This window comes from Populus alba, chromosome 1 (assembly GCF_005239225.2).
Source record: "Populus alba chromosome 1, ASM523922v2, whole genome shotgun sequence".
Lineage (NCBI taxonomy): Eukaryota > Viridiplantae > Streptophyta > Magnoliopsida > Malpighiales > Salicaceae > Populus > Populus alba.
Genome location: NC_133284.1, coordinates 38,263,876 through 38,335,964, shown reverse-complemented (window position 1 = coordinate 38,335,964; position 72,089 = coordinate 38,263,876). Strand labels below are relative to the sequence as shown.

The window sequence follows — 72,089 nt, the reverse complement described above, 5'->3', positions numbered from 1 at the left end:
ATGGGAAACTCGCATGTCCATACTGCATAGAAAACAACAAGGCATTCACGCTAGCAAACGGAGGTAAAGCTTCTTTTTTGAACTGTCACCGTCGCTTCTTGCCACTTAATCACAGGTACAGAAAGAACAAAAAAGATTTCTTTGTTGGCAGAGTTGAAAAAGATATTGCATCCCCGCTTCTTTCTGGTAAAGAATTTCATCATGTTGTATCAGAGTACGGTGACATTGTGTTTGGCCTTCAATCAGGTAAGCAAAAGTTTCTTGGTTTTGGTTTGACCCATAATTGGGTCAAGCAAAGTATCTTTTCGGAGCTTCCTTATTGGAAGACTAATATGCTCCGCCATAACCTTGACATCATGCACATCGAAAAGAACGTGTTTGAGAACATTTTCAACACCGTCATGGATGTGAAGGGGAAGACAAATGACAACATCAAGGCTAGATTGGATATAGCTTTATACTACAACTGTAAAAATATGGAGTTGGTTTATGTTGAGTCACGGGTCGCAAAACCAAGGGCAAGCTTCGTGTTATAGAAAAACACACAACTGCTAGTCTATAAATGGCTTAAGAGTCTGCGTTTTTCGGATGAACATACATTGAACATATCAAGGCTGGTTAATATAGAGGACTGCAGATTGTATGGAATGAAGAGTCATGATTGCCTCGTGTTTATGCAAACACTCATCCCATTAGCATTTCATAATTTGTTGCCAAAGGGAATATGGGATGCACTAACGGAGATTAGTCACTTCTTCAGAGATATATGCTTCAGCAAGTTGAATGTTGAGCACATTGAGAGGCTTCAAATGAATATCATCGAGACACTATGCAAACTTGAGATGATATTCCCTCCATCACTTTTTGACTCAATGGAGCATCTCCCTATACATCTACCTTTCGAGGCAAAAGCTAGAGGACTGGTCCAGTATAGATGGATGTACCCATTCGAACGGTTAGATATTACAGTTGCAATATAATTCATATATAAAAGTATTTTCTATGTTTTTCTTAATTGAAAATACTTGAATTGTAATTCAATGCAGGTACTTGTTTAATCTCAAGAAAAAGATTAAAAACAAGGCGCATGTTGAGCTTCAATATGTGAGGCCTATATTGTTGAGGAGATCTCAACATTTATCTTGTACTATTTCAAACCTCATCTGAATCAATCGCGTTCCACGGCATGATGATGGCGGTGAAGTGCCTTCCAGTGGGAACTTGTCAATATTCTCCAATACTAGACGCCCCACACCTAAAAATGTCATAAGAGGAAGATATTTGTCGGAAATAGAATTCAAATAAACACACAACTATGTTCTATTTAACTGTGATAAGCTTAGACCTTTTATTCAGTAAGTGTATATATGTGTAATACTAATTAAACTTTTTCAGTAATATACTGTTAATTATATATTGTAATATCATACACTCATTATCACTTGCAGGCAGCATCGATAATATTTGCTCTCCAATAACTCACAGCTAACCGAATCCCAAGTCTTTCAATTACAAGATGAATAATTTGCCATTTGGTTTAGAACACATGTAAGCACTATCACAAACTCATTCTAACTACAAAATTATTGTACGTATGTATGTCATTATGAGATTCTCGTTCATTTACTGTTTATTGATGTACATTACATATATACAAGGTTTATCAAATGGGAAGGAGTGCACCTAAGTCATTGTCTTCACCAAGTCTCGATCCTGAAAGAAAAGTTAAATGCTACAACGGGTATTTTGTCAATGGATAAGTTTTCCATACTGAAGAATACGAGCAAGGGAAAAAGACATACAACTGTGGTGTTTGTGTTAAGGGATGCACTAGTAGTGAGTTAGAAGTTGACTACTATGGTAGATTAGAAGAGGTCGTCGAACTGCAATATCATAGCGAGTAGAATAAAGTGTTTTTATTCAAATGTTATTGGTATGACACGACTGACAAAGGAATAAGAGTTGATTCACATTATGGTTTAGTCAAAATCACCTCAAAAGCTAGACTCCACAACATAAACGATGTCTTTGTTTTCGCAAAGCAATGTCAACAAGTTTATTACACATACACCCCTTCATTTAGAAAGGATCGATCAAGAGTTGATTGGTTGTCTGTTTTAAAAATGAAACCACGGGGTCGTGTCGAGGTTGTTCAGGATGAGAATGAAGACACAAGTGTGCGGGATGAAGTGTTTCAAGTTAGTGAGTTGGTTGAACCATATCGAGTTGCTCCTTCAATTGAATTGGAAGAAAATTCAAATTTTTGTGTTTCCGATGATAGTCTTGTTGATATTGACGTAGAGGATTTGAACGTTGTTTTGAGCTCTAGCAGACAAGCAAATGTCGATGAAGAAGACGATATCCATATTGAAGATTGCGATGAAGGTGATGACTATTCAATTGATGACGAAGAAGAAGAAAATTTTGACTAACTATCAAAACGAATCCCTGTGTAAAACCCTTTTCTTCATGTAATTTACATTATGGATGATATATTTTGTAACATGAAATATATATTTATTGTTTAAGCATTGTTGCTATTGTTTTGTGCAATGGACAGTTTATCATTGAAGTTTTTACAGGAAGGTAAATAGGAAATACAAATACAATATTTCTTGTAAATTGCAACAATTACTGACGGATATACCGATGTAATCATGTCCGTCGGCATCTCACAAAGAGTTCAAAATTAATTACAAAATAATGCCACCATGACTAACGTCTTTACAAACAGATTAACTGACGTCTATACCAACGGAATAACGTTCGTCGGTATCTCACAAAGAGTTGGAAAATAATTACAACAGAATGCTACTTTCACCGATGGACATACCGACGTAATCGTGTTCGTCGACATCTCATAGAGAGTTAGAAAATAATTACAAAAGAATACCACAATCACCGACGTCTATACAGACGGATTAACCGACGTCCATATCGATGGAATAACGTACGTCGGTATCTCATAGAGAGTTGAAAAATAATTACAACAGAATGCCACCCTCACCGATGGACATGCTGATGTAATCGTGTCCGTCGGCCTCTCACAGAGAGTTCGAAAATAATTATAAAAGAATGTCACAATCACCGACATCTTTACAGACGAATTAACCGACGTCCATACCGATGGAATAACGTCCATCGGTATCTCAAAGAGAGTTGGAAAATAATTAAAATAGAATGTCACCCTCACCGACGGACATACCGACGTAATCGTGTCCGTCGGTATGTTGTCGATGACCAAATTTTACCGACAAAAATACCGAAGGAATGTGCGAATTCCAAAGGGTATGCATCGAATGCACCTCTGACCGTGTCAGATTACTGATGAAATTACCGATGGACCGCAAAAAATATGGAGGGCAATTAAAAATTTCAATGCGAAATTCAAAAATTACCAACGGATTTTTTGACCCGTTACCGACGGATTTAATTAAAATAATAATAATTTTTTATTTCTGTCGGTAAATTCATTAGTAAAACTGCACTATAAGTTCCAGCGGCCGCCCCTTTAGTTCATTTTTCCTTCTCCACCATTTTTCACCTTAAAATTTCGATATTTTCCTCTCAATTCTTCAAGGCTTTCACCTAGAATCTCTAGCAAGCTTTGTTGTGAATCTTTATCACATTAAAATGTATGTGTTTTTTTCTATTTCATTTTATTTTCTTTTCTTTTCTTGTAATGTAGATAAAGTTTTGAATTCAACACATTATTAAGGTATGCATATTTCTTCCCTCAAGTCTATAGTTTTATTTATTTATTTATTTGAATATTTTTTATTGTTTTATTGGCATAATTGTTATTAGTTAATTTGTTGAATATTTGTTGTTCATAATGAATTTACCTTAGAATTAGTAATTGAATATGTTGTAATAATTAGTAATTTAATGGATTTTAATTGTTAGTCTATAATTTTTTTTTTAATTTATGTTGTTTTGGCATAATTGTTGAATAATTTGTTGAATTCTAATTGTTGTTGTTGAATTTATCTTAGAATTAGTAATTAGATATGTTGTAATAATTAGTAATTTAATTGATTTTAATTGTTAGTCTATAATTTTTTTTTTAATTTATTGAATATATTATATTGCTGTATTGACATAATTATTGAATAATTTGTTGAATTCTAATTGTTGTTGTTGAATTTACCTTAGAATTAGTAATTGGATATGTTGGAATAATTAGTAATTTTTTTATAATATTGCATGATTTGTGTTTAATTGTATCCATTGATTTTAATTGTTAGGCTATAAATCTTTTTTAATTTATTGAATATATTTTATTGTTGTGTTACCATAATTATTGAATAATTTGTTGAATTAATATTGTTAATATTGAATTTACCTTAGAATTAGTAATTGAATATGTTGGAAGAATTATTAATTTAACTCTATTATTGCATGATTTGTGTTTAATTGTTTCCATTTATTTTGAAGTTATTGTTTTGTTGTATTGGCATAATTATTGAATGATGTTTTGAATTGTAATTGTTAATGTTGAATTTACCTGTAGGATTAGTAATTGAATATGTTGGAATAATCAGTATAGATTGGGTCAATTGGTTGTGGCTATTGTTAATATTTGCAGGTTTGTGGATTTGGGTAGTATCCAGTATAGAGGAGGTGCTGTCGAATTTTTTTTAACATTTGCATTTAATTATATAATTGATGATATAAAATTGGTTAGATGCGCAGAATGAAAACCAGAGCTAGTCGTTCATGTCCGGTCGCAGCAAGTTCGTCTAGCAGCGAGGACGATATTTCCTTAGGTGACTCTCACGAAGAGGCACCTACAAGACCTGCGCCGTCAACCGATGTTGCCTCTTCCAGCACTGGTTTACAGTGCAGATACAACATGCCTTCGTAGCGGAATTAATTTACCTGCAAGTACGAGGCACAGTGGAAGGACGACTATTTAATATAAGTTTGTTAAGGTTTTAGTTTTTTTTTTTAAAAAAAAAAAATTTAAAACATAATTTTATGAAGTAATCACTATTTCATTAATTTCATTTATTTTCAGGTTCACAAACATTGAGGCCGCCCGACTAATATCATCGGCATTTAAATCATCGATGGAGATTTCATTGTTTCAATGGAGTTAGATATCCAGGCATCCTGAATGGATGCCTCAAATCAATGCATGGTTTTCCAAATTTGAGGTTAGTGTTAATATATAATTTTCAGCTTATTTCTAATAAATTATTAATATAATTGTAAATAAATTATTGTTTTTTAAAAATTAAATTTTTATACACATGATCAATTCTGCTGGGATAGTGAACATAACAATGTTGTAAGGAGGGTATAGGAAAATCAAACGGCAACTAGGTAACATTGAAAACAATACAATTTTTTTTAGAAAAAAATTTATGTTTCAAAATTTAATTTTTTCTTTCTTGAAGTAATTTTTGGTACGAAGACAAAAAAAAAAGGCAAAAAAAACAGCGAGGGATAAGGGGTTCCAAGGTTGGAACGATGTTGCGGTTTGGAGGGATTTCAAACCGATATACATCGCAGAAGATATATGCACACACTATCTTCAGTACGTGACATCTGAGCGGTTCACACGACGCTCACAGTCCGAATCTAGCAACCGGAATCGGCCAATTCATGGCTCGGTGACAACGCACACCCATGGCTCCATTCTGTTTGCTACACATGCAAAATGGATGGTAAGATTAAATTAAATGAAATATATTGTTCAATTAATTTGTTGTTAATAAATTTTTTTCCATTATAGGCTATGTCTCTTGTACGTGAGCCAAGCCCGATGGAGCTGTTTGTTAAGAAGCACTTGCGGAGTCAAGATCGCCAAAAGGGGGTGCAACAGTTCGTTGACAGCCGTGCTCAACATTTTGTGGTATGTTTGTTCAACCATTTTATTTTGTAAGTTATTATTATGTTTATTGAATTGAATATGATGATTACTTTTTTTATTTTTATTTTCAGGAGACCTATAATAATCAGTTGAGGGAGAGATACGGGGACAATCCAACGACCCATCCGGATTTGTGGATGGAGGTTGGATCGTCAGGTGGACCTAATAAAAATCGGATTTACGGGCTCTCCAACACTAAGGCCAACAACTTGCAGTCGGCCTGTAGTGCTTCAACTGTCGGGAGCTCCCAATCCAAGGAGTTCGTGGCCTTGCAGTAACACACGGCTCAGCTCACCAAAAAATACAACCACCTATCAGAGGTGTACACACAACTCAAAGCGTCTCAAGCACAACAAAGAGCGGAGTCTGAACAACAAAAAGCGATCTACGAACAGCTTCGCGAAATGGTCATCAACATGGCACAAGGTGGAACATGTGCGCCTAATCCTTTATAGCCGTATGACCAGCAGCCTCCTTGTCCTCGTCCTCCTTCTCTTTTGTATTAATTTTTAATAAAACATTATTTACCTCTAAATTTTCGTTTAATATTTTTTTGAAACTCATTCGTTTTGTAATGAATATTATTTAAATTTGATTTTTTGTTTTTGATGCTTAATATAAATTTTATTTGCATATTTGGTTTTTATTACCATTAATTTATATCATTTTATATTATGTATTCCAAATAATTTTTTAAAAAACAATTACAAAAGGATTTACCGACGGACATAATCCGTCGGCATTTGACAGTAGCTACCACCATCACCGATGAATTTTCAGACGGATACATTCGGTCAGTATTCCATACACTTACCGACAATTTTACCAATGGAATTAATCTGTCGGCGTTGTACAGTACCTGCCAAAACTTACCGACTAATTTACAGACAGATATATTCAATCGAGATTAAAACAGTCACTGAAAAATGTACCGACGATAACTGTCCATCGGTAACTCACGATATCACCAACGGATTTTAATCCGTTAGTATATTTCAAGTGGAGAACTTTTTTTTTGGCGCCCAAATTCCATTTGTAAAACCATCGGCAAATGGTTTTTTTGTTTTTTCCGACCGCTATAGCGATAGAATGTTGAATCACCGACGAAAGGTTAGCCAACAAACATTTTCCATTGGTAATATAGTCGGTAAATAATTTACCGACGAACTCTCAATCACACACCGACGGAATATTTTCGTCAATAAAACTGTGAAATCTTGTAGTGAACTTTCTTTTTATGTGTTCACACTTAAAGGCTTCTTATAGGTTCTTATCAAGTGTTCATAACCCTTTCCTTAAGATTAAAAGGTCAAGAATGAATTTCAAATCCCTTAAAAACCCTATAAATACACCCCTAAGATCAAGGGTAAGGGGAGGAAAAAAAAGAGGAGAGGAGAAAGGGATAAGAAAAAAAATTTAATCTGTTAGCATAATAAAAGAGGGTCTAGAAACATAGGGAAAAGTTTTTTCTAAGTTTGGAAAGGATAACAAGTTGGGGAGAAAACAAAAGGAGAGAGTTGTTATTCTAGGTATTCTTCAAATCCAAAAGCAGGCCCTTGTGGCCTATTTTAGTTGATTTTTTTTATTCATTTTCAATTTATATTTATGTTTACAAGCATATAAAAGAGCTTTGGGATGCTTAACAAATGATTTTGCATTCAGTCTTTATTAATGTGTTTTTCATTTAATGATGTTGTTTTTTAAGGGTTTTTTTTAATGTTATATATATATATATATATATATGTTGTTTTAAGTTTGTTTTTTGACATATAATATTGTTTTAGTTTGTGTTTTTTACTTAACTTATGCATGTTAATACAAGGGTGTTTACTTAGACTTTGCTATGTCTATTAATGCATAAAATGGGTTCAAAAAGTCAATTTTGAATTTATGTTGCATAAACATATAGGTTGTGTTAAGTTGTTTTTTTGGATTTGGTACTTTAAGCTTCATTTTTGTTTTGATGTTTTTTGTTAGTGTTTTAGATTCAAATATGTTTTTGCATGTCAGTGTGAGTTGTTGGAATAAAGAAAGCATGTTTTGGAAGTAACAAATGCTCATTTATGGGCTGGAAAATTGCCTTTGTTAGGTTTTTATTGGGTCTTTGGGCAATGTTTTTCGTGTTTTTGGGAAGAACATTGACATAAACCCTTGATTTAGACCACTTTTGGTCTATTTCTTTGGCCATGACTAACAAATAATCTTGTGTTTATTTGCATCAATAACATGTTTACAATTGATTTTAATCCTTGGGTTTTGATTTTGAATCAAAACTCATTTTGACAAAATCGTGCATTTTAAGTGAAAATTAAGTGACTGGATGCTAGATTATTGTTATTTGCATGATTTCCAACATGCATGTGCTTTTGTTTTATCAAATCTGGTCTGTATCGAGTTACACGTTGCTTGATTTCTTTTCGGTTTATGGATGTTCTTCGTGTTCTTCTTAAGAACATTGCCTTAACTACATGATTTGGACCAATTTTGGTCTATTTCTTTGCCCAAAATACTTCTTTGAACATGATTAACAAGTAATCTAGTGTTTATTTGCATCAATAACAAAACCTATTTGCTTTTGTTGTAAACAATAAATTTTAAACCTTGATTTTTAGTTTCAAGCCAAAACCCATTTTGATAAAATAGTGAAGTTTAAGTGAAAACTAAAGAGATTGAATGCTAGATTATTGTTCTTTGCATGATTTTTAATATGTATGTGCTTTTTTTTTTTTTACCAAATATGGTCTATGATGGATTCCATGTTGTTGGGTTTTCATTTCGATTCCTAAGTTGTTCTTCGTTTGTTCTTTATTTTTTGTGCGTTTAATCCATTTTGTTCATGTATTTTTTTTTTTTGAGTTTTTGTATTTTTAGCAAGTTTAATCTATTTTTTTGCTTTTTTTTTTGTCAAACCAAGATTTTTGAATTGGTTTATAGTCAAATTAAAGAAACCCAATTGAGTTAACCCAGTTGGGACGGGTATGAAAATCTAGGTCAAAGGGTTTATACCCTATTTGTTAAGAGCCTGTTGGTTTAAGAGTGTGTTTGACAGACACTCTTAGATCTATTTTGGTTAATTTTATTACAAAAAATGAGTTTTATACCAAACAAAGCTAAAATTATATATATATATATATATATATATATGGCTAAAAATCCTAAATTTATTCTAGTATCTCTTTTTAAAAATTTAAAAACACTTTGACATTTTTGTTTTCAAAAATATTGCATGGATTTTACAAGTTTGTAAATTTCCAAAGAATTTTAACCTATATTTTAAAAAAAATTAAAATTATTTTTAAAATAAGGATAAAAAAACTAAAAGGAAGTTAATATCCAAAATATTATTAAGGATAATAATTATAATGTTTACTTTTAATATAAGGATAAAAAAAAATCCTAAAATGGGTTAGTATCCAAAATATTATTAAGGATAATAATTTTATTACTTATTTTAATATAAGAATAAAAACTTGTATAAGACTAATATCCAAAATATTATTGTAAATAATACAACTCATTCACTTATAATATAAGGATAAAATCCGCAAGGAATTTTATCTGAAATATTTAGAATGACGTGGTGGCAAAATTCCAGTTTTTATCCTAAAATATGGCCTTAACAATAATTGTGGATATTTCACCTTTCTAGATCAAGTTCTTGGCCTAGAAAACTAGGGTTTATTCATTATAGCAAATCCACCGTAGTAAGTCATTAGAGATAGGCTTAATTAAACCATAGCAAACAATAAAAAAACTATGCAATTTACCTTAGGTAAAACATACTAAAGGTGTTAATATCTTCTCTTTACATAATCAATCTCCTTATCCGAACCTTGAGACTTAGGGTTCCTAACAACAAAAAACTAGATGGCAAGCCTCATTCTCCTTTTTATATTGATAAAAAACAAAAATTCATTATCCTTTCCGTTCACATCATTCCCTACTATCCCGATCCAGAAAGATAATTGTCATAACGCCACACACTTACGACAAGACTCATCAACTTAATTATTTAAAAACCATAAACAAAAAATGTTAAAGGGGAAAAAAAAAAAACTAAACGCAAACCATAAAGAAAAAAAGCATTAGGTTTCACCAAGACTCACATTATTTAAAACCATGGTATTATGATACATATCAAAATTTAAGCACAACATAAATCAAAGAAACTCAAAAGGAATAAAATGAAACATTAAAAATGAACCTAAAAATTTATTGCAAAAAGAGCATGGGTTTATACCTTGAAGAAGAAAAATAAAATAAGATCCAAGTTGTAATGAGCTTCTAGACAGATTCAAATTTCTTTATGGTTTGAACTTTAAATTGAAGAGATAGGTTTTGGATTTTGCATAAAATATTTAGTCCTACATCTTAATTATATCTCAAGCCTAATAACATTAGAACATACATATATAGCTTAAGTTAAAACTAAAAATCAAATGGTGTTATGGTTTGACTAAAGTATCAAACTATATCTTTTAAATCAAACCTCCTTAATTATATATTCTCTATCTCTCTCTATTTTTATTTTTAGCCTCCTTTTCTTCTTTACCGTTGACACATCATTTATACTATCCTATATAAAAATATTCTTATTTTTTCTTATCCCCTCATTCTCTAGTTGCTTGGAGAAGGGGTTAAGAAAATGTGCTCATTTTGGTTTCTTTTTCCTTAATTGATCATCATTCCGTTCACTAATTGTTTTTTTTTTTTTTTTAGCTGCTTCTTTTTATTTTCTTTTTGAATTGTTTTTTAATTTTTAATTATTTAAAAATTCATTGATATGAAAACGACAAGTTATGAAATGAGCATATATAAATGGCCAAATTGCTTTGAAAACATAGTTTATGAGATATATTTGAATTATTTTATAAATATAATTGAGATAGAGAGTTAAAATCGATGCCTATTATTCAAAGGAGCTTGTAATCAAACTAAGTATAAGGAGCAAATGTTCATTTGGATTCATCAGTTTCCTAACTATGCCAATTATTCAAAGGAGCATGTAATAAAGTTCTCTCATTTATCAAAAACAACTTTTGAGAGATAAAAAGGCCTTCCCAACGTGGGTGTTTCATTCATGATATTTTAATTTTTTAGATCATAAAGCATGCGGGGCTGCCACCACATTAGCATGCCAACACACTCATTTCTTAAGAGACATGAGAAATAATATTTTAGGTTGAAAAACACACACAAATATTTCTCTTATTGTTTATTGCTTATAGTGTAGCTAAAAGAGAGACATTTTTTGCTTGACCTGGGATTGAAGTTTGTGTAAGAGGCTAGTAGTAGTCTTGACCTGGAATTCAAGTTTGTAATTTTTTTCTTCCAAGTTAAAGTCAATGGATTATTTTACCACTGATTTTATCATAGTTGTATCATCATATTAAAAATTCTTGTGTTTTTTCTTTTCTTCTTAATTACTTAGTTATATTTTTAATTTTCTACCCATGTGTATAAGCGTTCTTGGGATATTAATTTTAGTGCTTAACAACAAATCCAACAAAAGTTTCTTGTATTTCAATTCATGATTTAGAGAAGAAAAGAAAATTTAAGATAAATTTTGATTTTCTTTATTTTTTTAAGAAAAGAGAGCAAATCTAGTGAGCAGAAAGTGGGGAGGAAAACAATGATTATATATAATTCTAAAAATTCCATGGCTTCTTAATAAATAAATAAAACTCCTTCCACTTCCAAACACACGGTAAAATAATGTTCATCATTGTCATTTTCAAAGAATAATATTAAAAAAGTAAAAGAGTTTTTTTTTTTCTTGGGTTGTTTTTTATCATAAAGAAGAAAGCTTATTTAACCTAAAGTTTGTTCACATCTTGTAAACCTCTTCTCAGTCGGTGTTACTGAATCATTGTCTATCATCTGTTGTGAGTAAAAAAAAAATTAAGTTAAAAAATATCAAGGTATTATTAACTTATTTTATAGTAGGAAAAATAAATAAATCATGTGAGGATTGATTTGATATAATCTAATGAATTTAATAGATTTAAAGATTCTCAAACAACCATTAATACATAATTTTAAAATATTAAGATGAAAACATATTTGATCAACTCAAGTCAACCTAAGTTAACTTATTAAATCAATGACCCAAATCATGAGACTGAGATAATTCTATAGAAAGTAAATTGAAACAAATTATGAAATTCAATTCCTAATCAAACCAACATTGAAGGATAAAATTGAAAAAAGACTCACTTAAAACAAAAGACCAAAAAACAAACAACTTAAGCCAACCAAGGTTAACTTTTCAAAGTTGCAACTTGGGTCATGTGATTTTAATAACCCCATGAAAAGCAAAACAAAACAAGTTATAAATTGTAATTATCAATCAATCCAATGTTGAATAATGAAATTTGAAAAATGTTAAAAAAATTGCCTAATTTAAACTAGATTAACTCGCTAAACCTATTACCTATGTAATGAGACTGAGATAACATCATTGAATGCAAAATAAAATAAAATTATGAAGTCTAATTCTAAATCAAAAAAGTTACTGAAGGATAAAATTGAAAAAAAATCAACTAAAAAAAACAAAAAAACCAAGTTAACTTATGACTGAAACTAATGGACAGGGATAAGCAAACTAAATTTTGAATGATGAAATTAAAAAAAAAAAAAAAAAACTCAAGTCAACCTGAGTTAACTTGTCAATTCCATGATCCAAATAATAAGACCGGGATAACCTTATAAAAAGAATAAATAAATAAATTATGAAGCCTAATTCCAAATCAACCAAATACTGAAGGATGTAATTGAGAAAAATATCAACTTAAAAAAGGACATAAGAAAACAAAGTTAGCTTTTCAAATCCACAACCCGGGTCATGAGACTGGGAAAAAAAATCCAATATTGATTGATGAAATTGAAAAAAAAAAGTTAAATCTTAAAAAAATAAAAACAAAAAAGAAAGTAAAAATGACCCGAGTTAACCTGAATTAACTTGTCAAACTCATGACGTAGAAAATGAGATTGGGATAACTTTAGAAAAAGCTAACAAAAAAAATATGAAACCTAATTGTAAATCAATCAAATGTTGAAAGAAAAAATAAAAATTAAATAAAAAAAATTAAAAATAATCTCGGTTATGAGATTGAGATAAGCAAACCCAATGTTGAATGACAAAATTAAATAAAACAAAAATAATGACTCAAGTCAACTTATGTTAACTCTTCGAACCCATGATCAAAGTAATGAGACCAGAATAACTTTATAGAAAGCAAAAAAAAAATATATATATATTGAAGTTTAATTCCAAAGCAATCAAATACTTAAGGATGAAATTGAAAGAAAAAACAACTAAAACAGATATACAAAATCAGAGTTAACTTTTAAAATCCGCGATCTAAATCATGAGACTAAGATAAGTAAATCTAATGTTAAATGATAAAAAAAAAAAAAACATTATTCAAGCAAACAATAATTTGTAAATTAAATAGTGAATTCACCTCCTCACTTAGTTTATATTAATATCTACATAATAAAAAGTTAAATTATTAAATTGTTCATGTATTATGTTAATTTGATTTGATCGGTCCATATACTATTATTTTGGTTTATTGTTTCTTGAATTATATTTTCTTGGCTCAATGTGTTTTTTGATTAAATATACAATAAATCATGGTTAGTTTAAGACACACGAGATATTTTTAAAATGGCACATGTTAAAAATTTAATTTAAAACAAATTGTTTTTTCTAGTAAATGGAAAGGTAATAAATAAAGTACGAAATACAAAATTTTGATTTAAAATCTTTAGTATTTAATCTAAATGAAATGAGAATTATTGTGATAAAAAAGATAAAACATTTATTTTTATTTATAATGTTGGAAAAATTTAAAAGGGTCTCTTTTAAAATTTCCCAGAAAATTTATAAATTAAGAAAAAAAAAAAAAAAAATATTCTTAATTATAAATAATGGAATAATATAATATACATAATTTATCTGTAATTATAGATACTGAAAATATAGAATAGTTTGTTTTAATTTTTTTAGGAAAATTGTAAATTTTGGACATGTCACTTTTCAAGTATGCTACACCTCCAAAATTAATTATAATTTTTTTGTTTGTTTAATCAAAAGGAAATATTGAATAAAAAATACAAAGGAACATAATAAACTAAAATATAATATAGGAACGAACTAAATCAAATGTACAGAAATAATTTTCTGCTTATAAATTCATAATAGTTCCATTTTCAGTGTTGATTGGGAATAGGCTCTCATTCATCTGAGAATGGTTAAATCTTAAACAACACTGATTAAAAGATTGTTTTTTTTTTTTTTACAATTTAATTTATTTTTTAAAATATTTTCCAAACTGTTTTTAACGTAAATAGTTTTCTTAATATTTTTAATATGTTAATTTTAAAATTAAAAAAAATATCATTTTAATATTTTTTTAATTAAAAAATACTTTTACAAAAATATCCGTAAAAACAAAAACAAAAATAAAAATAATCACTTAAGAAGGGACAAAATTGAGGGCATGGCCTTCTTTTTATGGCTTGTCCAGCCCATATTAAGTCCATGAAGCAATTGTTGGCCCATTTGGGTGACCGGGTTTGTCTTAAGTCACAAACCATCAAGAAGTTCACCATACCATTCATCGTCCAAAGAGCTTATCACTTCAAAACATATGCTCGCCATTCATCCAAAGCCAAAGCCAAGGCTAAGATCATGGCAGCCACCCATTGTAGCCAACCTTCAAACCATCTCTTCTCTTCCATTCAAAACAAGAGTATTTCCTGCAACAAAAACTACCAACACTTTAAATGAAAGCAATGAGACAGAAAGATCATCAGCGGGCAAGATTAAACGCCTTGTTCTGTCCAAGGAAGGTAGAACCAAGCTTAACTCATACCCTGACAGAGAATTTTATTCCTATCCACGCTTTGTGACCCATGTTGATGATGGCTTCATTTCCACACTGACTAATCTATACCAAGAGATGTTGAGTCCTGACTCGGAAATCCTTGACCTCATGAGCTCCTGGGTTAGCCATCTACCGAAACAAGCTGTGTACAAGAGAATAGTGGGACATGGGCTCAATGCACAAGAGCTTGCCAGGAACCCAAGACTGGATTATTTTTTTGTGAAGGATCTCAATCAAGATCAAAAGCTTGAACTAGAGAGTAGCAGTTTTGATGCCGTGCTATGCACTGTTAGTGTGCAGTATCTCCAACAGCCAGAGAAGGTCAGATTGATTTGTGTAATCATAATTAATGCCAATGTCAGCAGAATTTGCAATTAAGAAGCCTAAGTTGGTCTGATTTTGTTATTATAGGTGTTTGCAGAGGTGTTTCGAGTGCTAAGGCCTGGTGGGGTATTCATTGTGAGCTTTAGCAATCGTTTGTTCTATGAGAAAGCCATTAGTGCATGGAGGGATGGCACTGGATACAGTCGGGTACAATTAGTTGTGCAGTATTTTCAATGTGTGGAAGGGTTCACACAAGCAGAAATTATTCGAAAACTACCTGCAGCAGCAGCTGGCCCTCAACAGGAGAAATCACCCTTTAGTTGGATCATGAGGTTGCTTGGATTGGTGTCTGGATCAGATCCTTTCTATGCTGTGGTAGCTTACAAGAACTTCAAACCTGTGTATGAATAAGAGATGTATCTGTCTATGTGGAAGGTTTTTTCTTTTCATCTTACAATTTAACAAGAATCCCATGAGATGTAATGAACTGTGTCTTGATATCTGAAACTCTGCAGAATAAATTGAAATAATTCTATGACTATGGCTCTCAACAGGAGAAATCACCCTTTAGTTGGATCATGAGGCTACTTGGATTGGTGTCTGGATCAGATCCTTTCTATGCTGTGGTTGCTTACAAGAACTTCAAACCTGTGTATGAATAAGAGATGTTTCTGACTACTTGGAAGGTTTTTTCTTTTCATCTTACAATTTAACAAGAATCCCATGAGATATAATGAACTGTGTCTTGGTATCTGAAACTCTGCAGAATAAATTGAAATAGTTCTATGACTATCCTTCGATCCATGAGAATTTTTCACAATTCTTTTTTTTTTCTTGGTAACTGGGAGTGAGGGGATGCGTTCATTTGAATCTCCAGGCAGTTAATCCTCGGTTTTCAGTCCTTAACCAAACGATCCAATGTGCTAATGCCCCAATGAATCAGCAATCAGTTGCTTTTTTTTTTTTTTTTTGTTGACAATAAGAGTATCCTTGGACCAATTTGCTTTCTAAATAATTTTAAAGGCGCACTCCTTACATGATTTGATGTATTCAAGAAAAAACATAATAAATTCTTTAAGATGCTAATTTCAAAATTTAAACATAAGTGGAGGAAAATAATAGACGTCTTTAAGCCAATCTCGTATTGTTATCACCAACTTATTACTATATCAATCACTTGGTTAACTAATTATTATGATAAAAACCTCCTTTTTGCGTATATTAGTAGAATAATCAACGATAACAATTTGAGGACGGTAAATCATTCTTCCCTTTTCATAGATGTTCATTGAACAATGCTTTTTTATTTTTAGTTTTTTTAAAAAAAAATTTAATTTCATTCACTACCGCTTAGTTTATTAGTTTATTGTGAATTAAATTTTATAATTTTTTTTATTTTTTTTTCTATCAAGTTATCCCAGAAGTATCATGACTCGAGTAGCAAATTTAGTGGATTAAACTGATTATTTCAAGTTTTTTTTTTTTTCTTTTTTTCAATTAATTTTTTTATTATTTCATCTTTTAATAATTGATTAGAAATTAGACTTTATAATTTATTTTCTATAAAGTTATTCTAATCTCAAAACCTAGGTCACAGATTTGATGAATTAACCTATTTGACTCGGGTCAAATTTTTTTTGTCATTTTTAATTATTATTTTTTTTATCAATTTCATTCATTTTAACACTAAGTTGATTATGAATTAGGTTTTATAATTTGTTTCAGTTTACTTTCTTTGAGATATCCTAGTCTAATGACTTGGGTCACAAGTTTGAATAGTTAACTCGAGTTGAATTAAGTTTTTTTTTGTCTTTTTTAACTAAAATTTTTTTAAATTTTATTATTCAATATTATGTTGATTGATAATTAGGATTTATAATTTAATTCAATTTATTTTCTATAAGACTACCTGGTCATATGACCTGAGTCTTGAATTTGACAGATTACCCTACGTTGACTCGGATCAATCCAATATATTGTCGTCAAAATATTTTTTTAAAAAAAATATTGTCTTGAATTTTTTATTTAAATATGCTTTTATTGATCATCCAAATTGTTTTTCAACCTGCAAAGTTAATTAGGTTACATTGGATCAACTCTCACACGGTTTAAATGTTTTTTTTTTTGCTAGAAAACACATTAGCAATGCATGTGTATTCTTTTATACATTAAAAGAAAAATTAATCTAACATCCAACATAACACTGATAAAAATATCTAGTTTATATCTATAATAACAAGACCTATAGAGTGTGAGATTTTCACTGTAATACTAGACATAAATTATTATAGATTGTTTTAATGAAATTATCTTTGCCCCTCAATTTAAGAAAAAAAGGAAGCTTTGGGCTTTTGGGTAGAGTAGTTTTTTCATAGAGATTCATTGGTTATTGTTGATTTGGGTGATGCAAAATGATTTTTTTGCATAAAAAATAAAAAGTAAAATGATTATATTAAAGTTACAAGCATAAAAGGGTATTTTTTATCATTTTATTTTTTAATGATGTAATTACATATGTAGAGCAGGGTCGTTGCGTTCAAGCAGCACATGCACCCTTCTCTGGTAACCAAGAATATTTGATTGTTGTGTCACCAAATTTATCGAGTGGAGATGTTTTTAATGTGATGTTGTGTGCATCATTGTTCAAGTGGATTTTTCTTTTGCCTATTTTGTTTTCTCTCATGGCCTTAGGTCAGCAAGCTTTTTCATCTTTTTATTGATTTTTCTTTAATTGATCCTCTTTTTGTTAAAATGAAAAGTATCCTTCCATTTAATTTCTTATTTTAATTATGGTCCTTATTATTTTAATTAATCTTTCATTGTTTTAGATAATTTTTTTAAATCATTTTTCTTTTCAATTTCATCTTTTGAAATTTTATTTTATTTTTATACAAGATTTGGTCCTTATTTTTTAAATTGCTATTTTTTTATATCATTTTGTTAATTGATTTTTATTTTTCAATTTCATCCCTTATTATTTTATTTATTTTTATTTTTATGTTAAGTTTGGTTCTCATTCTTTTCACTTATTTTTTTATTTTTATTTTTTTAATTAAATTTAATTTTTTAATTTCATCCTTTAATTATTTTACTGATTAATCTTAGTTCATTTAAGATTTTTTTTTTATCTTTTTAGATTAATTGTTTTATTTATAGTTTGACCCATAGATTTTTTTTAGTTCAATATATATAAAAAAAGTATTGGATAATGCTGCACATTCATTTTCTTTAGATTAATTGTTTTAATTAAAAAAGTTTTGATATATTTTTTCTTTTTTCTATTTTAAATAGATTTTTATGACATAAAAAAAATGCATAAATAAAAACTCGCATGTGTACGGATTCGTTTACAACCAGAAGGGGAGGTTAAGGTTCCTTTTCTAGCCGTAAACTATGTCCCTGACACTATTTCCCTAGAATTACAAATATATCTTACACAAAATACTGACTTTTAATTTTTTTCTTTTGGAGTTTCCTAGGCTTAAAATGTGAACCTAAAAACTTCCTGATCCCCTTGCCCTGCCCTTCGATACTCTCAGAACCTGCTGCGGCAACATATTTTAAGCAGCTATCAATGGCTGAGACCCGGTTGATGTCCGTATACAGAACTACAAACACAGTCTTCGATACACCAATTAAGTACCCATTTATCTCAATAACCTCAAAACCCATAAAGGTCGTCTTTTCAACTTCTTTCCCTTCATGGGTATCTCTCAAAACCTCCAAATTTTCGACTTTCAATATAATCCCTCTTGTTGCACAGACCTCAGATTGGGCCCAGCAAGACGAGGAGGATACAGTGACTATTGAAGAGGAGAGTTTTGGAGATGGAAGTGAAGAGACTTTTCCAGAACCACCTGAAGAGGCTAAGCTATATGTGGGGAATTTGCCTTATGATGTTAACAGTGAAAACCTGGCTCAGCTATTTGATCAGGCTGGGACTGTTGAGGTTGCTGAGGTGTGAAAGTTTGTTTCTTTTGTTCACTGTTTGTAATTGTGATTGAATTTAGAAAATTGGTTTTTTTTTCTTATCATGGATTAAATTATCTTGCTGTTTTCTTTTCTTCTATTTTGAAGATAATTTATAACAGGGAGACAGATCAAAGTAGAGGGTTTGGTTTTGTTACAATGAGTACAGTTGATGAAGCTGAGAAGGCTATAGAGAAGTTCCACCGCTATGTATGTTTTTTTTGTTTTATCATTTTTTTTCTCTGATATTAACGGATTTTAATTTTCTGTTTGAGAAAATTGTATATTATGTTAATAGGATCTAGAAAGAATATTAAATTTTTGTGATACTATCCTGCAAAGTGATTCATTTTATGCTGCAGAATGTGTGGAAGTGTTCTCTTTTCATGCACCTATGGTTTCTCCTTTAATGGGCTGTAAACAATTTACCAGACTTGCTGTTCATGATTTAAATTGAAGTGTAAGGTGTGAAACTTTTTTACCTAGGTTACTTCTTTCATCTTGAAAGCATAGCAACTTGGGAGAACAGTAAAAAGTTTCATATAGTATGAAACCTTAGCTTTGGTCAAGTGTTTTGTTTGTTAACTTCCTATTGATTGTTGATCTTGGAGAATTTTTCGGGCTTTCTTTGCAAGTTAGTTGCTTAGGTTGAACAATGGAAAAGCGTATAGCTTTTTTTTTTTAATTGGAGTTGTGTATGAAGGAAAGTTCTAAATCAATTGGAAGAGTTGGCGGATGAAACCTAAAGATGTGCATTGTTTCTGATTTTATAATCTAGTGGAATGGACATTTTTAAAGAAATCAATTTTTTTCCACTTTTAGGAGTGTAAATGGCTTTTAAGAGTGAACTTCTACGGTTCTTGCAGTTTAATTAGGTTAGCGAGGTACAGCAGCTGTCTTCTGTGGTCACAAGCCTATCCTTTACCAGAATGCTTTCCACATTAGTACTAGTACATTCACTCTAGGTTAAGACTATTTGGAATTTGTTACAGTGGGCATCTCCAATGCATTTGCAGAGATCCCTTTTGAGCATATCTCAATAAATGCTTATGGAAACTTGAGAATGTGGTAAAGTTGCTTTTATGTGCAGGAGAGCTCCATTTGACAAAATCCATTATTGTGTTTTACCCCCTTTCTCTCTCTGTTTTTTTTTTTTTTTTTTTTTTTTTGAACAAGACGTTCATTGCTGTTGAATTATGAACTTTCATGATTTTCCCTAGTATAGTGAAGCTGGTGATTCAGTGAACAGTTAACTGTTAACAGGATTTGAATGGAAGATTTTTAACAGTGAATAAGGCTGCTCCTAGAGGCTCACGGCCAGAAAGGCCAAGTGTGTTCAAAACTGCATACAGAATCTATGTTGGTAACCTGCCTTGGCAAGTAGATGATGCTCGTCTGGAGCAAGTATTCAGTGAACATGGACAGGTTGTGAATGCAAGGGTCGTTTGTGACCGAGAAACAGGCCGTTCACGTGGTTTTGGCTTTGTTACAATGTCCAGTGAGACAGAGTTGAATGATGCCATTGCTGCTCTTGATGGACAGGTAATAATCCATGCCTTGTCTACATTCTTAGAATCTCCATTTTCTTCCTGATGTAGGTAAGGCAGTGAAACTAGCAAGGAAAATTTTCAATTTCTTTTTATTTGAATCAATTTGGGGATAAAGTAGAAACTGGGAATTGCGGTGCTTTATGCATGTGGTTGTAAATCATCCCTACTTGATGCACCATTGCACACCTTGAAAATGATGGAGCTGATAATCTGTTTTAATTATTTTTCCCCATTGACAATGTCCTGTCTGTCCCTGTGAATGTGTGAAATTTTATATCACGTGCATACTATGCACACACATCCTTGAAAGCAGCTGCTAGTGTTTGTTGATGGAAGCCACAAAGTTTATTCAATAAAACCAGCAGTACTGAATGTCCTTCCCCAACTATAGTGCCTGGTATCTTCTCTTCCCATCATTATTCTATATACAAATAGTCTGAATTTGTGAAATTCGTGATGCAGAGTTTGGATGGCAGGGCGATCACTGTAAATATAGCCCAAGAACGTCCAAGGCGTGGCTCATTCTAGATGTGAGAGAATATTCTTCGCTGTGTCAGCATGTAACTCTTCGTATCGAATATAATCTCCACACAGGAGATTCTGGAATCTTACTTCTCTTTGATTCTGGATATCTTTTCAGTAGCCAGTCACAGGAAAAACCAGAACTTACATTTTTGTTCATGCTCTCATTTCCTTGCATGTTGATATTCTGGTGGTATTGAGATATAATTTGCAAGTTCAATTGCTGAGTTTGTTGGTTAATCATATTTTAGTTTGAATACATACATATACATAGCTAATTTCGTTGCAAGATTCCAGAAACAAGCTCATTAGTGGCTGTGTTACTACATTGCAAAATGCTTACTGCAAAATGCATTGAATACCAAATGCCTCATGCATCATAATTGTTTTCTTTAGCAGCTGCAGTCAAGACTGTTTATTTTTTATATTTTTGTGTTTCAAAAATATTTTTTTAAAAATTAAATTTTATTTGGTGTTTTTAGATTTTTTAATATGCTAATATCAAAAAAAAATAAAAAAATTATTTTAATATAAATGAGCTCAAATTAGTTGCGTTACCAATCAGCAATAATACTCTCCAAAGCCATCTCTCCTCTTCAAAAATTGTTAGTTATTGATAGGAATTGTTATTAGAAGTTAATACTGTGGTTTAATGACCGCCATGCCCAGTTATATAACTGCACGGACGACTGAAAAATCCAATTTTGAAGACATTCCTCTGATTTTGAAGCTTGTAAATGCATGTGTAGACTGCTGATGCAATTGATCAGCCATTGAACTACAAGGCTATATGATTTAGTTGGGATCAACGTCGGGAATGGAATTTTTCTGAATCATTCAGGTTTAATGAACTAATATGATCATGAGTTTTCTACTAACAACTTCAACTTAGACTTAGACTTCGAGGAGGTTTAGCCCAACGATGGACCTCCATGGCCTGGCCCACGAATGTTATGACAATTGCAAAAAAACAAGGGAGAAATATTTTTTTTTTATAAAGTTATTGTGTTTCTTGAATTTTAGAAGGAACATTATTTTATAGCTTTGGACTCTTGTTCTATTTAGATATTTGGTTATGATTTTTTGATTTCATTAAGTTCTATTTTTTCTCTCACTACTCCTTTTAAGAACAAATTATTTCTCTTGAAAGGTAGTATATTTTGAAATAAATACTTTTTGCTCAATAAAATGTTAGAAATAATATCCAACAAATTCTTTTAGATATCCTACAAACTTACAATTATCTAACTTAGCTCATAACTTTTCAAATACTATACATTTCACATAAGCGTGGCATCCTCAAATCCTTAATATATTTAATAGATTTAGTCTCTTATCATTTCATATCTCATATGTAATCTTATCAACAAATTTTGATGAACTCAATTTAAAAGGTAAGTAATAGTTTGTAAAGCGTAACCTTAGAAAGAAAGTGGAAGGTCTGCATAGCTCATCATGGACTCTACCATATCCAATAGGGAATGACTTATCCTTTCAAAATCCTAATCTTTTAAATAATCTGTGGTAGTATTCACCATCTCATTTGATCAAATTATTTTTATACTATTTTCAGCTTGTTTTTCAATTTTATTTCTGAATTCTTTGAATCGTTCAAATGATTCAAACTTGTGTTTTATTAAATATACATAAGCATATCTAGAATGGTCATCAATAAATATAACGAAATAAGTATATCCATCTATAACATGAATTATCATTGGTCCACATACATTTGTATATATTTGACTTAACAATTTTTTAGACCTTTCACTCTTTCCATTTAAGGATGTTTTGGCCATTTTATCTAATAAACAAGCTTTAGAAGTTTCATTAATTCTTAATAAAAAAGATCAACATATCATTTTTTATGCAACTTAGTAATTCTTATTTCATTAATATGACCTAGTCTACAATGATATAAATACGAAGATATTAATTGATACTTTCTTGTAAATTAAACATGGACATGACAAAATAAAGTATATACAAACCATTTATATAATTATCAGATTTATAAAAATATCATTATTATAAAAAGAATGATATTTTTTCTTAATAATAAATTTAAATCCATTAAATATTTCTAGAAAGTATTAGAACAAAATAACAATTATCAAGTTCTAGTATTAACCTATTAGGCAAAGTAAAATAATAAGCTCCTTATTGCTAATGCATCAACCCCTTGCTTCATTTTCAACTCATATGTCCTTTTTCGTCTTTGTATAATCTTTTATTTTTTTAGCTCTTGCATATTATTACAAATATGAAAACTACAACTGGTATGCAATACCTAGGAACTACTATGTGATATAGAAAAATAGTTTTCCATCATAAAAATGCTTGAAGTAGAAACCTTACTAAGTTTCTTTCCTTTTATAATTTCAAGATATTCCTTGAAATTCCTCCTCTAATGGCCATCCTTGCTACAATGATGACAAGTACCTTTATCTTTCTTGATGCCCTAATATGCTTTTTTGGTTTAGAGATAAAACCATTATTCTTTTTCTTAGAAATTCTAGAAGAATGAACTAGAAGAACATGATTTTTTTTTTCTTTTCTAATGGTCTCTTCAATAGTTTTAAACACATTAAGCAATTTTGAAAATGTACTATCCAACTTATTTTTGTGATAGTTCATAATGAATTGAGATAAACTTTGGGGTAATGATTGCAAGACTAAGTCAACACTTAACTCATGATCTATGACAAAGCCTAATTAGCTTAATTTCTCTATATAGATAATCATTTTTATAACATGGGTGTTCATAGAGGACCCATTTTTTTATCTTGTAGCAAAACAATTCCTTAGAGGTCTCATACCTCTCAGTTCCACTAACTACACCAAACAACTTTTTGATATGTATAATCATAGTAAGGGCATTCATATTCTCATGTTACTTTCAAAGTTCATATGTCATGCTTGCTAACATCACATATGCAGCTTGCTCATTATCATCAAAATGACATTGATATACATTCATAACTTCTTCATCATCATCCTTATCAAGGGCAAGAAGAATTGGATTTTCAAGAATATACAACTCTCTTTCTTGTTTAAGAACAATTCTTATATTAAGGTACCAATTCAAGAAATTTAATTTAGTCAATTTGTTAGCATTAAGTACGATACGAAGGGTTATGTTACTATTCATTTTTATTTATCGACCTATTCATGTAAAGATAACCATTATTAGTTTAATGTATACATATTTAAAACTCAATTCAAATAAGGTCTTTATTCTTAACTTGGTCTCCCACTATTTTCTTGCAAATTAATAACCCTTATTATTAATTCAGAAAATCTCGCCTGGATCTTCCAGTGGGCCAATATCCCATTTAATTTATATGACTTTAAGTAACTCAACAAATCAAAATAAATTAGATTAGATAAATAACATAACTTATTAATCATATATTTATGTGACTCCTAGATCAGTTAGGTGACAACTCTTTATTTAAACATATCATCTATATTTTGCCTAACTATTTCCTCTATTCTTATATGATTATAAATAACTCATTTTAAATCATAAAAATTAGTTACGCAGAATTCAATTTTATAGCATTAAACATATTCGATTAATGGTAACCTTGAGTAGCTCAATTAGTTATCCATGAATAGAATATTGGTTTCATGCATATAAAATTAGAAGGAAATAGATTATGTCATGTACTTAATATATTAATGAGGGATTTATTATCAATTTTTAATTATGTCTCATTTCATGGCATAATTGACACACACACACACACACACACACTTTAGCATGCCATTCTAATTGAGTGATTATGGACATACATAAACTAATTCCCATGAGCCATAAAAGAGAATTAAGTGATCAAAACCCAAGTACTTTCTACAAATCTTCATTAGTCCTTTGCGAACACCATGGTTGTAAACCACGGTAAACTACACACACACACACTTTACCGTGGTTTACAATGGTTGTATCTTTCACCACCATTCCTTCTTTGTCTTGGATTACAAAATAATTTTTCTATTTAAATTTCTACATTTATAAATTACATAACATTTACATAATTAATTAAGAAACCTCGAGTTATATTCGAGAGGAATTAGATGAGAAAAGAATTTTACAACCCTAGAAGAAACATAGAAAAAAGACAGGACATGCATGCCCTAATTAATATTACAACCATAGAAAAAACAATATATTGGTCTTTAATGTCTATAATCATACATCATGCATAATAACACATTAATATGCATAAATATTGCACACTTTAATTCTAGTTATTGGCTTTATGTGAAATTTTTAAAATAATATTTCTTACACTTAGAAATATTAAATCAAATCTAATTTGATAATTTTTTCAAATATAATAAATTTTATTTAGTATAATTTTTCACTGAAAAACCATCTTTCAGAATTTAATAAGAAAATTAATCATATTGAAACCATTTTTTAGAATTTAATAAGAAAATAAAATCACTTAAAAAATCTCTTTATTTTAGAAAAACTATTTTTCTAAATATTATTTAATTAAACATTTTAATTAAATCCTAATCTAATTAGGATATTACAAAACTAAAAAAAATTTGAATTAAAACATTTTAATTCAATCTCAATCCTATAAATAAAATTAATTCTATAATTAATTTTATTTAGAATTTTAATTTTAATATATAAAATGAACATTTTACCTAAAATTAGCCTATTATAATAGTGAATTAGAAGATGGTAAAATCATAATTTTTGTCCTTAAAAACCCTATTGTAATATAATAAAAGGTTAGGGGAAGAATTGTTATTCTATCCCTCATCCTTTTCTTTCAGCTACTAGTCTAGTAGTGGGTACAAACGCTACTGTTGCTAGCAGCTATCTTTGTAGCACAATCATGCTGTCATAACCAATATCGTTAAAAAAATAAGTTGATTTTTAAAATTTTATGATTTTATGAGTTAATATATACCTAACATGTCAAATTATATCAAAACTCGAAAACTAGTAAAATCGGTCAAACTCGCTCTAACTCGATAAAATCAGTAAAATCGGATCGATTTTACAAGTTTGAAAAAAATATAAAATTGTGTATTTTGGTAATCTACACCTTAATATTTTTATTATTTTAAATTTATATCTTGCAAAACTTGTGCAATTTAATAATTAAGGGCTTGATTTTTACTATAATTATTATAATTTTTTTAAATGATACAAGTTATTTGTGGATTTCATTTCCATAAAATTAGAATACCTATTTATTCTTCACAATTTTTTATATAAACTATTAACATATTAATTGATATATTGCTCTTTTTTAGCTCGCAAATATATAGAATAAAAGTTGTAAATTGGCATATTTGACCTTTGGAGTAATTAATGTTAAATGATCCATTAAAATTTGAATGGATTCATTTCTTGTAAATAATGAAGTAAGTGGGTCAATTTGTCCAAAAAGTGAAGGAATTAATGTGAATAAAATAAAGGTGTTTAGACTTTTCTATTGTTCGATTTATTTTATTTTTATTTTTATTTTAATTGTGTTATATTGTTAATTACTACTTGATTGAAATTATTAATATATAATTAATTAAAATATTTTACTTATAATTTTAATTTTATGATTTTATAATTTGAGTTTATATTGTATATTTTATATAATGATGTAAAAAAAAAAAAGGGTTTTTAACAACCTTGCCCCTAACTTCCTTCATACATGAGGCATCAGCCTCGCGCTTGGTTGCTCATCAGCGACAACATCGTCTGGTGCTACTGTGTCGAGGCAGTTGCCTCTTGCCTCGTTGCTAGTGGCTTGCTAGCTATGTGCGAAGCACAACCAGAAGCGCCTCCAATGCTGGTGCCACTATTGGTGGCTTTCTCAGTCACTGTACTTAAGGAAAAAAGAACAATTATGAGTATCCTCACCAGATCTGGAAAATTCGACTAGATCTGATGGGAACACGAATCACGATATCTTTAAAAAATAAATTTACACTCAAATTTAATTTAAATATGCCAATAACATTTAAAACATATAATCTACAACTTTAATTATCTAACCTAGGCTCTGTTGAGTTTTTCTAAAATAGATAGACATAACATAAATAGTAAATTTAAAGTTTTTCAAGACTTTCAATTTTAGTCCGTAATTATATGAGCAATTGCTGTCAACCATCGGTGGTTCATATGGTCTATCTCGTTGCCCGTCTAGTTTGGGCAAAGATATGCCTCCTTCTTCTCTCTGCTTATATCTTCTTGATAAATTATATTTAAATTAATATTTTTTTAAAATAATAATAAAAATTTGGTTTTTCATTTTAGTTTTATTTATTGTATTTTTTTTGTTTTGTTTATTTTAATTTTTTTAATAAATATTATATAAATTACTAACATATTACCAATCATAGACATAATGACTGACATACCAGGTCCTTCCTAAAGTTCTAAGAGAATTGAAAAAAAAATTACAAAACTTGACCATTGCTCATTACAAAAGGAATTTTTGACGGACTAAGTCTCTCAAAAAATTCCAGATATTTAAAAAAATATTACAGGACTTCACCACCACCTAATACAGAAGGAATTACAGACATAAAAAGTCCATCAAAAAATTCAAGAGAGTTTAAAAGAATTACAATGATTGCCACTAAAATAATGTTAATCACTAACATAACAATTATGTCGATAATATAAATTCAACCACATATCAAATTATCAGCAGATTATTTTGTCAGTGATTTGCCATACTCAACCGATATAAATACCAATAAAAAATATTGATAATTTTTTTTGTTGGCACATTTTTTATCTGAAAATCCATTGGTGATTATATTATCAATGGTGTCAAAAAACTATTTCAACCTAAAAACTTAAGTTTTTAGATGAGATTACAGGATATGATTTATATTATTCTCTAACACCCCCCTCAAGTGAAAGCCTTTTGGACTTGAAATTTGCACAGGTTCACATTACTTTGTGCTTAATTTTTATCAAATAAATGAGAGTGGTGATATTCGAACTCGTAACCACTTGGTCATCAAGGCTTTGATACCATGTCACAAAATTATCTCAACCTAAAAACTTAAGCTTTTAGATGAGGTTACAGGATATGATTTATATTATTCTCTAACAAATAAAATGACAAAAAAATAGAAATAACTAATAATAGGTTTTCAATGACCAGTTATTTTCCATGATTGTACCTCTAAAGTTTTTCCTGACAGAATAAATGTTTAAATGCCTACATATATTTTCATTGGTATTATGCAATATAATGTCGTGGAAGGTTTTTTTTTTTTCCCTTTTTGTTGTTAGTTTGTGTAATCCACGTATAGTAAGGATAATTATCTAGTTCGTGTTTCTAATATATATACTCTTTCAAATGTCAAGGGGTTAGATTAGCAATCAAGAATATATGTTTCATTCTTTAAGTTTCTAGGTTCAATTATTAATATCAACATTAACTAGAAGTGCTCATAAAATCATTAGAAAGGATATTTAATGTTGGTTGATGTACGAAATAGTTCAAGATTAATGCGACTCAGCATCACATATTTGCTTATGTGATTTGTTAATCTCCCCACCAATGTTGTAAAATAAAATTTTAGGTTATTATTGAAAAAATTAAAAGAACAAAAATCAAATTAATATAAAAAAATTAATAGTGTTTTTTTCATTTGCATTGTTCACAAAGTGCAGAAAATTTCAATTTGATCCTTAATTTTCTTTTTTCATGTTTGATTCATGCTTTATTAGGTATTTATATTTCTATCCTTAATGTCTATTACGTTTTTAGTTCTTAGAAGTTAAAAGAGTAGGGATGAAGTTTGTCCAATCATATTAAAATGGTCATAAAAAATCTATCTTTGTGTAAACAAATTTATTATGAAAAGGGAAGTTCAATGTAGGTATTGTTGTTCTTTAAACATATACAAAAATAGATTAAAGCCTGTAAATTCTTTTTTATCTATTAAATTTTCATATTTTAGAGTGATTAAAAAGTGTTTGAGGGAATGTAAATAGTTTTATTAAGATTTTTAAAATGTTTTTATATATGGTATTTTCAAGTGACAACATGTTGAATATTAGATTTTTAGGATTTAAAAATTTGAACCTCACTTCTCTAGTCATATGAGGCGGCCAAAAAATATACTTATGGATGACACATAAGTTGCAAAAATAAATGATGAATTTTCTGAGTTATTTTTTTTTTTAAATTAGACAAATGATTTTTTTATCTTTCTATTTATTTAATAGAAAAACAAGAGTTAAAAGGAGAGCTGATATATATGACATTCTAGGCATACCTTTTTTTTTAGATTAATCAGGTGCATAGATTTGATTTTTTTTTTAATTTTTTTTTTTTAAAATAATATTCTTGTTCTTGGTCATACCTCCTACAAGCTATTAATAATTTGACTAAAAACTTTATAGATACTCAATGATATTCCATCCCAAACCACAGTGATTTAGCATCGCTTTAAGAATCACAGGAGACTGTAATAGTCATACCTCCTCCAAAGTTTAAATTGTTCTGCTCTTTTCCTTTAATATTTCTTCTCCATGTATAGTTATGCCTATCAGAATCACTTATAATTCCATGCCTTCATGGAGCCTAAATATGTCGGCATGCATGCAGTCTCCAGAGTTAACGGCCTAAATATACATGGAGGCAAGAACGCAAACGTACTCTTTTAAGGGTTGGATTGTCCGTAACAGCGGGCATATTTTGGTAAATCAAGTTTCTAGTTTATCTCCAGCAAAGCAAGGAATCATATCTTACTTTATCTCTTTCACCTTTTGTCTCTTGAGAAAGAAGAAAACTCTGGATAATTACTAGCACACGTAAGAAAAGGTATCAAGTAAGGAAGCCAAGCACAGGATTGATCAGTCACCCTTCTCGATCGTGGCTCTGCCTTCTAGCGGAAAATATCATTAGAATCTGTTGATGATATTCTCTGTTCAACTAAACACAACAGTAATTAATTTAATTGTTATTGCTATTTCTTTCCTTTTATTTGTGGGATATTGCATGGACTAAACAACTGGATCTTACGTTTATCACTCAATTATACATCTCTTCCATATCTTTTTAGTTATGGGATCAACTAAGAACTGAGCAGAGGGGCAACATTGAGTAAATGTCAAGAACACTGGGAGCAAGTGTACCATTAACCTACTTTTATGTTAATTAGTTATTATGAAAAGGGAGTTTGAGATTGAGTTCCCAAATTGCTAGAAAATACAAAAAGAAGAAAAGGTTCCAGACCTAGCATTGTAATGGAGTGTAGAATCAGATTTGTAGGGTAAAATCCATGTTATATAAAGTAATTAAGGAGGAAGAAGGTTAGACGTAAGGACCACAAAAGTATAGCCTTCTCTTTAACGTCCCTAATATTTTGTTTACCATGGAAGAAAGGAAGTTGATTCAAGTGAGCTTTATTCCATTTCTAATAGTATAAATAGGCATGCCAGATATGGAACAAAGACACACAACCCAATCTTCTCTACTTCTGCCCCATAACCCAAAGAATCCATTAATTGCTTTCAATTAGCTGATCCCCATGGAATCACGCCTTCCCCTCATCAGGCACCCTGCCCAAGGGTTTAATGCAAGCCAGCAACTGATCAAGAGTGACCGCGGCAGCATGCTAACAATGTCTGATGACAATGTGATGATGAAACAAATTGTAGGAACTCATGCTCCTGATGGCCGAGAGGTTGATGTCAAACCTCTTCTCCACCTTGTTGAAGACATCCTCAAACGTGCCACCCAGCAAATCGATACCTCTCTGACGGTATAGAACTAAACTAAACTCATCCTTGGAAATTAACTTGAATATCAACTTAACTCTATTATTTTTTCTTCATTTATGTTACTCTGATCACGTCTGACAATGCAGACTTCCCAAGCCCATGCTGAAATGGAGGACAAGACTCACCAAGTCAATTTTGTTTCCATGCTCGATGCACTGTCTTATACAATAGACAGAATTTCCTGCGAGGTTAGACAATATATTTCAATTTTAATGCTATGATATATTGGCATTATTCTAAAGAATCAATTGAAAAATTTCAGTCTTAATTGTTTTCTGCAGATTGCCTACAAGTCACTGGAAGGGACAGATGCCCACGCAACAACTGTAGCACTTTTCAACATGCTACAAAGCTATTCCTGGGATGCCAAGCTGGTGCTCACCTTGGCAGCTTTTGCTTTGAATTATGGAGAATTCTGGCTGCTTGCCCAGATTTACTCATCAAACCAACTTGCCAAATCCATGGCAATCCTCAGGCAATTGCCTAGCATCATGGAACACTCAGGGCCTTTGAAGCCTCGCTTCGATGCCATTAACAATCTGATCAAGGTCATGATGGACGTGGCTAGGTGCGTGGTTGAGTTCAAGGATCTACCGCCAGCTTACATTTCTAATGAAGTACCAGCATTGTCCACAGCCATGGCCCATATCCCTACTGCTGTCTACTGGACCATGAGGAGTGTTGTGGCTTGTGCGGCTCAGATTACTAGCCTCACTACCATGGGACACGAGTATGCTTTTCTAGTCCACCATCTTTAATTTATTGAGCAATTTCTTACATCATGCATGTATTCCTTGTAACATTCTCCTTCACTTATTTCAGGTTTTCTATATCAACCACTGTGGCATGGGAGCTATCCAGCTTGGCTCACAAACTCAGCAACATACTTGACCATCTCAAGAAGCAATTGGCTACTTGCTACCAACACATAGGTATGCACCTCAGCAACTTTTGTATTATGCTATCATGTGTTGGATACGTAATAAGAAAACAGGAAATTAATGTACAAGATAGATCGAGAACGCTTATATAAACAATGGTGTTTGATGCAGATGAAAAGAGAAATGTCGAATCCTTTCAAGTGCTAAAAAATCTCTTTGAAATGATCCACATTGACAACATGAAGGTCCTAAAGGCCCTGATTTATGCCAGGGATGATATCCAGCCACTTATAGATGGCTCTTCCAAGAAAAGAGTTCGCTCTTCCACCATTTCTTCTATTCATGTTATCAATCTATTGTAAAAAAATTCTCATACCTCCTTTTGAATTTAACAGGTCCATCTAGATGTGCTAAGAAGGAAAAATGTGCTATTGCTTATTTCTGGCCTCGACATGTCGAACGATGAGCTTTCAATTCTTGAACAGATATACAATGAATCCAGGCCTCACGAAGCTAGGCTGGATAGTCAGTATGAGGTGGTCTGGGTCCCAATTGTGGACGGTTCAGTCCAGAGCGATCCAATATTGAAGGAGAAATTTGAAAGCATGCAGTCTTCAATGCCATGGTTCACAGTGTACCACCCTTCATTGATTGAGAAGGCAGTCATAAGGTTTATTAAGGAGGTGTGGCACTTCAGGAACAAGCCTATTCTTGTGGTGCTTGACCCGCAAGGCAAGGTGGTTTGCCCAAATGCACTCCACATGATGTGGATATGGGGAAGCAGTGCCTTCCCTTTCACTAGCTTGAGAGAGGAATCTCTCTGGAGGGATGAGACATGGAGGCTTGAGCTTCTAGTGGATGGCATTGACCCAGTGATTCTTAATTGGGTAAATTCATTATAGAATCAATCCAAATATACATACATTATACTTGTGTGTGTGTAATCGTGTTGACATTTGCTTCAATATTTTTTTGATCATCAGATCAAGGAAGGAAAGTACATTTTCTTGTACGGAGGAGACGACGAGGAATGGGCGAGAAAGTTCACAAACACCGCACGTGCTGTGGCGCAGGCAGCCCGCATTCCCCTGGAGATGGTTTATGTGGGGAAGAGCAGCAAAAGGGAGAAAATCCGGCGAGTCATAGCGACAATCACCGTGGAGAAGCTCAGTTACGTCTGGCAAGACCTTACAATGATATGGTTCTTTTGGACCAGGCTAGAGAGCATGCTGTACTCCAAGATTCAGTTAGGCAAGCTTGATGACCATGATCCTATGATGCAAGAAATCAAGAAGTTGCTTAGCTACGACAGAGAAGGTGGATGGGCTGTGCTTAGCAATGGGTCTAATGTTGTGGCCAATGGTCACAAGACCACAGCTTTGCAAACATTGCTTGAGTATGACTTGTGGAAGGAACAAGTGCCTGTCAAGGGCTTTGATTTGGCCTTCCGTGATCACCAAGGCAGGATCCATGACATTTCTCGTCCTTGCTGCCGCTTCGATTTCCCAATGACTACGGGTAGGATCCCTGGGACCATGAAATGCCCAGAGTGCAACCGCACCATGGAGAAATTCTCCACTTTCCTTTGCTGCCATGATGAGGTCATTCCAGACGAGCTCTTCAAGTAAATGATCAGCTGCTACGCTTCCTTGTAGCTCATACTGCCTCTAAATAATGTTGTTGAGGGCGATCTTTTTTTCCTTTTAAATTTTCATGCGTTGTTAGGCATGATGCCCAGCTATGGCGCACAGTATTTGGACCTGGCATTTGATATTCCATACCATAAAATAAATTTGAGTGTGATCGATGTAATCCCCGTACTTAATTAATCTGTTTTATTAATTCATATATAAAGTTCTTTTTGAGTATGTTTTACGTTTTGGAGACTTTTCTGGCTTTCGTTTTTTTTCTTTTGTATGGCAGCCATTCTTTTTGTATAGCTTCCTTGCCTTCACCTCAAAGAATCAACAGCAATGTGAACCTTGAAAAATTATAAAAAGATTAAAAGCAAAATTAATTTCCTTAAAAGCGCTAATTACACAAAAAAAACTCATTAAAGGAAAAAAAAAAATTTCACCAAAAATATGTTGGTTCCTGTATAGAATGCACATAGCAGAAACAATAAAAAAATTATTTGGAAGTCCCTGGAATCCTGTTAGATACATCTCAAGTTATTTAAGGATTTATTACTTGAAAATTTGATATTCTTTGACTTTGAATAATTCTTTAAAGATTGGGTTTTTGCAAATCAGAAGTTATCCAATTATCCGGTCTCCAACAATAATTTATACGATCCACCAGTAATAAATCTCCTAAGTCCTTATTTAAAAGAAAAATATTATTATGCCTAGAGTGTTAGCTTTCTATTATGTGATTTACATAGTTTTTCTATCTAATAGACAATTTCTTAATAATAAGAGGCATAACTTACTATTTATAGAAAATCTAAAAAATCCTATAAAGTAGCAAACTATCAATTTATCCATTGAAAAATATCCATATATTAATTAGAAAAATACTTTCGAGCAACCGGTTGACCAACTGCATTGAGTTAGTTAAATTGGTCTACTAGTTTAACCTCAACTTTGAAATGTTTCAATTTTCTTTTTTGATCCTTCTTATACACTTTAAAAGGGTCATTTTCATGTAAAAATGAAGTCAAAAAATCAAAGAGATAAAGGGGTATATATTTTTACAGCAAAACAGATTTTTCATGCTAAGGGGTATATATTTTTATCACTTAGATATGTTCAACTTATTTCCAATAATGTATACACACAAAGATAAAACCTTAAATTTTATTAGCATGAATAAAGCCTAAATTCTTCCTTATTTCACAAAAGAAATCCTTACCTAAAAGCTTTGTAAAAATATATGCTAGTTGATGTTCTAAGCTTACAAACTAAAGTACAATAAAACCCTTCTTCATGTGATCTCTTAAGCAGTGATATTTCACTTCATTATGTTTTGTACATGAGTGTTGTATAGGATTTTTAGACAGACTTATTGCACTAATTTTTTTTTTATTATATTTAATAGGTATGTAATCAAAATTAAGTCTAAAGTATTCTAAAGTTTGTTAATTTCATCCATAAGTTTTGTACACAACGATTACCAACTATTATATATTCTACATAAGTTGTAGATAGGGCTATTGAGTTCTATTTCTTATTGGCCGAAGATACTAGTGATGATTCTTGAAAGTGACATATTTCACTAGTACTTTTTATATCAATTTAACAACTAGCAAAATTAGCTTTCGAATAACTAATCAAACTTAACTTGCTTTCTTTAAGATACCACAACCCTAAGTCAATTGTACCTGTCGTGACGTGCACAACATCACGTGATGGAGGTGGCTTATAAAAAGAAAATGAGGCTTTGGGTTTAATAAAAAAGCTATGAGTATGGGGTTCAGAAGTCGCCACCTAGTATTATGGTCACTAAAAAACCTAATGGTCTATGAAAGTTTGTATAAGGGAACTAGTTGTATAAGAAAAATATGCATCACTCTTAGTACACCCTACCTAAAGTAAGCTGCATTACTTGTCAATTGTTTTTCTAGGTCATGTTTCTATCTAGTGGTCTTGTCTAAGGTTTAAGACAGATCTTCCCTTATGAAAAAATCTCTACCTTATTGAATTATGTCATAACTATTCTAAGGTCTAGATTTGACATTGCATTTATTTTTAAAATATAGTTAATTCCTAACATTTTGAAAAACAAACTAATTATTATGAGATTTTTGGTATATTGGCCAAGCACTAATGGATAATCATAAACCAGTTACAATATCTATTTTGCATTTAAAACATGATAAAAATGTGTTTTTATCCTTTTTAGAAAATATGCTTGAAAAATCTTTAGGATTTAATTGTATGCATGAAAACAAAACTTTTATTTTTCAATAAAGAATTTTTGGATTTTTTAGGGATAAATCAAATATTTTTCGTATTGGGTCTATATCTTACAGTATAAATTTATGTCCTAATATTAAACAAAATTGTTAGAAAAACACGCGATGGGCCCATAAATAATTTTAAAATGGTCTTTAATTTTTTTTAATTTTTAATATTTTTTTATTATATTATTTTTTTAACATGCTATTTATGCTTGAGGCCTAAGTTCGGTTTGGTTGGATTGGGTTGGGCCAGCTGAAGGCCCAACAATCTTTTCTTTTTTCTTTTCTTTTGTATTTGGACTGGACTCGACCTAACCATCTAGGCTGGGTTGAGATGGGTCCAGCCCATCTTAGATTTCTTCTGTATGACATGAATTAACTCATGTCCTGCATGTATATGAAAGAAAAAACACAGGAGAGAAGGGACAAATAAGCTTATCTAGGTTGGATGGGGTGTTGCTGTCTAACACTAGCTCTTGTTGGCGGCTTATGATGGAGCTGTTAGTGGTGAAACTAACGGTTGGCAGGGCTGGTCTATAAAAAATATTGGCGTCAAGGAGATTGTTCCTATTGTCAGTGAGAAGATGATTCGTGCGTGTTTGGGAGTGTGGTTGCTGTTGCTTTTCAAAGTGCTTTTCACTTAGAAAAAGCATGCCAATAATATTTTTTTATTTTTTAAAAATTATTTTTGAGATCAGCACATCAAAATGATTCGAAAACATCAAAAACATATTAACTTAAAGCAAAAAAAAAAAAAAAATTGAATGAAACAGGCTGGTTTCTTTGCTCACTCTACACTTTTCTCTCTTACTCTCTCAATGCCTTAAACCCACTTCAATTTATAGAGGAACTATTTTGGTCAAAACGTTCTATTTCATTTAAATGAAACAAGATCATTTTGATATTTTATGGTTTTAATTAGAGATTTGACTAACATTTAATTTGGTATTTCGGTTTTTGATTTCTTTTAATCTCATCCCTAATTGATTTCAAACTTTTAATTTTATTCGATTTTACTCTCACCAAACTCTAATATCAACCCTGAGTTTCAGTGCCTTTTCATTTTGGTCCCTGGTTTTGGATTTATGCAAATTAACCCTCAATTGATCATTAAACTTTCAATTTACTTCAATTGCATTCTAGTGTTCAAATGAATTGAATCCTCAAAGTTTAGTGTCTTTTTCAAAAAGGTCCTTGGTTATGAATCTCTTCAATTTAACCTTTACTTAACCCTAAATTTTGATCTTAAAATTTTGTTCCTGATTTTAATCAACTAACTTTGTAAAAATTAAGTTTGGTCCTCTAAAATTCCACTCTTCTCGATGAAACCCAAATTGGGCTCTTAAACTTAATTTTCATGAATTAAGTCTTTAATAAAATTAATTTGACCTATTAAAAGTATAATTAAGTCCTTTCACCTAATTAAATATTTTAATTTGACCCAAATTAATTCTTAAAAATAATTAAACTTTTAATTTGGCTCATGATTAAATCAAATTGACTTATTAAACATCTAATTAAGTTCATGGACTTGAGTTTTTTTATGCAGATCCGTCTAATAATTATTTATTTTGACCTTGAATTTGCATTATCTCTTTAGTCTTGGGGTACAATAGGATATGATTAGGCTTCCAATTTCAACTAAAACTCTAGTTTGATTCTTTTATGTATCTGAAACCCTTTCAACATGTTTTTGCCAAGGAGCCAATCGTCTTGCTATTATCACTTTTATTTTTAATTTGAAAGGAATAAGGGTAAATTTGGGGGGAAAAACACAAAAATAGGTTATGATAGTGAGCCTTTCTTTACAATGCTTACAACAGAAAGTCTTGTAAAAGGCTTTAGATGGTAAGCTTGTAAAGAAGAAAAAAAAAGAGAGATTATGGTTCTACCAGATCAAGAAATGGTCAATCCTTCTGAAAGTGTAAGAAGTAAGGGAAAAAAAACACACTAAAAAAGAGATATGGCTAAAAAGCACACTATATGAAAGATGAGGGCTCAAAGGCGCACTTAACAATAGATACAGACAGGGCTAGAAAGCACATTATCTAGGAGATGTGGTCTTAGAGGCTCACTCAAAGGATAAATATAGAGATAGGGTTAGAAAACACATTATCAGAGTGATGAGGGCTCAAAGACACACTCGAAAAAATAAATAAAGATAGAGATAGGGCTAGAAAAAACACTATTTGAATGGTGAGGGCTTGAAGGTACACTCTAGAAAAATAGAGATAAGGTTAGGAAGTGAATTATCCAAGTGATGAGGGGTCACTGGTATGTTCAGAAAGGAGAAGATATAAGGATATGAAGCGCATTATCTAAGAGATAAGGGTACAGAGGTGTGCCTAAAAGAAAGAGATAAGGCCTAAAAGTGCACTATTTGATTGTAAGGGCTAAAAAGTGCTCTTAGAAGAAAATGGATAGATCCTGAAGATGCATTATTTAGAAGCCTATGGCTCAAAGGCGCACTAAAAAAGAGATGAAGATAGGGCTAAAAAGCATACTATTTGGGAGATGAGGGCTTAGAGGCACACTTAAAGGAAATAAAGATGGATATAGGGTTAAAAAACGCACTATCGGAGTGATAAGGGCTCAAAGACACACTCAAAAGGAATAAAGATAGAGATGGGGCTATAAAGTGCACTATCTAAGTGATGAGGGCTCATATAAGTATTTAGAAAAGAGAAGGGATAGGGCTTTGAAGCATACTATTTGGGAGATAAGATCTTAGAGGGATGCTTAAAGGAAATAGAGATAGAGATAAAGGTAGAAAACACATTATCTGAGTGATGATGGCTCAGAGGTGCACTTGAAAGAAATACAGATACACATAAGGCTAGAAAGTGCACTATCTGAGTAAGGCTTGAGGTGCACTCAAAAGAAGTTGTGATAGGGCTAAAAAGTACACACTATTTAGTTCATGTTTGTTCATTATAAGGGTTTAAATTTTAATATAAGGGTTTCATAGAACAAGTCTTTAGAGCGTTCATTTTACTTGTATGAATAAAGCTTGTTCACTTGGAAAACATTGCCTACTGATTTAGATTGCCTACCTTTGATTAAAAAAGGCTTGAGTTAGTGACTCATATTTATCTTGAAGAAATGTTCTGTTGCTTGTGGTTAACAATTTATTGTTCCTCTCCAGTATCTAAATTGTCTTCTATAACTGTTAGATCTGGTTTCTGGCACTTTAAAGTTCCTTCTTCTTGATATCAAGTTCAACTATCTTTATATTTAGTTGTACATCAAAGCTATCGATGTAGTCCTGCCCCTCTTTGAATTGCTCTTTCATTTTTTTTTTATCTCTTATTCTTAGAATTCTAGCTTAAACTAGATTGTAGAGACCTGGTCTCTCTACTCGGGTATTCCCTCATATTTGACTCGGCTGCCTTTCTTGCTTCTCTTTTATCATCAATTTAGACCTTATGTCATAATCCAATTTTGGGTTATTTTCCAAAATTCACTTTTTTTTTCAAAAATAAAAAAAAAAAAGAATTCCAAAAAGGCTGGTGACATGAAGAAAGTAGATAGAGGAGGATTCCAAAAAGAAAAAACATAAAAACCAAGCTGCAATTTTAGATGAAATTTAAAGCCTAATTGTATCCCATTATGCCAAAAAAATGGAGAAAAAAATTACAAATTCAAGGTCAAATTAAATGATTATTGAGCGAATTTGCATAAAAATTAAGTCCAAGGATATAATTAAATTTTTAAAAGGTCAATTTGATTTAATCATAAGCCAAATTGAATTCTAATTATTTTTAAGAATTAATTTGGGTCCAATTGAAGGATGTAATTAAGTGCAAGGACTTAATTATAATTTAAATGAGTCAAATTAATTTTTTTTAGGGCTTAATTAGTCAAAAATTAAGTTTGGAGGCCTAATGTGGGCTTAATTGAGAAGATTTGAATTTTAAAAGACTAAATTGATTTTTTACCAAGTTAATTGATTGAAATCAGGAGCCAAATTGTAAGAAAATTGAAGTTTTTGGGGTCAATTAGGGGTTTAATTGATAAAATTTACAGCCAATGATCAATTTGTAAAGGGCATCGGACTATAATGGCTTAATTGACAAAAATTGGGGATTAAATTGAAGAACATTGAAAGTTTAATGGTCAATTAGGTGTTAAATTGCATAAATCCATGACAAGGACCAAAGTGAAAAAGGCGCGTTAATACGAGGTTGAAGTTGAAGTTCAATAGGAGCTTAATCACATTAAATCAAAGGTTTATGGTCAATTAGGGGTGCAATTAAATAAAATTTAAAGGGGAAGGACTGAAATGGATTGTGGCAAAAAACAGAACTCTGGTACTGTTCATTATCTTCTTCATTATTTTGCTAAAAAAGCTGATTGGGTGGCTAATTTGCAGGTGCATTTAATGCCTTATATGTCCATAAAAATTGACAACACATGAATCAAAATAGTCACCTGACATCGTTATATCCCCAAGTATGGTCCAGTCAGGCATATTATCATCAAAATGGCCCCAACATTGGCCTAAATAGCCAGCTCAGGCAGCCTTTTCCTACAGATTTGATAACTCACGATGCACACTTTGAACCAACGGTTGCGATCCTTCCCAGCGACACTAAAGGCCACGATTTGGCACCATTAAATACAAAATATCCCTCTTCCACCTCCTATAAATACGGGTGCGTTTCATGGCCTAAGGAGGAAAACAATTGGGTTCGAATTTGGTCAAAAACCAGCCTCTTTCTTTTTTCTGCTGTCTCTCTCTCTCTCTCTCCAACGTTCCAGCCTCCAAGCAACGCTACCACCATCTCCCACTGCCAGCTCCACCACAGGTAGCTACCCCAACCACCAACCAACCACCAGGAGCTACCGCTACTCCCTCCCTCTCCCTTTTGCAGACCTCTTTCATCTTTCTTCCTTCTCTGTCACCACGACCTCAACAGCAGCAACAACAACCACCCTTTTAGCAACTTTCATCCTTACCAGCACCAGTAGAGGCAGCGACTCTCTCCTCATCCACTCCAACTATAAGAAACCCCAACATCGACCATGATAGTAGCAGCACCTGCAACGCGAGTAGCAACAACTCTAGCAGCTCAACTCTCCACCATTGCCACTACTTGCACCACGTCGCCCTCCTCGATCAGACCAGCATGGTAACCTTCCTCTCCTTCTTCTTATTTTTCTTCTTCACACTATTTACTGCATGAATAGTAGGCGTGAATTATAATTCATGTTCTACTATTCACACATGAACAATAGGTGTGAATTATAATTCACACCCACTGTTCATACAGTGGACGTTTGGTTGGGCTGTATCTAGCCCAACCTAAATTTCTAGGCTAGGTTCGACCCGACCCCTAAAATTATAAATATATGTTTGGTTGGGATCAACCCAACGATTTTGCGCTGACATCGACCCACCCTTTTCTGTGGCTGAGTTTGACCCATCCCATATATATTTATTTATAATAATATATATTATAATATTTTAAAAAAACAAAAAAATCCAAAAAAAATTCAAAAATCATTTCAATTTTTTTTGATTTTCTCAAATATTTTTCTAAATTTTTTGCATAATATTAGGTTGTATATTTACACTGTAAAATAAAAATTTGATATTAAAATACCTAGTTTTCTTTGAAATATTTCAAAAACAATTCAAAACATTTTCATAAAAAACATTATTTTGTTTTCATGCATACGGCCAAATCCTAAAAATTTTCCAAGCATATTTTCATTAAAAAATTGCATCTTTCTCATGTTTTGAAAAATATATATAAAAAATAGATATCATAACCAGTTTATGATCATCTATTAGGGTTTCATCAAAATATCGAAAACATTGTTCCAATCTTTTGTCCAGGGTTCAGATGTAGACTTTAATATCTGTAGGGTGTAAAATTACATGATAAAGTACACCATCAGGTATTAAAGATATAAGGTGTAAATAAGTGCAATGCTAAATTTCAAACTTTAGAATGGTTAGGATTTAACCCAATAAGGGAGAGACCTTTTCATGAAATAGATTTGCGTTGAACCTTCGAAAAGACTAACGAATAGAAACCTAACTTAGAAAAACAATCAAACAATAATGCAGCTTGTCTTAGGGAGGGTGCATTGGGTGTTGCATTTTCCCTTGCATAACCAGTCCCTTACCTAGACTCTCGCAGACCATAGGTTCCTAGTAACCATAATATTAGATGGTGACTCCTAAACATTAATCATAATTTTATGATTAAATCCAAAAACCCTTCCTAATGCACCACACCTCATCATGAGGCATGACAAAAGCCTTTGGCGTCACCAAACGATGTCTCGACATGACCCCGCGACAAGATGGCGACTCCATTAGGGAACACCTTGATTGTTTTGCTTGTTTGCTTATTTGATTGTTTGCCTTTTTGTTGGTCTTTAATTTTAGGTCATATTTTTACTGCTTTAGCATTTTAATTTAGCAAAAAAACCTAATTCTAGATTAGGTAGGGAGTAACGATTTGTCTCATGTCTTTCAGTTAAGGTTCAGATTCCTGAAACATCTAACTATGGACAAAGTGTTTACTCGGTAATGGCGGTCACACTGTGTTCCAACCATTCCTTATAAACCCATAAACTACCTTCATGAAAGGTGGTCACTGGGCAGTTCATAAACCTTTTTTAGACCAAGTAGAAAGCTTACCCATCATATAAAGACCTAGAACCTTCCTTTACAGCATGGACTCCCTTGATATGCATTTTGTATGGGTTTTTTCCATTCCTACCCGATATGCATGCGCATACATTTGCATCCATATTCATGCATCCATTCATTGTAAATGACATACATGCATGCACCAGATTGAAATATAGGTCCCCAAAGAGGCTACAACACCCAAATCTGAGCAAGAAACATAGAAGATAAAGAGCATGCTCATTATGATGCTCATTTCCAAGAAGAGTTAGAGTCTCTGAAAGCAAGCGTGGCTCACCTTACTAGCTTACTTGAGCAAACACTTAGAAATGCCTTTGGTGAAGATCCTTCCAACCAGCTCGCCATTTTTGTTCAGATTCTAACAATGGCTCAGCTTGAAGAAAAAATGAGGGAACATATTCAAAAGCCTCAACACAATCCAACTTTTGTGCAATCAGCAGCACTGACACTAGCCCCTATAGTGATAGATGCATTTGCCAACAGGTACCACAAGATCAAGTCATCTAATGGCATTGACCAAGATAAGATAGAGGCACGGGAAGCTCGAATCAGAGCCATTGAAGGGGTAGACTTATATGATCCAGTATGGGCAGCATAAATGTGTCTAGTCCCAAGTGTTATTGTCCCAAAAACATTTTGTTTTTCTGAATTTATTAAATACACTGAAACACAATGCCCTATGACTCATCTCAAGTCATACTACAACAAAATGACAAAAGTAGTACATGATGAGAAACTACTGATGCACTTCTTCCAAAATAGCTTAAGTAGGGCAACATTGAGCTGGTACATGAGATTGGACAACACAAAGATTTACAAATGGAAAGACTTGATGGATGCTTTTGTAAAGCAATACAAGTATAACATTGACATTGTTGATGTAACCATATTATTCGATAGTTTCACCCACATTTAACTAGTGTTTTGCCTATTTTATATATATCTAATGCCTTGATATTCTTTGTTTTATGTTTTGAAGGCACTTTTGGATGAAAGATGCAAAACGGAGTAAATTGGAGGTAATTGATAGATTTGATGTTCAGTCGATGTTTTGTGCAAAACGTGAGTTTTAGAGGTTGAAATGAAGTGATTCCAGTGGCATTAAAAAGCTAACACCCATAACTTTCTAGAAATTTAATGTAAGAAAAATAAAAAGAGAAAGATCATGGAAATCACATCCTTTAAAGTCAAATCTCACATTTTACCAATGTTGACCTTTGGCCATTCAAAATTCAATATCTAGAGTTTTCGAAGTTCAATTGATGCAAACGTAATTTTTTTGGATTCCTGACTTAAAGACCTATTAACGCTCCAAATTTCAGCAAAAACCAATGTCATCTGAGAGAGATATTAATGTTGAAAGATGATAGCTGAATTCTGCCAGCAAACAGGTTTTGTGAAGGAACATGTCCAAATTATGTTTCGAAGCATCTAAACCGGTGTCCAAGTTTTTATTTTAGCAATTTAGCTCCTCTAAGTTAAAGCTTGAAGATTTAATGCAAAGCTATTTCTTCTTTTTATGAAAATAGTTATTGAAGTACTTAAATGTAAGTTGTTAACTTAAGGGAAGGCTATTTTGTAAAATAGAGACTAGGGTTTCTTAGCTTATTAAAAGAAAGAGAGAAGGGAAAGAGGAAAAAAAAAAGGGTGGCAGCCATAAGTGAAGAAATGCAAACTCTCCTATCTACAAACCAGAAATAATGTTTTCTTCTATCTTTAGGAGTAGGTGTTCCATAGATATGCAAGGCTAAGCTCGTTTTCTTGGTTGCAAGGACACAACAAACCTTTAGAATTCAAGAACCATGAGATTTATTCTTCTTTTTATTTCCAGTTTATATTATAAATGAGTATGATTGTTTTCCTATGCATATTTTCTATGATTGTTGTTGATAATTGCTAGAGCGGACTCTAAGTTATTATTGTAAACAAATCTATTGATAAGTTTGGTATCAAAACCGGAGTTGTGATATATGAACTTGCGAAGCAACTAAGCTTGATAATTGTGGCGGAACTACATTATTAAACTTAGGGAGAACACTTGGACAAAGGAACACAAGCTATGGACAGCTTGGTTGTCAAGAGATCAATCAATTTATCTAGTTCTTAGGGCTGCCATTTAACTAAATCATTAATGCAGATATTGTGATTATTTATTGGTTAAGGTTAGTTATACGGCGGATCCGTTAATTAACCAACGTTAAGAAAAGATAAAAAATTCAGAATATAAATTGAAGTTTCATTTCAAGGATCGGTTCTGATTTCCGTTGGTGGATCTATGCTTGCGACCAAGGTTTGTTTTTTGATAAATTTTGGTGTCAATTGATTTTGTTTGCTGGTTTAATTTCTTCCATGGTTTAAATCATCACAAATTAAAACCCCCCATTGCATAGCGTATAACATAAAAATCTGAACTAAACCTTTCTTGTAGGATCGACCCCTTGCTTGCTTTATACTATCTTGTGTGTTGTGTTTTAAGCTAAGGTAATTAATTTGTATGACCACAACATCACAAAAATTGCTCCTAATAGAACCAACTTGTCTAATATAAAGAAATGAGACAAAGAAAGCATAAAGGAATATGTTCAAAGATGTAGAGATCTAGCTGCTCAGGTGCATCCACCACCTTTGGAAAAAAAGATGGTCACTTTATTTGTCAACACACTCAAGGTGCCATACTATGAGCATGTGATGGGTAGTTCGGCCCAACAATTTATTAATGCTGTTGTAGTAGCTAAAGGTATAGAGTAAGGAGTAAATAGTGGTAGAATCTCTACACTTGTGGAGAAAAGAGGTTTCAAAGATAAAAGGAAAGATGTTAAACTTGTTGAGGATGGTTACAGAGAAAGAAAAAAAAATTCCAAAACTACCACACTTCACCCTAAATGACCAACATCAATCTTAACTCTTCTTTTCTTGTTAGAAAACTTGAGCCTCAACCAAACACCAAAGAGTTCAGGAACAACTACCTCCATTACCGTTGCCCTTAAATGAGATGTACCAAAAGCTTCTGAGCATTGGACATGTAGCTTCTGAATCTCTCACGCCTCTATAACCACCTTACCCCATTGGTATAGGTCAGATCTCACTTGCGAGTACCATGCTGGCGTTGTGGGACATAACATTCATACTGGCAGTGTTTTAAAAAAAAGATATATTATATAATATAAATAGATTTCTGATGCGAATGAACAAGGCAAGACCAATAATGTCAGGATCCTTAATCAAACACAGAGTATACTTAACGTACATAACATATAACACAGAGCCTGCGTTTGTAAATATTTGCGTCTTTTGGTTTTATTATTGTTTTTTGTTGTTTTTTTTTATTTGTTTAAATGTGTTTCAGGTTTGTCAGTGTTCGCTATTTCAGGTGATGTCTTCTATACTCTATCTTTCTACCTTAAGACATTGAGGACAATGTCTCATTTTTGTTGGGGGGGAAAGGGTAGTAGTTGATATATATATAAAAAAAAATATGTTTTCTATTTCATAAACTATTTGCAAAACTGTTGTTACTAGGATGGCAAAGTAAAAGGAGTTCTTTTGTTAAAGTGACTCTTAAGACGCATTTTAGTAAACATTCTTAACAAGGTCTATCATAATACTTCTTGAAATATTCAAGTTTACAAACTCTCGTATTGTTAGCACTTAATTCTGCTCATATGCTCATTTAACAAGTATTCTTAAATCTTCATTTTCACATACACACTTTAACATATGATTGTGGGTTGCACATTGGATTATTACATAATTTATGTTCTTTTGTTAAAGGTAACAACTAAGGGAAAGAGATGGTATATAATTTGCAAAAAAAAAAAAAAAAAAAAAACAAATAATGATAATAAAAAGGTAGATAAGTTTGGTTTCGTAGCCTCCCTAACCTAAGCAATTAAGCCCGAAGAGGTGTTTTAACGCTTAATACCCTATAGTCAACTGACTTGGGAGCTATTGGCCCAACGCTTGTTACATGGGTTGAGGAGAAAAGCTTAAGGGAATCAAACATTGCACTATCTACGTATCAGTATCTACAACCCGAGTTACTAAGCTCGTAGGGGTGTCTCAACACCTAATGCCCTAAGACCAACTGGCCTGGGAGTCATTAGCTGAAAGCTCGTTACATGGGTTAAAGATGCATTGTGTTTTAAGTTATATGTCTATATATATATATATATAATAATAATAATAATAATCCTAACTCAAGGAAGTTAAGCTTAAACATTAGAGCAAAAATTTGTTTTTCTTCCAACTAAAGCCCCATAACTATATGTTGATATTTTGAGTACAAAAGAAAGGTTTAGTAATATCTTGTTTAAGAAGTATTGAGCAAATATATGAATTTAATGAGAGTTTGTTTATCTGGATAGATTAATGGAAGTTGAATGATGAATGCCTTGCTTTATGGAATTTGCAAATTGTTTTTCTATTTTAACGCTTTGATTACTAGGGACTAGTAATAAGCTAGTTGGGGGGTGTGATTAGTACTTAAAAGTGCATATTTATCAAGGTTTTATATCATCATTTTGTACTTAAAGTATCAATAACTCCTTAATTAAAGCATGTTTTATAATAACAAGTCTAATACTATAAAATGCCTTAATATATGGTAAATGTTCATCTTAAATACAGGCCTATCATATAAATCAAAGGATTGATTGATGAGTTCAAGTATGGAAATTGAAAGGACAAAGAGAGGGCCAAACTTAGAAAAGAGATGTTGGTGCAGTCCAAACTGGAACACTATTCGGTAATTGGGTCATATCTCGAGTTCTAGATGTCAAAATAATCTCTACTTTTTACAAAAATTCAATAAGACATAGGCCTACAACTTTCATGTGGAAACCAAGATCTAAGAAGGCCGTTTGCAAGTCCAAATTATAGCAACAACGGAGAAGTCCGAATATGTCCTGCAACCCAAACACTGTTTAGTGTTTGGCCCATATCTGGAGTTCTAGAAGTCCAAATGACCTCTATTTTTTTTTCATGATTGTTCATATCAAGAACTTGCTCTTGCTCTCTCTCTTTATATTTTTTTTGTAATGCTTAAGTTTTGCTTTCATTAATATCTTGTTTATGCTTTTCATTTCATTTCCTTTCCTTAGTTAACTTATATCTTATTTATGTTCTTGTTTTGTTTATTTATGTTCTCTTCTTCATTATGTTTAGCTAAGTTTATTATGTCAAGGTGAAAAGGTTACACTAATGGTGTAAGAATAAGTATAGTGTAAACTCAACATGGACCTTAATGTTTAATATTAACATGTCTTATCTTTTTATCTTACTAATTCTTAATACCATGCTCGTTAAATTGTTAATCTAGATTTGTGTTGTATAACACTTGGTACAACAAATGCTTGGCACTCTCATAGCCCAACCGTATGATATTACCTACACCTGTGCTATGAAAGGAACTTCATTTGTTGTTAACATAAGTAAGCATCATGAATTCTTGAAAATATTTAAAAGTTTGGTGTTACATAAATAAGATAATTAATATGATCATGTTAACAATTTATAATGAGCCATTAATGACAAATCATCCGATTGGAACCTCTTTCGTGTGTGGTTTCCAAATTGAGTAATAAGAGTTTATACTATACTTGTTTAAAGTATCATTAGTGAATCCTCTAACCTTGACATTTGTTTTTATCATTGTTTAATCCTTATAGTAATCTTCCATCTTAAGGTTCTCATTAATTTCTTCCTCTTTTTATTACTACTACTACTACTACTACTATTTAAATTCTTGTTATATTTTATGTACGTTAAGTATGCTCTGTGTTTGATGAAGGATCTTGACATTGTTGGTCCTGCCTTGTTCATTCGCATCAGAAATCTATTTATATTATATAATATATCTCTTTGATCTTTTCATAAACTCAGTATATAGGCTGGAAACCTGTGACCCGATCTTTTAGATCATTCTCAAGTATAACAATGCCATGTACTGAGTATTATTACTATTATTATTACTATTATTATTATTGTTATTATTATTGTTATTGTTATTGTTGTTGTTATTATTGTTGTTGTTGTATTATTATTTATAATTTATACAATTAACCTCTCTGTGGTTCGACCCCGGTCTTGCCGGGTTATTTATTACTTCGACACTCCTGCACTTAGGAGAAGACATCAATCTTTTGGTTGTGTCACATAACATTCATACTTGCAGTGCTTTAAAAAAAAGGCTCATGCATTTGATCAAAGCTAGGTGTATAACATTTGAAGAAACTCTAAAAGTGAGTATGAACCCTCTACCTAATCATGCTTCAAGTAATGGATCGAAAATTCACTAGAGGCGGAATGCTCGGGAAACCTCAAAGCACTAATTGCAAGAGTAGGGTGTGAAGAAGGCAACGTATTAAGGATAAAGTTCTTCCACAGAATGGGAGGATGAAGCCTGCCTATATTGTTTTCAAAATAATTGCCTATATTTGATCATGCCTGCAAAATTATTTTGATTTTGTCCTATTTCAACCTCTTTTAGTCTTGTTGGCAGTTTGGCTTATAATGCCACAAGACTTTCTCTATCAAATGAGCATTTCTTTTTAATAAGATCATGTGTTTTTCTGTGTCCATGATGTGCCTTCATGCAAATAACACACTGAAAATACCTTTTACTCACAAAATCATTACACCAAGAATTCTTTGATGTTTTCCTCTTTCCTCCAAAAACTAGTTTAAGTGATATTCTAACAAAAATCAAGTTAGTGTTTGTTCTAACAAACAAGTTCTAGAAATTCAAGTGATATTCTAACACCTGGAAAACCTGAAGAACAACCCAAACACCATGAGATGACTTTAAAGCTGAGTTTTGGATGTATGAATAATGAGAAACCATTTTCCATATTCACTTAAAAGAAAGCAAAACTTACCAATCCTAAGTGCTTGCATTTGAAATGAAGAAAGGTCATCTTTGGTCATTATTTCACAAATTCTAAAAAATCCCTTACAGTCCCTTTTTGAGCCTAATGTCTTTTTCTTAAAAAAGAACCTTGGCTAGGATCACACCCTACACTGAGGGGCAAATGTAAGAAATCCTTAATGACTAAAAGTGCCTAAAAAATACTAGGGGGCATGAAAAAAAATCCTCAATGATAAAAGTGCCCAAACAAAACTAGAGGGCATGAAAGAAAATCCTCAATGATCAAAAGTGCCCAAACAAAGCTGGGGGAGTGAAAGAGTTTAAAAAGTCAAAAAGATTTGAGCGTGCCATAAAAATCACTAACATAATGATGTTCAAAATCAAAAGAAGCAAAAGCCCAAACCTAGGGGGCACCATTTTAAAATCAATTCCAAAGTCTAGAAATCCATGAATAGAAAGAGGTTGGGAAATAAATGTTAGTGATTCTTAGTTTTAAAATCCCTTAAATACCTTTTGAGCCTATAAATATCCTTTCTTTATAACCAAGAGCCAAATCCTACATTACATGCCTAATCAAGCCCTTTCTAATCAAAGGCAAGCAATCTAGATTGGTAGGCAATGTTTTCTCATGCAAAACAAGTCATTATTCATGCAATCAAAATGAATGCTTTTAAAAACTAGCTCTTTGAAACCCTCAAATTGGATCTTGAACCCATTTTGATCAATAAAACAAAACATCAATTCATAACACTCATGCAAACCTATCCATGAGAATCGCTTGAATTTCCAGGACAAGTTTGTTTTAAACAAACATCAAAATGATTTTTTTGGAATAGCTTTGAAAATCCAAAAGTTCATTGTGAAAACAACTCCTTGTAAATAACCAAATCTTTTATCACATAACCTTTTCCCTAAAGAAAACCTGAATTGAACACTTAGGAGCATGATCAAGCTAGAGGCATGATCAAACTGGTGGGCAATCCAACAAAACATATAAGGTTGGCTCCATGATTCACCTTCTAAGACAACAAGAGATATAATCCAAAACTAATAACCCTCCAGATACAGGTTTGTGGGCAAAAAAGTATGTTGATGTCATATCCCACTTAGAGGTTAAGATCACAAGATGTGACTTGATTAGTACTTAAAAGTGCATTTTTATTAAGTTTTTATATCATCATTTTACACTTGAAGTATCAATAACTCCTTAACTAGAGCATGTTTTATAATATCATTTATAATACTATAAGATACCATTAATTTATGGTAAATGTTCATTTTAAATGCAGGCCTATCACATAGATGAAAAGATTGATTGATGAGTTTAACTACTGAAATTGAGAAGACAAAGAGAGGGCTAAGCTTAGAAAAAAGATGTTGGTTCAATCCAACCTGGAACACTATTATATGGCTAGAAAGCTAAGACATAGGCCTAAAACTTTGAAGGGAGTCCAAGATTCAAAAAGGTCATTTTCAAGTTCAAATTGTAGTAACAACGGAGAAGTCAGAATCTGTCCTGTAGCCCAAACATTGTTTATTGTTCAGCCTATACTCAAGTTCTAGAAGTCCAAATGCACCAATTCATTTTTTTGTTAGAAAGCTGATACAATTTTCTAGAACTTTTATGAAGACAATTTGTTCAAATTCTAACGTTAACAATGATTTTTTGTTCAGACAAGAAGATAAGGATTGTCACCAAGTCAAGATGTGGCCACTCACTCAACAATTAGTCATCAAATCAATAGTTTTAATTTTTGGCCTATAAAAGGAGGCATTTGCCATACATTTAGGCATCTTGGTTGTTCATATCAAGATCATGCTATTGCTCTATTTCTTTATATTTTTGTAATACTTAAGTTTTGCTTTCATTAATCTCTTGTTTATACCTTTCATTTCCTTTACTATACTTATATAATCATGTTTTCCTCTTGTATATTTATGTTTTTATTCTTCATTATGTTTAGCTAAGTTCATTATGTGAAGGTGAAAATGTTTCACTAATGGTGTTAAAATAAGTATAATATAAACTCAATATAGACTTTAATGCTTATATCCTAAACAACTTGCTATTAACATGTCTTATCATTTTCATCTTATTAATTCTTAATACCTTGCTTGTTAAATGGTTAATCTAGATTTGTGTTGTATGAAACTTGGTACAACAAATGCTTGGTACTTTCATAACCAATTGTATGGTATAACCTACACCTGTGCTATGAAAGGAACTTGATTTGTTGTTAACATAAGTTAGCATCATGAATTCCTGAAATATTTAAAAGTTTGGTGTTACTTAAATAAGATAATTATTATGATCATGTTAATAATTTATAATGAGCTATTAATGACAAATCATCCGATTGGTACCTCTTTTATTTGTGGTTTCCAGTTGAGTAATAAAAAAGAGTTTATATTATACTTATTGAAAATACCATTAGTGGATTCTTTAACCTTGACAACTGTTTTTATTATTTTTTAATTTTCACATTAATCTTACGTCTCAAAGTCCTTTTTAACCCATCATCACCATCATTGGTGTTGTTGTTGTTGTTGTTGTTGTTTATTCTTATTACTATTATTATTATTATTATTATTATTATTATTATTATTATTATTATTATTATATAGTTAATCTCCTTGTGGTTTGATCCCGGTCTTGCCGAGTTATTTATTACTTCAAAGTTCTTGCACTTGGGATAAGACATCAATCTTTTGATCATGTCATGACTCGAGTAAGCAAGAGCAGAAGGGAATCAAAGCTTACTATTAGAGACTCAAACTTTTGAAAAAATAAAAACTCCATGAAAAAAAGGGGACCTATATTTCTTATGTAACTATATATGCATTTTGATCATAATGCATTGATTTCATCATTGATATATTGGTGTCTTACCATCACCTCTTGGGAAGTGAATTTTTCAACTCTACCTCCTTTCAAGTGCTCTTTTATGCCTTTATCCCTTAGTGATTAGTACTTAAAAGTGCATTTTTATAAAGGTTTTATATTATCATTTTGCACTTGAAGTATCTATAACTCCTTAACTAAAGCGTGTTTTTTAATAACAAGTCTGATACTATAAGATACCTTTAATTCATGGTAAATGTTTATCTTAAATGTAGGCCTATTACATAAATCAAAGGATTTATTGATGAGTTCAACTGCTAAAATTGAGAGACAAAGAGAGGGCTAAGCTTAGAAAAGAGATGCTGGTTTAGTCAGAGCTGGAACACTGTTCGGTCATTTAGTCATATATGGAGCTGTAGATTTTGGATTTAGGTCTGCTCTATATGGATGAAAAGTTAAGACATAGGCCTAAAACTTTCACAAGAAGTCCAAGATTTAAAAAGGCTGTTTTGAAGTCTAAATTGTAGCAACAACGGAGAAGTCCGAATCTGTCTTGCAGCCCAGACACTGTTCAATGTTCAACCCATATCTCGAGTTCTAGAAATCCAAATGCATTGATTCTGTTTTTTTTTTTGGAAAGATGAAACAATTTCCTAGAACTTTCATGATTCAAGTCTATTCAAATTCTGACATTAGCAATGATGTTTTGTTTAGACAAGAAGATAAGGATTGTCACCAAGTCAAGATGTGGCCACCCACTCAACAATTTGTCATCAAATCAATAGTTCTAAATTTTGGCCTATAAAAGGAGGCATTTTCCATGTATTTAGGCATCTTGGTGTTCAGATCATGATCTTGCTCTTACTCTCTTTCTTTGTATTTTGTAATGTTCAAGTTTTATTTTATGTTATATTAATCTCTTGTTTATGCTTTTCATTTCCTTTCCTCTACTTAGTTAACTTATATCTTATTTATGTTTCTCTCTTTCATTATGTTTAGCTAAATTTATTATGTCAAGGTGAAAAGGTTACACTAATGGTATAATAATAAGTATAGTATAAACTCAACATGGACTTTAATGCTTGATACTAACATGTTTTGTATTTGTTATCTTGTTTATTTTTAATACTTTGCTTGTTAAATGGTTAATCTAGATTTATATTGTATAATCCTTGATACAACAAATACTTGGCACTTTCATAGCTCAACCATATGGTATAACCGACACTTGTGCTATGAAAGGAACTTGATTTGTTGTTAGCATAAGTTATAATCATGAATACCTAACAACATTTACAATTATTAGCATTATTCAAATAAGATAATTAATATAATCATTGTTGTTATTCAATTTTGGACCCCACGTGCTAGAGATGGTGTATACCTCTTTTGAATAGAGAGTAAGAGTTTAGCTCATGTTCGCCAGAAGATTGACAAAAGCACATAAAGAAATATTTTTTTTCAAGACCTTGTTTGAGCTATTTTCTGCTCCTTTTATCCTTCCCCTTTACTACCAAAATCATTAGGTTTTCTTAGGTTGATCAGGAGTCTTCACAATGCTATTTTTTTTTTTTTGGTCTTTAAGGTTGAATAAATCCCTCAGAATTTGCACTAAAAAAATGGTTCTATTGCTGTCGTAATTTTTTGTTTCAACTTAGGCTCTGATTCTGACTCGGTTTCGTATGATATCTAACCATCCTAGGTATATTATGTCACTCATTACATGTTGAAAAATTGACATACACCTTTATTAGGTCCTATGGATCATTGTTCTTAGAGCAGATTCTCAGTCAGATTTGGATGCTCAGCATTGTTAGATCAAGAACCTTTTTGACCAACTAGATTACTGCTAGATTCTATTCTCTAAAACGATTTTATCTCACTTCGACTCCTTCATCAAAGATGTAGTCTTCAACGTGTAGATAAATTTGGGCTTTTAAATTGCTTGATTTCAATATTAGAAACTCAACATATTCCCGTTTGAATATCTAACGTAAAGGTAGAGAATTCTACCGCGAGAAGGATATTGACCTAAGTTTGCACTAAAAAAACTCTATTTTGATCACAAATTTTGTGATTTTTGTTCTTAGTTCATGCTCTCAGTCATATCAGGACGCTCGGCATGGTCACTTTCTAAATTAGAACGAGATACCCTTTTTGACCCACCAAATTACTGCTAGATTCTATTCTATAAAACGATTTTATCTCACTTCAACTCCTTCATCAAAGATGTACTCCTGGATGCGTGGATAAATTTGGGCTTTTGAATCGCTTGATTTCAATATGAGAAGCTCAAGATATTCCCGTTTGAATATCTAACGTGAAGGTAGAGAATTCTACCGCGAGAAGGATATTGACCAGAGTCTACACTAAAAAAACTCTATTTTGATCAAAAATTTTGTGATTTTTGTTCTTAGTTCATGCTCTCAGTCATATCGGGATGCTCGGCATGGTCATTTTCTGAATTAGAACAAGATACCCTTTTTGACCCACCAAATTACTACTAGATTCTGTTCTGTAAAATGATTTTATCTCACTTCGACTCCTTCATCAAAGATGTACTCCTAGATGCATGGATAAATTTGGGCTTTTGAATCGCTTGATTTTAATATTAGAAGCTCAAGATATTCTCGTTTGAATATCTAACGTGAAGGTAGAGAATTTTGTCGCAAGAAGGATATTGACCCGAGTCTGCACTAAAAAAACTCTATTTTGATCACAAATTTTGTGATTATTGTTCTTAGTTCATGCTCTCAGTCATATCGGGACGCTCGGCATGGTCAGTTTCTGAATTAGAACAGGAGACCCTTTTTTACCAACCAAATTACTACTAGATTCTGTTCTGTAAAATGATTTTATCTCACATTGACTCCTTCATCAAAGATGTACTCCTGGATGCGTGGATAAATTTGGGCTTTTGAATCACTTGGTTTTAATATTAGAAGCTCGAGATATTCCCATTTGAATATCTAACATGAAGGCAGAGAATTCTACTGTAGGAAGGATATTGACCCGTGTCTGCACTAAAAAAACTCTATTTTCATCACAAATTTTATGATTTTTGTTCTTAGTTCATGCTCTCAGTCATATCGGGATGCTCGGCATGGTCAATTTTTGAATTAGAACAAGATACCCTTTTTGACCCAGCAAATTACTACTAGATTTTGTTCTATAAAACAATTTTATCTCACTTCGACTCCTTCATCAAAGATGTACTCCTGGATGCGTGGATAACTTTGGGCTTTTGAATCGCTTGATTTCAATATTAGAAGCTCGAGATATTCCCGTTTGAATATCTAACGTGAAGGTAGAGAATTCTGCCGCGAGAAAGATATTGACCCGAGTCTGCACTAAAAAAACTCTATTTTCATCACAAATTTTGTGATTTTTGTTCTTACTTCATACTCTCAGTCATATCAGGATGCTCGGCTTGGTCAGTTTCTAAATTAGTATATGAGACCCTTTTTGACCAACCAAATTACTACTAGATTCTGTTCTGTAAAATGATTTTATCTCACATCGACTCCTTCATCAAAGATGTACTCCTGGATGCGTGGATAAATTTGGGCTTTTGAATCGCTTGATTTCAATATCAGAAGCTCGAGATATTCCCGTTTGAATATCTAACGTGAAGGTAGAGAATTCTGCCGCAAGAAGGATTTAGCCCAAGTTCACGGGTCTAATTCGAAGGATTTTTTTTTTACCAAGGACTGAATCAAAAAGTGCTAAAATGAGGGATTGAATTGAAGAAGGATATTGAAAGCTGGAGAGGGGGGTTGGATCATCATAAATGACAAGATTTTTACCACACCGTATAAGGAAAATAAGACTTTGCAGCTGCATCCTCCATCTAATTTCTTTCTTTTTTTCTCTGCTATTTTCCTTCCTCATCACACCTGATTTTTGGAGTTAAAGACCATGTTTTTATTGCCTCATTTCAAAGGGAGTAGCTGGCCCTATGGAAGTAAAGAAAAGAACCACACCATCCTCTAAAACTAGAAAGATTCAGATATAAAGCACCAACACAAAATCAGAATATATTGCAGTTTCCTTTTTGCATTTTTTTACTGCAAATCAGTAGGGATTTGCATCCTAGGATTAATGATTAGTACTTAAAAGTGCATGTTTATCAAGGTTTTATATCATCATTTTGCACTTGAAGTATCAATAACTCCTTAACTAAAACATGTTCTATAATAACAAGTTTGATATTATAAGATACCTTAATTTATGGTAAATGTTCATTTTAAATGCAGGACTATCACATAAATAAAAGGATTGATTGATGAAGCATTGAAAGTTAAAGCACAAAGAGATGGCCAAACTTAGAAAACAGATGTCGGTGTAGTCCAAACCAGAACATTGCTCGGTAATTGGATCATATCTGGAGCTCTAGATTTCGGATTTAGGTCCACGTTATATGGATGGAAAGGTAAGACAAAAGCCTACAACTTTCATGAGGAGCCCAAGATTTGAAAAGGTCGTTTTGAAGTCCAAATTGAAGGAACAACGAAGAAGTCCGAAGCTGTCCTGCAGCCCAAACACTATTTAGTGTTCAGCCCATATCTTGAGTTCTAGAAGTCCAAATGACCTCATCTTTTTTTTGTTGGAAAGCTGAGACAATTTCCTAGAACATTCTTGAGGATTCGGGGCAAATTATGATGTTAGCAATGACGTCTTGATCAGACAAGAAGATAAGGATTGTTATCTAGTCAAGATGTGGCCACCCACTCATTAATTAGTCAACAAATCAATAGTTCCAAATTTTGGCCTATAAAAGGAGGCATTTACCATGTATTGAGGCATCTTGGTGTTCAGATCAAGATCATGCTCTTGCTTTCTCTCTTTGTATTGCTTATGTCTTGCTTTCATTAATATCAAGTTTATGCACTTCATTTCCTTTCTTTTACTTAGTTAACTTCTTTCTCATTTATGTTCTTATCTTGTTTATTTATGTTTCTTTCTTTCATTATGTTTAGCTAAGTTAATTATGTCAAGGTGAAAAGGGCACACTAATGGTGTAAGAATAAGTATAATATAAACTTAACATGGACCTTAACGTTGGATACTAACATGTTTTATATTTGTTATCTTGTTCACTTTTAATACTTTGCTTGTTAAATGGTTAATCTAGATTTAATGTTGTATAACACTTGGTACAACAAATACTTGGTACTTTCATAGCCCATACTGTATGGTATAACCGACACCTGAGCTATGAAAGGGACTTGATTTGTTGTTAACATAAGTTATAATCATGAATGCCTGCCAACATTTACAAGTATTAGCTTTATTCGAATAAGATAACTAATGTAATCATGTTAACAATTTATAATCTGATTGGAACCTCCTTATGTGTGGTTTCCAATTGAGTAATAAGAGTTTTATATTATACTTGTTTGAAGTACCATTAGTGGATCCTCTAACCTTGACATTCGTTTTTATCATTGTTTTAATCCTTACATTAATCTTCCAACTCAAAGTTCTCATTAATTTCTTCATCTTCTTCTATTGCTACTACTACTACTATTATTATTTTTATTATTGTTGTTGTTGTTATTTACATTCTGTAATATATCCCTTTGATCTTTTCATAAACTCAGTATATAGGCTGGAAACCTGTGACCCGATCTTTGGATCATTCTCAGGTATAACAACGCCACGTACTGAGTATTATTATTATTATTACTATTAATAGTACTACTTTTGTTATTATTATCGTTATTATTGTTATTGTTGCGTTGTTATTTATAATTTATACAATTAACCTCTCTGTGGTTCAACCCCGGTCTTGCCGGGTTATTTATTACTTCGACACTCCTGCACTTGGGAGAAGACATCAAGCTTTTGGTCGTGTCAAGTTTTTGGCGCCGTTGCCGGGGAGGTAAATTCTTGTATAAATTATAATATTTAATTTATTTTCTCTTTTCACTTTTCATTTTATCTATTTTTGTTTCCTTTGTTTTGTTTTGTTTCTTTTTCTTCTATTTTCTTTTCTTGCTTTTATTCTCTTCTCACACGTGCATGAGAGTTTGGTCACGTACATTAAGTGGTCGACTTTGTAGGGTATCCTCATCATTTTCAGAAAATATGGCTGAAGAAGATAATCAATCGCTTCATAATGAGAATAATGAGAATAACCGTGTGAGAACACTTAGAGACCACATGAATCCCACAAGAACAAGTGCACCCTCATGCATAGTTTTCCCTCCTGATGCATCTCATTTTAATTTTAAGCCAGGCATTATTCAACTTTTACCTTCTTTTCATGGTTTAGACCTAGAAAATCCATACTTGCATTTAAGGGAATTTGAGGAGGTCTGTAATACCTATAATGACTCAAATTGTAGCATGAACACCATTCGATTAAAGCTTTTTCCTTTTTCATTAAAAGATAAAGCTAAAACATGGCTACAAAATTTGAGACCAGGATCTATTCGTGCTTGGGATGATATGCAACAACAATTTTTAAAGAAGTTTTTTCCATCTCACAGAACAAACTCTTTCAAAAGACAAATCATCACTTTCACTCAAAAGCCAGGAGAAACATTTTACCAATGTTGGGATAGGTATCGAGATTTGCTTAATACTTGCCCACATCATGGTTTTGAAACATGGAGATTGGTTTCACATTTTTATGAGGGTTTAACACCTAGAGATAGGCAAATGGTTGAATTAATGTGCAATGGAACTTTTGAAGATAAAGACCCTAATGAAGCAATGGAGTACCTAGACTTGCTAGCTGAAAATGCTCAAAATTGGGACACCACAGGTACTTATGAGGCACCAGGTAAAACTCAACCTCATACATCTAGTGGGGGTATGCACAACCTTAAGGAAGATCATGACCTCCAAGCCAAGTTTGCATCTTTAGCTAGAAAAGTCGAGGCACTAGAATTAAAAAAGAGTGGTCAATTAAAATCTGTTCAAGACATTGCGTGTCAAATCTGTGAAACAAATGAGCATGCAACCAATGATTGTCCAACTTTGCCTTCTTTCAAGGAATGCCTCCATGAACAAGCCCATGCTTTAAACAGTTTCCAAAGACCCAACCATAACCCATACTCACAAACATATAACCCTGGTTGGAGAAATCACCCAAATTTTAGTTGGAAGAGTGATAGCAACAATGCACAAACTTTACATCCACCATTTCAAGCACACCATAATTTCCAAAATTCTCATGGATATGCACCTCCTTATGCTCCACCTCCTAGAAGAAATCTTGAGGACACATTGCATGCATTCATTGAAAAGCAGGAGACAATCAACACTCAACTTGCTCAAAGCATGACCGATTTTAAAGATGCTCTTGCAAAATTAACATCTGCTCTCAGTTTCCAAGAGAAAGGTAAGTTTCCTTCTCAACCACAGCAAAATCCAAAGGGGCAATACAATGCAAATGCAAGTGGTTCTGGAAGCCAACACATGGATCAAGTCAAATCAGTCATCACTCTTCGTAATGGTAAGGTTATTGAAAAACCGATTCTTGAACCTTGTGAGAAAGATGATGAGTCTATCTCTGAGGGTAAGGAAGGGGTTGAAGCTGAACATTGCAAAGAGAAGGCTGATTCCCCGCCAGCACTTCCATTTCCTCATGCCATGACCAAACAAAGGAAAGTCAATCACAACTCTGAAATCTTTGAAACTTTCAAACAGGTAAGGATCAATATACCTTTGTTGGATGCTATTAAACAAGTTCCTTCTTATGCTAAATTTTTGAAAGATCTGTGCACTGTGAAGAGAAAACTGAATGTGAAAAAGAAAGCTTTTTTAGCCGAACAAGTAAGTGCCATTCTTCAGAACAATAATGCTTTGAAATATAAAGACCCTGGTTGTCCTACAATTTCTTGCTTTATTGGAAAACATAAAATTGAAAGAGCCTTACTTGATCTTGGAGCTAGTGTGAATTTACTTCCATATTCAGTTTTTCAGAGTCTCAATCTAGGTGAGTTAAAACCAACTTCTGTAACTCTTTTACTTGCTGATAGATCGGTAAAAGTGCCTAGAGGAATAGTTGAAGATGTGTTAGTACAAGTCGATAAATTCATTTATCCTGTGGATTTTATTGTCTTGGACACGCAACCTGTTGAAGCATGTAATTCATTTCCTATTATTTTAGGACGTCCGTTTCTTGCAACTTCTAATGCATTGATTAATTGTAGGAATGGACTCATGAGGCTATCATTTGGAAACATGACATTGGAGATGAATATTTTCAACATTTGCAAGCAACCTAGAGATGATAATGATTTACAAGAAGTAGATCATATTGAAGAATTAGTTCATGATCAACTTGAATCTACTTTGAGTAAAATTGAGTTGGATGAATCTAATGATTTGCAAATGATTTATTCTCAGGAAGAAATCACGGATGAAAAAGGCACTAAAAATGTTGATGCCAATCTTTTGTCAAGAATGACAGCAGATTTGACATCTGACATCCCACCAATCGATGATTACTTTCCTGAAGAATCCTTACTTTCTCTCAATTCAATGCCTTGGTTTGCTAAAAACATCAATTTTCTTGCAGCAAGAGATTTGCCAACTCACTGGAGTACCGAAGACAAAGGAAAGTTTTTGAACGAAGTGAAGAACTTTTACTTAGATGACACTTACTTATTCAAAAATTGTCCTGATCAAATATTTCAAAAATGCATTCCCGACAATGAGGTAAGTAATGTCATTAAACTTTGTCATTCTGAAGCATGTGGGAGTCATTTCTCATCAAGAAAGACGACTGCAAAAATCTTACAAAATGGATTTTATTGGCCCACCATGTTCAAGGACACACATGCATTCTGCAAAACTTGTGAAAATTGTCAAAAAGTTGATACTGGTCAAAACGTTTTGCTTTATAATTCTCGACTCCATTTATTTCCTGAAAAACTAAGATCAAGATGGAGCGGTCCATTTATTTTGAAACATGAGTATCCTTATGGGGCCCTTGATATTGAGAATCCAAAGAATGACAATATTTTGAAGGTAAATAGACATCGTTTGAAAGCTTACTTTGATGAGTTTCCTAGTGAAAATGAATCCATTGGTTTGAATAATCTTATTGATAAAGGTTGATTATTTTGTTTTTCTCACATTTTTTAGTGTGACTTTTGTTTTGCTAGTCTCTCACCCCGGTCAAATGGCGGATAACGGTACTCCGTGACTTAAGTCGGTTCTTTCAGTTTCCCAAATAACTGATATATGTATATATTTGTACAATTCTTAGCTCTTTCTCCCTTCTTTGAATCTCTTCTCCAATTCTCTTTTGAAAATGGGCACCACTCTTGAAAAGTTGAAAAGGTATTTTCCTGCTTTGCCTCCAAATGCGATTAATAAAATTTACCGTGCTAGGTGTGAAAGATTACGGTTGTTAATGAATCATGGAATTCCTGAAGATATTCGCTGGCTAATTGAAGCAAAGGTCCGATTATCAGGTGAGTCCTCCAATTCTTTCATTTCACACATGCTTGGAACAGGTACAAGCACTTTTGCAAAGAAACGTCGTGCAAAACGACTGAAAGTCTGTCATCAATGTGCTAGATGGACTTGTAATGCGACATGTCGTTCTTTAGGAATGGTATCTGTAAACCGTGAAGATAAAATACAATTCATTAAGGATGGCCTGAGTAAGGGGTCTTTAGATAATCTTTTATTGACCCTTGAGACGCATCCTAGTGGAGATGTGCATCGTGTAATTCATGATTTATGGCCACAATTCCATAAAGAACATGATCGACTTAGTCTTGGGAATCTGACTAAAAAAGACCCTGTTTGCCAGTTTTTAAGAAAACTGGATGGGAAGCCTATCCCCGACCCATAGAGGGCGTTTAAGCCGTTCTTGGACGTAAAACCAAGGGAAGATGTGAGCCACAATCACAACTACCTGTACATACATGCTTTGTTAAAATAAAGTAAAAAGCTTAGATTAGATTTGAGCCTTCATCTGTGAAACCTTGTGTCTTTTGGTTTTATTAATAGCATATTATTTTGTTTTGTTACTTCTTATGTTTGTTTAAGTGTGTTTCAGGTTTGTCATTGTTCGCTGTTTCAGGTGATGTCTTCTATACTCTATCTTTCTACCTTCGAACATTGAGGACAATGTCTCGTTTTGGTTGGGAGGAGAGGGTAGTAGTTTTTTTTTAAAAAAATACTAACTTGCTAACTGTTTTTGCTATTATTAAAACCATTTGACAAAATTGTTATTAGGATGGCAGAGTATGGAATCAATTTTATTGACTCTAGAGACGCATCTTAGTAAGTTTCATTACCAAGGTCTATCATAATACTTCTTGAAATATTCAGGTTTACAAACTCTCACATTGTTATCACTTGATTCTGCTCCTATACTCATTTAACAAGTATTATTAAACCTTCATTTTCACACACACACTTTAACATATGATTGTGGGTTGCACATTGGATTATTACATTAATTATGTTCTTTTGTTGAAGGTAACAACTAAGGGAAAAGGATAATATATAATTTGCAAAGAAAAAAAAAGAGAAAAAAAAAAGAAAAAAAAAGAAGATAGTATTGATGATAATAAAACGTGGATAAGTTTGGTTTCGTAGCCTCCTTAACCTAAGCAATTAAGCCCGAAGGGGTGTTTTAACACCTAATACCCTGAAGTCAACTAACTTGGGAGCTATTGGCCCAAAGCTTGTTACATGGGTTAAGGAGAAAAGCTTAAGGGAATCAAACATTGCACTATCTATGTATCAGTATCTGCAACCCGAGTTGTTAAGCTCGTAGGGGTGTCTCAACACCTAATGCCCTAAGACCAACTGGTCTGGGAGTCATTAGCCTAAAACTCGTTACATGGGTTAAAGATACATTGTGTTTTAAGTTGTATGTGTATATAAATAAAAAAAAAAAAAAAAGAAAAAAAATCCCAACCCAAGGAAGTTCACCTTAAACATTTGAACATAATATTGTTTTCTTCCAACAAAAGCCCCATCATCTATGTTTTCATTGAGCACACAAAAAGAAGGTTTATTAATATCTTGTTTACGAAGTATGAAGCAGGAATATAAATTTAATGAGAGTTTGTTTATCTGGATAGATTAATGGAAGTTGAATGATGAATGCCTTGCTTTGTGGAACTTTCAAATTGTTTCTCTATTTTAACGCTTTAGATTACTAGGGACTAGTAATAAGCTGGTTGGGGGGTGTGATTAGTACTTAAAAGTGCATGTTTATCAAGGTTTTATATCATCATTTTGCACTTGAAGTATCAATAACTCCTTAACTAAAACATGTTCTATAATAACAAGTTTGATATTATAAGATACCTTAATTTATGGTAAATGTTCATTTTAAATGCAGGACTATCACATAAATAAAAGGATTGATTGATGAAGCATTGAAAGTTAAAGCACAAAGAGATGGCCAAACTTAGAAAAGAGATGTCGGTGCAGTCCAAACCAGAACATTGCTCGGTAATTGGATCATATCTGGAGCTCTAGATTTCGGATTTAGGTCCACTGTATATGGATGGAAAGGTAAGACAAAAGCCTACAACTTTCATGAGGAGCCCAAGATTTGAAAAGGTCGTTTTGAAGTCCAAATTGAAGGAACAACGAAGAAGTCCGAAGCTGTCCTGCAGCCCAAACACTATTTAGTGTTCAGCCCATATCTTGAGTTCTAGAAGTCCAAATGACCTCATCTTTTTTTTTGTTGGAAAGCTGAGACAATTTCCTAGAACATTCTTGAGGATTCTGGGCAAATTATGATGTTAGCAATGACGTCTTGATCAGACAAGAAGATAAGGATTGTTATCTAGTCAAGATGTGGCCACCCACTCATCAATTAATCAACAAATCAATAGTTCCAAATTTTGGCCTATAAAAGGAGGCATTTACCATGTATTGAGGCATCTTGGTGTTCAGATCAAGATCATGCTCTTGCTTTCTCTCTTTGTATTGCTTATGTCTTGCTTTCATTAATATCAAGTTTATGCACTTCATTTCCTTTCTTTTACTTAGTTAACTTCTTTCGCATTTATGTTCTTATCTTGTTTATTTATGTTTCTTTCTTTCATTATGTTTAGCTAAGTTAATTATGTCAAGGTGAAAAGGGCACACTAATGGTGTAAGAATAAGTATAATATAAACTTAACATGGACCTTAACGTTGGATACTAACATGTTTTATATTTGTTATCTTGTTCACTTTTAATACTTTGCTTGTTAAATGGTTAATCTAGATTTATGTTGTATAACACTTGGTACAACAAATACTTGGTACTTTCATAGCCCATACTGTATGGTATAAACCGACACCTGAGGCTATGAAAGGGACTTGATTTGTTGTTAACATAAGTTATAATCATGAATGCCTGCCAACATTTACAAGTATTAGCTTTATATTCGAATAAGATAACTAATGTAATCATGTTAACAATTTATAATCTGATTGGAACCTCCTTTATGTGTGGTTTCCAATTGAGTAATAAGAGTTTATATTATACTTGTTTGAAGTACCATTAGTGGATCCTCTAACCTTGACATTCGTTTTTATCATTGTTTAATCCTTACATTAATCTTCCAACTCAAAGTTCTCATTAATTTCTTCATCTTCTTCTATTGCTACTACTACTACTATTATTATTTTTATTATTGTTGTTGTTGTTATTTACATTCTGTAATATATCCCTTTGATCTTTTCATAAACTCAGTATATAGGCTGGAAACCTGTGACCCGATCTTTGGATCATTCTCAGGTATAACAACGCCACGTACTGAGTATTATTATTATTATTACTATTAATAGTACTACTTTTGTTATTATTATCGTTATTATTGTTATTGTTGCGTTGTTATTTATAATTTATACAATTAACCTCTCTGTGGTTCGACCCCGGTCTTGCCGGGTTATTTATTACTTCGACACTCCTGCACTTGGGAGAAGACATCAAGCTTTTGGTCGTGTCAATTAATGCATTGAATCCTTTCTAAATAGAGACATATTTAGACTATATATAAACCCTTCTAATGACCTAACGGGGGCAGAAAAAACAGAGGAGATAAGAGAGAATGGGAGAGAGACAGCAAAAGAAAAACAAGAAAGACACCTTTGCTCCATTTTTCTTCTGCAAATAAAAACTGCAAAAATGGGAAAAGAAAGATGCCTTTTTGTGTTTTTATTACTGCAAATCAGTAGAGAAAGTGACGGAGGCGCAGAGTAAAGAAGGAGGCAATAAGCAGATCCAAACACAGAACACAAGGACATAGACTGAGCAACCATCACTCTTTCAACGCCACTGCAGTTTCTTCGTCCCCAGGTTTTTTTTCTATTCACCCATTTCATGCTTTTTTTTGCTTAGTATTTTCACTGTTAGCGGGGCCTTTTTCAGTTGTAATGTATATGTTTGTACTGTTCAAGTGAATTAATTCGCTTAAACAGTAGCTCTCCATTCACAAAAGAGGGCTGCACCCCTTTTGTGTCCAACCAGGTCACTTGCTTAGGCAAGTGATCCGGCTAGACCTTTTTTTTTTCTTGTTCAAAAAAATAAAAGAAAGAGAAAGTGATTTATGATTTTTTTTGGCAATTTATTTTAAGGTCTGAATTTGTTTTTGTTGTTGTAAAATAAATATTAGTCTTGTGTTTAGAATACCCGGTTTTGTTTTTGACACAATGTGACAAATATACATATATATCAAAAATTGTTTTCTTGTGTGTTGCATATACTCAATACCCTAACATGTTTTTGAATGTTTTTTTATATAGAAAAAATATTGGAAGTTTTTGAAAAATGTGTTTTCCATGGATTTCTTAAACATAAACAAAATTGTTTTCTTGCATTTTTGGATTTTACAACATGTTTGTAAAACTCAAAATAGTATTGGCCAATATTCCAAAAAATATAAAAATCTTATTTTGGGGGGAATTCATCTATTATTCACTACTAATGTTTGGATAAAGAAATTCTTAAAAGATGAATATCCAAAATATTATTGGGAATAATAAATCTGCACACATACTTGAAAGAAGCCTTAATTATAATCAAGGATATTTCAAAAAAATTTACTCCATGGTTTACGAGCTGTAAGAGTATAAAACACTAAAAATATTTTTTTTTTAAGCGCCCTAGATTTCTTAATTTTTGTCCCTCCTCCTTGCGATCTACGAGTCGCAAAACTCTTGAAACACTAAGGGAAAAATAAGCTTTCGAAGCACATAGAATCTCCTTGGATTTCTATCCTAATAAATTTAGTTTGAATCAAACCTAGGAAAACCGATGGGATTAGAAAACACTAACACCATAACAATTATAGAGCAAACCAAACACCAAGCAACTTACCTTAGGTAGGGCGTACTAAGAGTGCTAATACCTTCCCTTTACGTAACCAGTCCCTTACCTTAGAATCTCTAAAAGACCAGTTAGGGTTCCTAGTGACCAAAATACTAGGTGGCGACTCCTTTACACAAAAAAACCTGAAATCAATCGAGGGTCGCTGCTCTGCCATGCTCCAGCGTAAGGGTGCGATAGGATGGCGACCTAAGTCCCAAGTGTTTAGGAATATGGGATGTTGACTGAGTTTCCAAACAATTTGTATCAGATTTATTTGCCTTTGAGATCTGACAATATCATCCCCGAACTGTCAAAACTGCTTAAAATCTCCAACTTGGAAAAGTTTTTGGAAAAGAACACTACTGGTTTGAAATGGAGGATGCTAGAAATTGAATTGGAAAAGAAGTCAGGATTAGAAAAAGAGAGATTGATTGCCTTAAGCATATTTGGCCTTGTGTTGTTCCCAAGCCAGACAGGTGAAGTGAGTTTGGAGGCTGCTGCTGCTTATGTAGAGTATGAGAATACACAAATCAATCCAGTGGCTGCTATTTTAGTCGAAATGATCTTGACACTTAACCTTTGTAGGAGGACCAGAAAAGGGGCAATGAGATGTTGCACACAATTGCTGTATATTTAGATGGTTAGCCATATCGAAACAAAAAAGCCCTGAAGTTCGTAAAAGAAGAAGAATGGGGAGATCTAGATAACAAGGTTGGGTTGACAAATTAGAAGGTTTGCCTAATAGTGATTTTAAGTGGAGAGCCCCATGGGTAACAACAGTTAAAGTCCTAATGAGTTGTGGATAAAGATGTTGGTACCATTAGTAGGGATTACAGGTCATGTGAGTTATGCTCCTGCCCTAGGTGGTAAGGCAACTTGGGGGCATGGAGTTTGTTCTAAGGACTATAGGAATTGCTTAATTCTTTGGTTTGTTCAAAGATCTCGTTGCAGAAGAGGTTTTGGAGATCATCAAACAAGATTGGAAACATCTGGTTTTGGTTAAGATAGAAGGTTTAAAAGATCCAAGTGTAAGCGAAGGATATGCAAAATGGAGGGACTTAATTGCTCCAGCCGTGCCTTGTGTAGGAGCCAAATCTCCTCAAGCTGTAGAAGAGCCTATTAAGAGAAAAAGGGTAAACAATGAAGATGAGTTGGGAAGACAAGTGGAAAAACTTCAGATAGAGTTGAGCAAAAGCAGAAAAGACAAGGCAATGTTGGAAGAAATAATGCTGGAAGAGGATAAAAAGAGAACATTTCTAGATGAGCAAATACAGTCTAGAGATGCAAGAATAAAAAAGCTTGAGTTAAAGCTAGGTGAGGAGAAGATTGCTAGGAAAGAAAGTGAGAAGGAGCTAGGAGGAATGAGTTTGGATTGGATGCAAAGTTGCTCTAAACTTGAAGCAATGGAGATTGACTTTAACAATTGCCAAGGAAATGCAGAATATTACCAAGAAAAATTTGCACAAGTGTAGTTCGAACTGATGGATAGGATTGGGAAGTATGAGGATTTGAACAAGAAATATATGGAGTTGGAAATCCATTCGATGGGGATTGCAAAAGAAAAAAGTAAAAGGAGAGGTTTTGAGGATGTTGAAGCAGATTTAGCAGTTAAGAAGAATGAGATAAAAGTTATGAGGATAAAACTTGACAAAGAATGTGAAAAGGTGAAGTCTTTAGACGAGAAGCTAGTAGCAATGGAAAAAGGTAAGATTTTTCTTTTTTCTTATTTTTTCATGATTTTTTTCGCTATATTTGTTTTTTATTTATTTTTAATTGATTTTGTTCTTAATAATTGTATAAATGTTGTTGTGAGATTTTTTTTTTTCATATGAGATCAATTTTTTGTTGATTTATTTATAGGATTTTTAAATTTTTAGCAATTGCAACTTTATTTTTTTCGTATGAATTTTTTTAGTTGAATTATTTTTTTTGTTTTATTTATTTGTTGCAAATTTGTTTGAGTTGATTTTCTTATTCTTTTTTCCAAGCATTTTGAGTATATATTATACAATGTTGATTTATGTTAATTTAATTATTTTATAATTTTATAAAATGAATTTTTTTTTAAATGTTTTTAATAAATTACCGACGGATTTACCGACAGAAATTTCCGTCGGTAATAAAACATTATTTTTACCGATGCGTCTGTTCCGCCAGTAAATCTGTCGGTAATATTATTACCAACGGATTTACCGACGGACATAAAATTACCGATGAAAGATTCACCGATGGAAATTCTCCATTGGTGATTTCGTCGATAAATTAATTACCGATGGAATATGTGTCTTACACCGACGGAAAAATTTCGTCGGTAAAACTGTTAAATCTTGTAGTGGCCATTGATCATGGCTAATCTCAATATGACCACCCAACCATTCTTCTTGGATGTCATTAGACGTAGCTAATCACAATATACACCCCGATCATCCCTCTCGGATTTCATTGGCCAGGCGGTCGACCAATTCAACTTAAAATCTAGTTTTAAGGGTTTTAAGCCTAATGAATCTTAAATCGACTAAATGCATATCAATTTTATAATACATGCAATGTGATGTGTGTGAAATCATTTTAATTTGTGTTATCACATAAAATATAAAAATTTACATAATTTTCACTAAAATGAATTTTTAAGAACCAAGTCTTCACTTACTTTGCATCGATTGTGGATTTATTAATTGAATTTTTTATTTAATTCTCTATGCTTGTTGATAATCTTTATATAAACATGATTATACTTATTCTCAATCAAGCATATTATTATCTCATTTTTATTTAATTATTATCATTAAAATTTATAAATATTAATAGGGACCGAAGATCAACATCTTTCACTTTCTCTATTTTCTCTTTTATTCTTAAATCTGGCATATCCCGATTGCTAGTGAAGTGATGAGAGAATTAAAAGAGAGACGTCAAACATTAGGATATTTGTGTGTATTGTTTTTGGCACTTCTATTTCTTTTGATGACAAGAAAGAGGGGGGGGGACTGAGGGTCTTGGCTTGGCGGTGGGGGGAGCTTGTCTCTTTCCGCTGCTCCTGAGTTCGAGTCCTCATATGCATGTCTATCACCCCCGCGGTGCCTTACATGCCCACTGGGTTTATAGGGTGTTCAGTGGGCTGTGGGATTAGTCGTGGTACGCGCAAGCTGGCCGGACAGCCACGTAAATAAAAAAAAAAAAAGAAAAAAAAAAGAGGGGAAATGTTGAAAATACAGTTGTTAGTTTTTGACGGATATAAAAATAGGGGTGGTTTTGTTGATGATGAATTTAATATGGTTTTCACAGTTTTTGGATTTTGTTGATCGATGATGAATTCAATCGTTTACGATTTTAGTATGGTTTCCACACTTTTTGGACTCTGGATTTTCTTGGATGCTATGCTAAATTCATGGCGTGATTTAGTGTATATATATTCTGACAAGTATTTAAGATGTTTGAATTCTGCGAGGTTGTATGAGCAGTAAAAACCCTCGTAATATTGATGAAATTTCATAAACCTATTAGACTCTTTTGACTAAAATCATTATACTCATTAAGTAGATACTCAATCATATTGCAAGATTTAATCCCAAACAATGAGACAATTTCTTGTAATGGATTCCTTAAATATTTGTTTTAGAAAAAAAATAGTATCCATTCAATTTCCAAAAAAAAAAGAAAAAAACAAGTTTCTCTCGAATCCTTCTTTAATATTTGCGTGAGGAAATTAGAATCACTTGTTTTCATGCCCTTGTGGAGCCCAAATACGTTGCATTTTATAGAGAAATTGTACCAAGTATATTTTGTTTCGACCTTGCTAGATTTGCTTTTTTGTCAAATCAATTGTCTAGTTTACCTCCATAAAAGCAAGGAATCATTTCATACTTTTTTTCGTTCACTCTGTCTCTTGGAAAAGAAGAAAATTCTCGATTATGAGCCCACCAGCTTCTATTAGATTCTGTTGACGTGGGATCTTGCATGGACTAAACAATCCACTGGATATTAATCTAATAGATTATATCAACTTTTTATTTTAAATTTTTTATTAACTAAAATTGAAATCAATAATATTATAATAAATTTTAAATAGAAAGATATTTTAGTATTTATAAATTATTGAGTATAAATCAATCCACTGGATATTAATAATAGATTATATCAACTTTTTATTTTAAATTTTTTATTAACTAAAATTGAAATCATAATGTTATAATAAATTATAAATAGAAGGATATTTTAGTATTAAGAGTCTGTTTAAAAGTGTAGTGTAGTAGAAATTAATTCTTAAAATATTTTTGGTTTGGAAATGTATTAAAATAATATTTTTAACTTTTAATTTTTTTAAATTTATTTTTAACATTAATATATCAAAATGATTTTAAAATATTAAAAAATATTTAAATTTAAAAAAAATCAAGATTTTAATTAGTTATTATGAAAAGGGAGTTTGGGATTGAGTTCCCAAATTGCTAGGAAATACAAAAGGAAGAAAAGGTTCCAGACATATCGTTGTAATGGAGTGTTGAATCAGATTTGTAGGGTAAAATCCATGTTATATAAAGTAATGAGGAAGAAGGGTAGACGTAGGGACCACAAAAGTATAGCCTTCTCCTTAACGTCCCTAATATTTTGATTACGAAGGAAGTAAGGAAGCTGATTCAAGTGAGCTTTATTCAATTTCTAATATTATAAATAGGCATGCCAAATATGGAACAAAGACACACAAGCCAATCTTCTCTACTTCTGCCCCATAACCCAAAGAATCCATTAATTGCTTTCAATTAGCTGATCCCCATGGAATCAGGCCTTCCCCTCATCAGGCACCCTGCCCAAGGGTTTAATGCGAGCCAGCAACTGATCAGGAGTGACCGCGGCAGCATGCTAACAATGTCTGATGACAATGTGATGATGAAACAAATTGTAGGAACTCATGCTCCTGATGGCCGAGAGGTTGATGTCAAACCTCTTCTCCACCTTGTTGAAGACATCCTCAAACGTGCCACCCAGCAAATCGATACCTCTCTGACGGTATAGAACTAATTAAACTAAACTCATCCTTGGAAATTAACTTGAATATCAACTGAACTCTATTATTTTTTGTTCATTTATGTTACTCTGATCACGTCTGACAATGCAGACTTCCCAAGCCCATGCTGAAATGGAGGACAAGACTCACCAAGTCAATTTTGTTTCCATGCTCGATGCACTGTCGTATACAATAGACAGAATTTCCTGCGAGGTTAGACAATATATTTCAATTTTAATGCTATGATATATAGGCATTAATCTAAAGAATCAATTGAAATTTTTCGGCCTTGATTTTTTTCTGCAGATTGCCTACAAGGCACTGGGCGGGACAGATGCCCACGCAACAACTGTCTCACTTTTCAACATGCTAACAAGCTATTCCTGGGATGCCAAGCTTGTGCTCACCTTGTCAGCTTTTGCTTTGAATTATGGAGAATTCTGGCTGCTTGCCCAGATTTACTCATCAAACCAACTTGCCAAATCCATGGCAATCCTCAGGCAACTGCCTAGCATCATGGAGCACTCAGGGCCCTTGAAGCCTCGCTTCGATGCCATTAACAATCTGATCAAGGTCATGATGGACGTGGCAAGGTGCGTGGTTGAGTTCAAGGATCTACCGCCAGCTTACATTTCTAATGAAGTACCAGCATTGTCCACAGCAATGGCCCATATCCCTACTGCTGTCTACTGGACCATGAGGAGTGTTGTGGCTTGTGCG

At 32.4% G+C, this 72,089-nt stretch overlaps 4 protein-coding genes across 4 annotated transcripts in view; all 4 read left to right on the top strand.

Annotated features, from left to right (window-relative positions):
* The first annotated feature begins 14,489 nt into the window (after positions 1–14,489).
* Positions 14,490–15,634, top strand: LOC118058146 (uncharacterized). Its single transcript, XM_035070857.2, has 2 exons — positions 14,490–15,093; positions 15,184–15,634. The coding sequence occupies exons 1-2, from the start codon at positions 14,536–14,538 to the stop codon at positions 15,505–15,507; spliced, it is 882 nt and encodes a 293-aa protein (XP_034926748.1). The 5' UTR covers positions 14,490–14,535; the 3' UTR covers positions 15,508–15,634.
* Positions 15,635–18,500: 2,866 nt separating this feature from the next.
* LOC118058143 (28 kDa ribonucleoprotein, chloroplastic) lies at positions 18,501–21,377 on the top strand. The gene is made up of 4 exons (XM_035070854.2): positions 18,501–19,054; positions 19,174–19,275; positions 20,329–20,607; positions 21,078–21,377. Exons 1-4 carry the CDS (start codon positions 18,671–18,673, stop codon positions 21,141–21,143), a joined length of 831 nt encoding a protein of 276 aa, XP_034926745.1. The 5' UTR covers positions 18,501–18,670; the 3' UTR covers positions 21,144–21,377.
* A 9,207-nt stretch (positions 21,378–30,584) lies between these two features.
* On the top strand, positions 30,585–33,664 carry LOC118058149 (protein SIEVE ELEMENT OCCLUSION B-like). Its single transcript, XM_035070860.2, has 7 exons — positions 30,585–30,896; positions 31,002–31,103; positions 31,197–31,645; positions 31,738–31,847; positions 31,968–32,110; positions 32,192–32,683; positions 32,780–33,664. The coding sequence occupies exons 1-7, from the start codon at positions 30,663–30,665 to the stop codon at positions 33,422–33,424; spliced, it is 2,175 nt and encodes a 724-aa protein (XP_034926751.1). The 5' UTR covers positions 30,585–30,662; the 3' UTR covers positions 33,425–33,664.
* Positions 33,665–71,069: 37,405 nt separating this feature from the next.
* Positions 71,070–72,089, top strand: part of LOC118058150 (protein SIEVE ELEMENT OCCLUSION B-like) — a 3,221-nt gene continuing 2,201 nt past the window's right edge. The window contains exons 1-3 of the mRNA XM_035070861.2: positions 71,070–71,371; positions 71,481–71,582; positions 71,676–72,089. The exon at positions 71,676–72,089 is cut by the window's right edge and continues 35 nt beyond it. Of these exons, the coding sequence (XP_034926752.1) occupies positions 71,138–71,371; positions 71,481–71,582; positions 71,676–72,089 (750 nt within the window). The 5' untranslated portion in view covers positions 71,070–71,137. The remainder of the gene's footprint in view (positions 71,372–71,480; positions 71,583–71,675) is intronic.

Coding starts and splice junctions, on each gene's coding strand:
- LOC118058143 (XM_035070854.2), top strand. CDS start 18,671: ATGGCTGAGACCCGGTTGATGTCCGTATACAGAACTACAAACACAGTC. Junction 19,276..20,328: donor TAGAGAAGTTCCACCGCTAT/GTATGTTTTTTT, acceptor AACTGTTAACAG/GATTTGAATGGAAGATTTTT. Junction 20,608..21,077: donor TTGCTGCTCTTGATGGACAG/GTAATAATCCAT, acceptor TTCGTGATGCAG/AGTTTGGATGGCAGGGCGAT.
- LOC118058149 (XM_035070860.2), top strand. CDS start 30,663: ATGGAATCACGCCTTCCCCTCATCAGGCACCCTGCCCAAGGGTTTAAT. Junction 31,104..31,196: donor TAGACAGAATTTCCTGCGAG/GTTAGACAATAT, acceptor TGTTTTCTGCAG/ATTGCCTACAAGTCACTGGA. Junction 31,848..31,967: donor TACTTGCTACCAACACATAG/GTATGCACCTCA, acceptor TGTTTGATGCAG/ATGAAAAGAGAAATGTCGAA.
- LOC118058146 (XM_035070857.2), top strand. CDS start 14,536: ATGCTCGCCATTCATCCAAAGCCAAAGCCAAGGCTAAGATCATGGCAG. Junction 15,094..15,183: donor ATCTCCAACAGCCAGAGAAG/GTCAGATTGATT, acceptor TTGTTATTATAG/GTGTTTGCAGAGGTGTTTCG.